Below are 70,609 nucleotides of genomic sequence, written 5' to 3'. Positions count from 1 at the left end.
AGCTTTTCCAAACAAAGAAATTTCAGCATTTTTAGCAAACAAAAAAATTAATCCTCATTGGTTCTAAATTACATAATTTCTTCAACTAAGTAATATTCTATCTTCTCTTTGGTATTGATGTCTCCCTTCTGGTGGTAATTCATTCACATCTTTCAGTCCATTCATCATAGCTTTTTAGATTTTATCTCAGACAATTTTGCCTACAGAATGAAGCAGTTGGATGGCAGTAGTTGTTTTCATTAAAAAATGTACTTAGGCCGATGAACATTTTAGTGATTTTTAACCTCCTGCAGAATGTGATACATTCTGTATTAAATTATGAGATCAGCCAAGCAACACAAATTTTGTTATATCTGATTAACCTAGGATAAATTGCTTCCATTTCACAGCTGCAAAGAATTGCATCTAGAGCTGAGGACAAGAGCAAGAGTTTTCATGCCTATTGAGAGTCAAAATTCACCTTATGCAGATGAAATTCTTCTTGGAGCTGACTCCAAGATGTGGTTGCTTAGTACCAAATAAGTCCCGGCATCAGGCCGTGTCCAAAATTCTTATCTTTTTGTGAACCACTCTCACCTGGATTGTTAGCTGAACACTGGCCAGTTCAGTTCTACTCAGGTGCTTGATTTCAAGGGAAGCCTGTGCCTATAAATTCCAGCAACTGGGAAAGGGTGACTTGCTACTTGAACGCTTGGCTGCATTAGAGGCCAGGTGAGGGTTGCTCTCTCAGGGCAGTTCTGTAGCCGGCTGCTTGCAGAGGGAGAACTGTGTCAAAGCAGCCCTTTCTAGTGATGTGACAGCAAACCTTTGCAAATACAGCTCTTGTTTAAAACAAAGGGCCTAGTTAATCAGCAGTAATGGAGAGAAGGCTGAAGTTTTTAAAGAAAATATCTTTTTCCTTTTAGCCAAATGCCAGGGAGGCATCGCACAATGGAAGTGCGCAGAATGTCAACTTGTATAACCCAGCTGGAGGTATGATTGCCTTTCACATTTTGCTCAATGTCTGTAAGATTTTCAACTTGGTAATTCATTTTTGCAGCATATTCTTGGGACAGGGGATCTCTTGTGTTCAGAGATCTCAACTGGAGGTGGGATGCCCTCAGGTCAACCTTGCAGTCTCTTGTCACTGCACTTAGCCACTGGTTTGTTTTTGCCCTGTGAAAACCTGCTAGTCCTTCCTTGTTGGCCTATTGGTTGATGGGATGCAACGTGGAGCATTGAGGTCAAGGTTTGGACTACTCCTAAATTCACAGCCTTGGTAGCTAAGGTTTTGCTTTTGGAGTATCTAGGCACTGTCATTATCCTTTAAATTTAAATGGGTAAACCTATGCAACCTTGAGAATGTTGCATAGAGAATTTCATAAACTTTGCTTGATTTAATTTTTTCTCTCAGTCATTAAGAAGTGAGTGTTGCCACAACACTGTGTTGGGTTCTTTTCAAAGAAATTGAAAGGAAGATATTGATGTCATCTTCCCCACGGATTCCATCATTTCCCCTAAAGCACAATGCACTTAGGTGATGTCATTTGTTATTAATCTCTTCTCCATGCTGTTTCCCCAAAGAGCCTGGCTCCAGGCAGACTCGAGGCACACATTCGCCTTACAGGCACTCAGTGGTGCTGCCTGCAGCAGTGAGCTGAGCCAGGTACAGCCAGCTGCCCTGAGAAAAGCAGGCTCTCACATGGCTGTGGCTGCAGTCACCTGCCTGCAGGGACTTCCCTGCCACTGCAAGTGCAGCTCTTGCTCTGCCTTAGCCTACTGCAGAGCATTTTAAACTAGTGCCATGGTGGCTTTTTGCAGAGACAAAACTAAACTTCACATTTCTCATTGGGGACATTCTGTTTCGCATGTGAATGCTGATTTGTGTGATTCTTGGTGGTGCTCTGCACAGATCCTAAGGGAATATTTAGCATTCGGTAACTGGGGGACTGGCAGTAGTGAGACAATTGTGGAACTTGGCGCCGCTTTGGCTTTAGGCTGGCACAGAGAAACTCAGGTGAGACAGGTCTGGTTGCTGCTAGAGTACAGGGTGCCTTTGCAACATGCTCCATGCTGTACCAGTTAGGGACTGGGCTTTGTCACAGAATCAGAGAATCAGAATCAGACTTGGAAGGGATCCACAACAATTTGCAAGTGTAGCTCTGTCCCCAAGAATCCCACCAGGTGCCTGTGGAACTTGTCCAAATGTTTTCCGAGCTCTAGTGGACTTGGGACCATGAGCAGTCTTGTGGGGAACCTGTCCCAATGCCTGATCACCCTCTGGGTGAAGAACTCTTACCTAATTTTCATCTTAATGCTTGCTTATGGCTTCAGGTAATTTTCTTTAGAAGTCATTCAGGGATATGGTTTTAGGAGGTTTTTTGCTTAAATGCTGTGGGACGTTTCTCTATCCACATTGGATTGAACTTCTCAGAACATTAGCAGTGTCTACACTCGACAACTGGCATGTTCACCGTGTTCTAAATAATTGAAGCATGTGATGTTTGTGCAATTAGGTTTGCAGACAAATATCAGAGAGGCATGGTCCAAGGAACAGGAAGTGGAGAAAGGCATTAAAAATTTGAGCTACATTGAAAGACTGAAGGAGCGTGTCAAGAAAGGTCAATCTCTGTGTGTGTGACGGAAGAGACAGAGCTCCCGGATTTCTCACCAATATGCATCAAGTCTCCATCAGCCACTAAGCAGGAGTTCCTGGTTTCAAAACAGTGCTTGCTGTGTCATATCCCCTCCCTTGACCTGCTGGCCACGCTTCACCTGATGCAGCCCAGGACACGGTTGCCTTTCTGGGCTGCCAGCACACGTTGCCAGCTCATGCCCAGCCTCTCATCCACCAGCACCCCCAAGTCCTCCCCACCTTCATCCCAGGCTCCTCATCCCATCCCAGCATCCATGCCCAGCTGGGATAGGGCATGTCCCAACCCCAAAGATGCAGCACTTTGCACTTGGCCTTGTTGAATCTGATGAGGTACCCAGGGCCCTACTTGCCAAGGTTCTCCATGTCCCTCTGGATAGCATCCCAGGCCTCTGGTGTTGTCAAACTTGCCAAAGAAGCATTTAATCCCCCTGTCCATATCATTCTTGACATAGCTTAGTGCTTGAGCTTACAAACTGGAGAAATCAAATGAAAACCACCATGCATATAAAGAGTTTTTCATCAATACCTCACCTCCAGTACCACTCCTTCACAAGACATTTTTAATGTCTGTTTCTTCCTAGTGCTTTACTGTCTGGATTCGTAATGATCTATAAATTCTGAACAAATAGAGTTTCAACAGTCTCGGTACATCCTTTTGCATCAACTACCTTGCTTCCTCCTACTCCCCATTTGACAATTTGTTTTCTGTTTTTTTCTTTACTGAAGTGAAAATACCAGAGCTCAGGAGAGCCCCACACAGCTCTCCAGATCTTGTGCCCGAGAGGAAGAGAACGACGCCCATGAACCCTGCAAAATACATCCGGAGACATTTAAGTGCTGTTTCTCAACGACCCATCAGAGACAGGGTGATTCATTTACTGGCTCTGAAAAATTACAAGAAGTCAGAGCTACTTGCCTGCTTAGAGAGAGAGGGAGTTGTGGAAAAGGACAAGGAGTCCCTTGGAAAGATCCTTCAGGAGGTGAGATCCTGGAGCTGCTGCCAGCAATGCTAACTCTTAGCAGTCTTACTTCAGGGTTTCAATTAGAATCTAATAAGAAGCTTAGGAAATGCTCTTTGTTTGCATTTTTCCATCAACTTTACCCAGTTTCCACCCAACTGCAAGTCCATGTGACAAAAAGAAAGAAATCTTCAAAACTTTGGAGGCCTTGTTGCTGTTTTTCTAGAATAGCTTACAATGTAAATTCTTTGTAAATTCGTTGCTTCTCATGCATTATTTTAATCCTCCCTCTTTTCCTTGCACTGGTAAACTGCTTCATGAAGTAACTTCAAAGTGTGAAACCCTCAACTGGGTGAAACACTTCACTGAGGTCCTTAAAATACCCTGGGACAAGTTTCAGAGGAGAGAATTTTGGTGGCTGCACAGGGCAGTATTTCATTTGAAGGGACTTGGTGGCCTCTCAATGGCATTTGCTTCAACTGGGGTCTGTGGGGATTGCCTTCCAGGGAAGGGTGTTCCAGGCAAATCCTACATGATAAAGATGGTGGCCCAACTTTGAACACAGATTTTCATTCCTGTTGTGTGCATTGAGTCTTCAACTTCCTTGGCACCTATTATTTCTCATAATTTTCCAGTTGTCTTTTTAGTGCCACTGGTATTTCTTTATTACAGCTATTCATATGATTCACATGGACTGAAGGATGCAGTGGCTGTTTGCTTCCTTTTTCAATATTCCCCATCAATGTAGGCTGTTGCTGAATTATGCAAGCATTAACATATCAAGTAGCAATATTTCCTTTTGAGCTACGAAAAAGGTGATGATAAGATTTCAAAGCTCAGCTCCTTAGAGGGTAAGAGATGAAAAAAATGTCTCCTTTCTTTTTATTCTTGTTGATGTTTAAGGAGATTTTGAAGGAGTATTTTCTTGTTTGCAGTGTGAACTGCCTGGTGATACTGGTTTGCATTCTGAAAGGGCTGTGTGAACAGCACTACATCCTGAAAACTGTTACTCACATTTCTCTTAACTTCATAGGGAGGTGTTGTTTTTTGCTATACATAAAACCAGTAGGGAGAACTTGCTGAGATCTTCTATTCACAACCTTCCTTCTCTTCCAACACAGCCTTAGTTCTGCTTTTAAAAAGTGAATTCCTGATTCTGGGTAGCTTTGCTACATTTAAGCTGTTGAAGTGTAGCTCTAGGTAGGTTATCTCGTGTAAGTGTTCCATAGGAAGCTGTAGTTTCCTCTGAGCAGACACCTGAGAAAGAAAAGCAGTTCTGTTTGCAGAGACAAATGCCAACATCCTGTGGTGCTTCATGGGATGATGAAAACATGCCATGTTACAGGTCCAGGCTGTGTTCTGCCATGGCAATGTAGCTGGGTGAAAGAAGAGGGCAGCAGGTGTCCTCTGGAGAGTGGAAAAATATGGACTTGGTCATGGAGATGATGTTGTTCAGGTCCTCCTCAAAAGAAAAGGAAAACAGAAAGGAAAAACCTGGTCTCTCCATGTATTTCAAATGGTGAAGACTGAGAGTTCTGGCATAGTGTACCTTGATTCTCAAAGCTGCGTTAAAGGTGAAAAAACCTGGATCCCTGGTGCAGGGAGAGGTTTTCATAGTGTCCATTTCCTCCATGCTTGCAGCAGTTTGGCATTTACTTACATCCAAATTTCTACAGCCCAAATGGACCACACCTCTTTAATATTGCTGCGTCTAACATGACAGCTGCTTTGTTCTTCACATCAAACAAAAGGCCTGGAAAAACGGTGCATGATTTTCTTTTCAGCTTTGCTTTAGCTTTGTACTACCAGTTTTACATCTGTAGTCTGCCTTTAAGTGTAATGAATATTGATGTTTTAAATGTCTGCCCGTAGGTAGCCAACCTGGATGCAAATGACAATTCTTTCAGTCTGAAGGAACATTTCTTCAAAGACATTCAGGTTGATTGGCCTGGCTTCAGTGAAAGAGATAGAAAGACATTGGAGGTGACCCTTTTTCAGTAAGTTCAGCCAGGACAACAACCATTTCAAAAAACCTTCTGGGAAATGAAGGTCTGTTTTTGCACTGAGGAAAGAACAATTACTGTTGATATTTTTGCCTTGTAACCTGAAATGCTGGACTATCCTTACAGAAAAACAGCCTCATCTCCACATGCCACCAGCAGCAGCCAGTCACTGTCTCTGGGACCTTCTGAAAGAAATACTCCACTGAGAACTGCTCAGGTATTTTGTGAATTTTTAAACATTCTCTACCATATATGATGTTTTATCCCACTTGCTCGTGGTGTCCAAGCTGTGATATGAAGCAGTAGTGTTGTCTGTACATCATATAAACCTGAAGTGTGTAACTTCTAACGGGATTCCTGTATGGTTTTCAAGATGGTTACAATGTCAAAGCCTGCAACAAGCTTGCACCCATGATTTGTTTGTCATGGTGCATAGGAAACTCTGCTAAGGACAAGATGTGGACATGGTTTTGGTACCTAGCTGTGTCTGTGCAGGGTTCTTGATCATATGGCAGCTCTAGTACCTAAATCATGCATGGTAATGCCAGTGCTACTGTTTGAAGAGAAATCTTAGGGAAGTCTAGCATAAGGACAAATTCCAGTACTGAGGCATTTGTAGGAAACTTTTTTTTTCTGTCCTAAGCAGCATTTAGGCTCCCATTTTGATTCAGGCTATCCCATGTGTGAGGAGGGGACTCGGAATCATTAGGGAATACCTTGGACTTGTCAGGCTAAACACCAAGAGATGGCCAATACAAGAGGGCAAGGAAAATGTTTTGAAAGAATCTTGGAAAACACTGCATGCAAGGTATATTTTCTATATCTTAAAGAATTCTCTTTAAACAGCCCTGGTTTTCCCTAGCTCTTTTCCCAGCCAGAGCAGGAAGTGCTGCAGGGCCCAGCATCCTCTTATGTCCTACCTCCATGCCTACAGAACTTGTGTCAGCAGGCTGGCACAGAGCTGTGTCTGGCAGTCCTGCTCTGAGCTGCTGATGGTGGGAGCAGTGTGTGCTTGGTAGGGAAGAGGCTGTGATCCAGGCTTTCCTCTGGAGAACAGCAGGAATGAGACCTGCAGCCAGGCTGGGGTTTCTCTCTGTTGTTATCATCTCTGCACTGGACACGCTGCGATCAGCACCGCACCGGCGGCTTCTTGGGGCCGCTTTAGTGAATCGTGTGGCTGTGTGACAGCAAGAGTTGAGTGTGTTCCTGGTGTGTCTAAGCAGAAATAGGGAGCAAGATAAAACCAGCCTGAGCTCCTCATTTTGGGGAAGCCTTTGATAGAGGTGCTGAAGGGAATGTCTTTCTCCCAAAGCCATTTAGCTACAGAGTTGGAGGAGAACTTGCTGAATACTCAGGTGAGAAAGTAGGAATGAAATAGAGAACATATTGAGTTGCAGCACCTTCTTGTATGACAGGCTGTTTTAGGTAAGAAAGGTGTGTGTTCAGCCATTGCCAAGTCAGAAATGCTTCTTTTTCAGTGCAAAACTAATTGGCATCATCTTTGCAGAAACGGCCTCTGGCTTCTGCCTTTATCAATCCTGTGATGACCAAGAAGCAGAGGACTGACCAAGAGCCCAGTGGTATCCAGCCAGCAACTGATGGCCGCTCTCCTTCTTCCTTGGACCTGCCTTCCACATCCTGTTCAACTCTGAACCTGTCTCCAAGTGTCAGCTCCATTTCCACATCCACCCGTCAGCTACAAGAGAAAGATAAAATTCGGATTCCATCTGGAATCCCTGCGTCTGTCAGGGTGCAGGGGAAGATTCCCTATTCCAAAGGTGAGAAAACAGAGTTAGACAGGGGGAAAAAATCCCATCCTTTGGATTTCGATAAAATGCTTGCCATGAGCAAAGCCAAAGAGATGAGCAGAGAGTGCAGGACACAAGCAGAAAAGGAGTCACGCAGTCCAAGTGCAAAGGGTATTAAACTGATGGACCACTTTTAGATATGCTTCCATTTCCTTTTTTACTGGATATCTGTATGGTTTTTTTAGTCATATCGAGCCTCCCATCCATCGGCACCTCCAAGTCCTCCCCACCTTCATCTCCAAGCCTGTCTTGGTGTCAGGGAATGTCCCAAACCCAAAGATGCAGCCCTTTGCACTTGGCCTTGTTGAATCTGATGAGGTTCCAAAGACCCCACTTCTTGGTCCTTCCAGGCGGCATCCCATGCCTCTGGTTTGGGCAAACTTGCTGAGGGTGCACCGAATCCATTCTAAAGGATGCACTTGCTGAGGGTGCACTTAATGTCATTCTAGACATAGCTGAATGCTTGAGCTTACCAACTGGGGAAATCATATAAAAGCAAAATGCATAAACATAGTTTTCCATAAAAACTTCCCATCCAGTATCACTCCTTTACCAGCTTTTAATGACTGTTTCTTTATGATGCTTTACTGTTTGGATTCTTGGAGATCTGTAAATGATGGGCAAATAGAGGCTCAAAAGTCTTGGTACATCCTTTTGAATCAACTCCCTTGCCTTCTCCAAACCTCCAGTATGAACTATTTCTGGTTTTCCCTCTCTTTAGGTGAAAAAGCAGATGTCAGAGGAGCCCAACAAAGCCGTTCAGGTTCCTGTGCCTGAGAAGAAGAGGATGATGTCTGTGAGACTTGCAGACATTGACTGGAGCGGTTGCGCTGCTGTTTACGGCCGACCCTACAGGGACAGGGTGATTCATTTACTTGCTCTGAGGGATTACAAGGAGCAAGAGTTACTTGCTCGGCTGCAGAGAGATGGAGTCAGGCAAAAGGACAAGGATTCCCTTGGAAAAATCCTTCAGGAGGTGAGATCGTGGAGCTTGTGCCAGCACTTCTTCCACCATGCTATTCTGCTGCTCATAATTTTACTAATTCCTCACCTGTTTAAATTAGAGACTTTTCCAATACTCCTTCGAGTTAAGTTCTACTGGGATGTCTTTCTCATAGGCTTTCTTAAAATACACACCCATTGAAAGATGCAGTAGATCCTTCCTTCCTTTTTAAATATTCCCCATCCACATAGGCTTTTGCTGAATAATGCAAGCATTAATAGATCAAATAGGAACATTTCCTCTTTAGCTAGGAAAAAGCATTTTGGAACCTAGTCAAAGGACTCAAATTTAACATGGATACACTTTCAATTGATCCTACGGTGACTTTAGGGAACTGATTCCCTGAACCTGTGAGGTCTGTGGCTGTGTTTGCGAAGGGCAGTGGCAGGGATTTTTCACCCTGAAGACATTCACAATATAATGAGAGCCACGTTTTGCCATCCCAACTGAAGTAGCCCATTTAGGTTTCTGTAGTTTGCATATACAGGTGTAATGAACATTTGTTTTCCAAAATGTCTGCCTGTAGGTTGCAGACCTGAATGCAGAGGATAATTCCTTCAGTCTGAAGGAACATCTGTTTCAAACCCTTCAGACTGATTGGCCTGGCTACAGCAAAACCGAGAGAGCAAAATTGAAGTTAATACTTTCTAGGTAAGTTCAGTCTTTTAGGAATGAAAAGAGCCTTTTCAGAAGAAAGCCCTGAGAAATGAAGCCTAGGTTCTTAGAATATGCTGAGGCAGCAGGGACCTGCCAGGATCCTGGCCCTGCACAGGACACCACAAGAATCACACCAGGTGCTCAAGAGTGCTGTCCAAACACTTCCTGAAGCCTTGCTGCAGGGACCACTGGCCTGGGGAGCCTGTTGCAGTGCTCAAGCACCCTCTGGGGCATGAATGTTTTCCTGATATCCTGCCTAAAGCTCCCTCAACCAGCTTCATGCTGTTTCCTTGAGTCCTGGCACTGAAGGTCTGCAAGCAAAGGACTATGACAGTTGATATTTAGGCCTTGTAACTTCAAAATTGGACCATCCTTACAGAAAAACAGCTCCATCTCAGGACCCCACCAGCAGCAGCCAAGCAACATCTCCAGGGCCTTCTGAGAGAGATGCTCCAGGAAGACCTGCTCAGGTATTTTGTGCATTTTAAACATTCTGTACTCTGTATTAAGTTCCAGCAGACTTGCTGGTGGTATAAAATGCTGGTGATGTGAATGTGCAGGACCAGGCCTAAGCATGTTTTGCCTCAGACATTCCAAGTGCTGTGACAGGAAGGCTGTGATGAGAAGAGAGGATCCTGCAGGGCTGGAGCAGCACTGTCCTGAGCCAAAGTTCTGCTCTGCCTGAAGACTTGAGCTCAGTCCCCACCCTCAACTCATTCCCTGGAGGAGGCCTCAAAGGGCAGGCTCTGCAGGAAAAATCTCCTGTACATAAGAGGCCTCACCAGGGTGGGGCAGATGGAGCCCTCTTGCTCTCTTGTCCCTCTGTCTGTCTGTCACTCTCATTGCTGACTCCAGCTCTGCACTATCCACGTGGCTGCACCAACACAGGAGCTACAGAATGGTGATATTTCCTCAGTCCCTCCTCTGCCTCTATTTCTCTTCTCCCTCACTCTGCCTGGGCACACACGGCTGTCCTGTTCTGCTCCATCCTCAGTTTGGAATTTTGCTGTGGGTGTGGGGAGCTTGTGGCTCTGTGTTGTGGCTTGTGAGTCAGCAGCTGTGAGAAGGTCCTTGGGAGGAGCTGAGAGATGATTGAAGGGCACTGAGCAACAGTGAGGGCTTGCTAGTAACCACTTGTGACACTCTTGTACGAATTCAAGGGCTTGTTAGCCAAGAGCTTTTGAGTCTGCACAGCAGGTAGCCTGCTGGATTTAAGACAGCTGCTCCTAAAAGCACAAGAGTTCCTTGACATGTGGCTGCTGTCTTTGTTCATCCTGATGAGAATTCACAACCAAGCATTGCACCCTGTACTCCTGGATTCTAAGAGTGAAGCACTAATCTCATTTTTAACACATAAAACTCTAGCCAGGTGCCTCTTCAGTAAATCATGTGGATGTTTGACAGCAAAAGCTGAGTCTTTTCCTGGTGTGTGCAAGCAGAAATTGGGACCTAGATAAAACTTACTGGACCTCCCCTTTGGGGAGGCTTTGCTGGAGCTGCTGAAGGGAGTGTCTACTTCCCAAAGCCTTTTAGGAGTAGACTTGGAGAAGGACTTGCTAAGTCCTAAGTTGAGAAGCCCGAAATGCAATAGAGCAGATATTTACCTGGAGGTCCTCCATGTTTGACAGGTCTTTTTATTTAAAAAACATGTGTTTTCAACCTTTGCCAGTTCACAAATCCTGCTTTTGTAGAATGGGAGCAAAACCTGATCCGGGTCAGAGATTAATGAACTGTTTTGTTATTGTTGTAGAGACGGCCTTGGGCTCCTGGCTTGACCAGTCCTGCAATGAGCAAGAAGCGGAGGATTGAGCAGTAGCTCAGTTACCTCCAGCCAGCACCTGGTGGCCACTCTTCTTCTTGGGTGCTGGCTGTGACATCCCATTCTACTTCCTACCTGTCTCCAAATGTCGGCTTCATTTCCCCCGCAACCTTTAGGCTCAAGAAAGACACAAATTTCTGAGTTCTGCAATGACAGCACTCGTGTGTTGAAGACTACCATGTCAAAAAGGATGTGAAGAGAATTCAGGAGGCTGAAGCAGTAGTGTCCCTTGGATCTCAATGAAGGTACCAATGTGCAGCTTTTCCTAACTCCAGTGCGGATAATAATGGAGTAAAGATTTGATGATAAAGAGAAGCCTCTGCATGAATTAAGGTGCAAGAAAGACCATAATCCAGAGTCAATAGTACAGAGATTATTAATAGTAAATGTCAGCTAAGGAGGTAGAAAGCTAAAGGAGGAGATGGGCCAGGTGGGGAGAAGTGCTGAGATGAACACCGAGGTGGGTTAGGCCCGGATGGGCCCTCCCTTCCTGCAGTGCAGCTGCACAGGCTCAGCTGCAGCAGTGCTGCTGCATCCCCTCATTGTATTTGCAGTGCAGGAGGGGAGGGAGAAATGTGTGTGGGTGTGTGTGGTATAAAACACTGGAAATTGCTCCCAGCTTGTCTCAGAGCAGTGATGTTGGCAAGGGCAGGCAGGCTCCTGCAGCTCTGGGGCTCTGGGGCAGCTGTGGCCTTTGGAGCAGGCAGAGGGCCCTGGGCCCCGCTGGGTACAGCCAGGGATGCTCTGGGGAAGGCTGAGGGCAAGCCTGGCCCTGCAGGGCAGCAGTGCAGTGAGGCCTGTGCTTGGGCTCTTGCTAGCAAATGTCACTGGGCAGAGGCCAGTGGACGAAGCTACTGCTTCTTGGGAACCTCTCAAATTGTTGAAAGGCATCTGGAGTTTTATTTTCAAACTTATCCTGCACACCAGTCAGCTGCATCTGGCCTGGGATGCATCCCTGGCATATGTTGTTGTCTGTCCTTGTACTGAATTTTAACTTGTTAAAGATTTATTCCCTGTAAATATTTACCTCAGGATGGCTTGAAGTGTTTATTCCCATGTGGAATGAGTTTTTGTCATTGCAAAGAGAACCAGATCTTCAGGCCCAGAGGAGCAGAAGCTTTGGTGTGACAGTGTTGGGATGTGGCATCTATTATTCTCATTGCCACCTCATCTTGGGTTTGTATCATGAGCTTGATAAACCTCATACCTGTTGATTTGAGGGAGAGGGATTGAAGAAGGTTTGACTCCCTTCAGTGGCTTTAAGCATTAATGAGTTTTGCCCTCTTTAGGAGCTGCTGTGCTTTGGGTGGTTGTTGTTGTTGTTGTGGTTTCAGACTTGTCTGGAGTTTGTTTTTAGGTCTGTAATACAACAGCCTCAGTTTGCAAATTTACCAGAAGGATGGTGGCTCACAAAGCAAAATACGTCCAAAGTCAAACTGAGAGTAATTTTATTTTTTTACATTAATAAAACCAGACTGGCCTGACTTTGTAGCCTCTGAGCCTGCCTCAAGCCTATTTTAATGAAAAGGTCATGAAATTCTAAACTCTGCAGAAATGTTGACATGCCCTAATTTTCTTTTGATTTCTCCTTCCTAGGGTAGCCCCAGCTACTCTGAGATGAACAGCAGATGCCAGTACCTCCACAAAAAGCTGTTCCACATTCAGCAATGAGTATCTGAATTTGGCAAGCAGCAAGTGGAGTCCTGGCACCAGTTGTCTGCTTCAGCAAGGAAACATCTATGAATCTGGGCTGTTTTATTTTAAAAGAAGGTTAAGGTTTTAGGATTCTTCAAGTTAGGATTGAGTAGATGATTATTTGTTAAAAACAGGATTAGTTAGTCTAAGATTACAGAATTTAGTATTGAACTTCAGCAATAAAGAAGTTGCATTCTTGTTAGCTCCTTCTCTTATTGCCACTTCTCTCCAAAGAATTTTTTTTTCCCATACCAGTTGGGGGATGGGCCAATTAAATCTGCTTTCTAAAAAAACCACTGCAAAAGTTGTCTCCCACATTTACCCTAAACCAGACATTTTTGGCACCCCATGTGAGGCCCAAGAAAGAAGAAAAGCCTGTAATGATTGCATTTTGGTTGTGCTTTCTCTGTAGTGGTGCAAAGCTGTCAGTAACCATGTTACTTGAAGTGGTAATGTCTCTCGGGGTGGGGGCCTTCATGTGTTTCTAGTCCAAAGGCTGTTTGAAGTTGTAATAGCTTTCTAGTCACTAGGATTATTTTCTTATCTAAAAACAGCTCCACTATTGTTCTAATACATAGCTTTTACAGTAGAGGGGCATGGGTTTGAATAGCTATTGTGCTAGGCACAGTAATAATAATTTATAGGGATTTTACAAAAGTACTGAAGTCTGTTCAAGATATATTTGTTTTATAGTTTCTCCATCCTACCCTATGTCCCAGTTCCAGTAGTATGTTTTGGGGGTTTATTAGAAATTACACCCAGTTTAATTGAGGAAAAACAAGGGATGAACTTTTCCTTTTCCTTTTCCTTTTCCTTTTCCTTTTCCTTTTCCTTTTCCTTTCCCTTTTCCTTTTCCTTTTCCTTTTCCTTTCCCTTTCCCTTTCCCTTTCCCTTTCCCTTTCCCTTTCCCATTCCCTTCCCCTTTCCTTCTCCTTAGGATCTGTTACGTCCCTTTTTGAAAATGTTTGGTTTCCCTTGAATGTTAAAGAGACCACTTTCCTCATATTCAATCTAGTAAACTTCCTCTATATAGTCTACAGCTTCTCAAGACTGAGGGCTAAGATGTCCAGAGAAGCTGATGAGTCCCCTAACCCAGAAGCAGACCCAAGTGGGGAGAATTCTGAGTAGTGTAGAAAATAAGAGAGAATGAGTCAAACCCTGAAAGAATTTTCTGATCCCCCAGCCTAGGAATTTTCATATGAACAAATTCAGAACCCAGATAAGGTGGGGAAATATCTAGAAAGAGCTACCATGATGACTTTAAGGAGAAAAAGCTCATTGCAATAAGCTAGGCCCTAGCCTTTGCTTATCGCAGACTGCTAAATACTGTAGAACAGCAGACAGAAGCAGGGGGCAAGGAGATAAATCAGCAGCTACCCCAGTAACTCAAGCTGCAGTCAACAGCCCAGCTACTCAGGTTATAGCTAAACCAAACTGTGAACCTAAGTCTGCAGCTAAACAGACAATAACCCTTAACCCAATCAATACAAGACCAAATGTGAAAAATGTACTCTACAGCTGGGAGCCAAAATCTGGCCTAAAACCTTTAACAAAAACTACCACTAATTGAATCTGCTTTCTACAAAAACCCTTTAAAAGTTCTCTTCCAAATTTACCCTAAATCAAGACAACTTGTCTTGATCTACTGTTTTCTGCCTGTTTTCCCCTGACATTTCTTCACCCATTGGTTCCTCTCAGTGGCTGTTTCTCTTCAGTAGTTGATGGGCTTCTCTTCTTTTTTCCTGCAATCCCCTACTCAAAATCATGGGTGCCAATGCAGTGGCCCAAGAAGCCCCTGCCTGTGCATCTGCTGAACAGAAAGTCTGTGCTCAACTTGAATATTCTCATTAAACCCCTTACAGACTTCCTGCTGCAGTTTGTGGGTTTTTTTCCCTTCCTATGTAGTCTTCATAGTGCTCTAAATAAATAGGTACCCTGAGGGGAGTGCACATTGCAGGTGAGCACCCACTCCACAGCCTGTTTCAAGTAGAACTCATGGATCTCGTCTCCATCTTCATCACCTCACAGTCACTATGACTCCTGCATGGAAGAGACAGGCTGCCATGCTGCTTTCTGCTTTTGGTACTTTTTTTGGCAAATAAAATATATTATTTTAGAGCATTCAAACCCTGGAGTTTCTTCCTGCTTTCACCTATTTGAATTGCCTTGACATCAAAGCACTGCCCCCGGACATGACAGCCTGGCTGGTGCATGTTTGTGCTCACAGCCCAAAGGTGCCACGTTGTGTCCGTGCCCCGGCTGTCTGTCCATGTCCATTGAGGCAGACGGTGGAACGGGGGGACTCTGCCAGCTCTGTGCTGCTCGGGGGCCGGAGCAGCACAATGTTCTGTGTTGGAAGGCCTCCACCGAGCCCAGAGGCTGCCTCAGCCCCAGCCGCCATCCTGTGCATGGTGGCAGCGCTGAGGGCTGTGGCAGGGACACTCTTCCCCAGAACTGTTTCCCAACTTTTCCTTTCCCAGCAGGGGACTTGGAAATGTTTCTTCTGTCCTGACTTACCCTGTTTCCACCTTGTCAATACACAACTTGCTGTCTTACTCACTTTATGCTTAGAAGGTTCTAAGAAGAAAATGAGAAACATACTGTGATTATGACACCCAAAAAGAAGGCCAGAAAACAGCACTCCATAGTGTAGGGCCTATAGAGCGGCTATTTGGTTTATTTGACAGCAGAATGAGGGCAATAGCTTCCCCACAAACTCACTTGTCCATTCATTGCACAGTACAGGCTTTTAAACTTTTTAACTTAATGTACACATTATATTTTCCTAACCTTCATATTGCAACATATATTCTAATTACATCCTTATATAAACCCTTGTAGCACACGTGCAGTTTCAGCACGAGGTGGTCATCTGTGGATGACAGCCTGGCTAGAGAGGGAGAAATGACATTCGTTTTTCACAGCGGCTTGTGAGACCTTTTAGGGAGTTGCAGAAATGATGATAACTTGTTAGTATAAACAACCAGCAGGTGGTGTTTTTCTATTCTGATTTTCTGTTCTTCTTAAGCACTGTTTGTGAGAAAGATGTTTTTGTTAATTAGCCAATCAAGTAGAATGTGTCAAACCTGTCTATAAAAGAGAAAGCTTCTGCATTAAACTTTCTGCAATTCAGTCTCCTGGTGAGCTTGTGTCACTCTGGGCTTAATGATGGCAGTTGTCAGCCTCCTGCTGGTCATTTTGGATGAAGGCTCAGAAGGCTTCCTCAGGCTTCAACTTTTTTACCTCTGCTTCTGCACATGTTCTACAAGACTGTCTGCTCAAATAGCCAGTGGTTAAACAGCCTTTTGCAGTTAGCTTGTTCTGCTAAATTTGCTGATTTCTAGAAAGTGCTTCATTCCCATCCCTGGGTACAAAGTAACTACTTCATTCTGCACAACTTTTAGCATAGCTCAAGTATTACTCGTTTCCTCAGCACCTAAAAGAAGGAAGGGAGGAGGGGGCAAAGCAATGAGAGTGATGGGTCATTATCTTGTTAGCCAGGTATCAATTATTAGATTAAGTAAGGGGTATTCTTGTCCATAAAGTACGTGTGGGGATACCATAGGGACAGAGCCAACGTGTGGATTTGGAGCATTGGGGCTGGTGCCAAAGTCCTGCTCTTGAGAGGGGTGCAGGGACGTAGGCATTGTCAGAGGACAATGACACACAGGGGACATGAGGCCATAATGGGCCAAGCATGATCCTGCACAGGATGGCAGCAAAGACACTTCCTCAGCGTGACCTTGGCAATCCAGGGCACCCCAGAAAGGGCCGAGGAGTCCTGTGTGTAACCAGGAGGGATGACTGCCATCACTGTGGGTCCCAGCATTCCCCAGTCCCTTGCTGGCCATTCAGTTCACACTGGGGACCAATTGTGCAGGGACCTCCTTTGAGTTTAGAAGGGATACCAGACCAGGCATGATCTGCACAGATGAGAAAGTACCCATTCGGTAGCTGCAGTGGAGAATTGGAAGAAACTGAAACATGTGCTGAAGTGTAATTACACCAATAGGAAGAATTTCTCTATATTGGGAGACTGGAATTTACTGATACCAGATACTCGTTAGGATTTTGTTGCTGCATACTAGTCCAATTAAAAACAATGCATGCATCAGCTTGAATTGATCCCAAAAGTTCTAACTCTTGTGGTTCAAGAGGAGCAGGGGGAAGGTGAGGAACCCAAGAATCCCAATTATCCACATTATTTTGGGGATTTGTCACCTTACAAGATGGTATGTTCTGAGGGCAAGGCCAATTGTCAACAGGTATCCCTACCAGACAGGTAGAGAATGGATTTCCAGGGGAGGCTAGAGACAGACAAAAGCACTCTGATTTGTCAGCTTAGCTAAAGTAACCCATATGTTTGTTCTTGGTTGTGCAGGAGCCCAAGCATTAACTTGCAACAAGATTGACAGTATCAAAATCAAAAGTATCATTTTGTTCCCTAGAACATTATTTATTTCCTGTAGAATAGGCTCAAGCCGAAGTCGTCCTCTGTGGAGTCTTTGGTCTTCGGCAGAGGTGTCGGCAGCCGTGTTGAAACAGGGCGTGTCCACTTACTGGGAACCCACAAGGGACCTGTAGGTGTAGACACACACATATGACCTCTACCCATATAATTTACAGGTGCTGGTCCTGACCATATCCCTGTAGCAGGATGCCTATACATTGCGGTCATTGGCTTATCAACATCTTTCTGTTTTGCAAGTATCCCATGTATATAGGCAGGTGACATATCGTGAACACCAAATATACAAAGATGATTTAAAGTAAACAATGCTTTTCCCAATCTTTCCTGAGGATCAGTAATTATCTTAAATTTTGCAAGATATTGGTTTAGAGTTTGGTTTGCCCTTTCTACTATAGCTTGTCCTGTGGGAGAGTGTGGTATTCCTGTAATATGCTTAACACCCCACAGCTGCATAAAGCGATTAACTTTCTTCCCTACATATGCAGGACCATTATCTGTTTTAATAACTCTAGGTACCCCTAAGATAGCAAAGCACAGTGTTAAATGTCAAATAACATGAACTGCTTTCTCTCCAGCTTATGGGGAGGCCCAAATGAAGTGACTGTAGGTGTCAAGACCACATGGACATTATGTAAATGCCCAAATTCATTCACATTAGTCACGTCCATTTGCAACAATTAATTGGGGCTAGACCTTGGGGATTTACCCCCAGGCTAAGACCTGGTCCATTGTGATGACTGCAGTCTGGACATGCTCTGATAATTCCTCGGGCTTCCTCCATGGTAATATCAAAGCAACATCGTAGCCCTTCTGTATTCTGATGAAATGAGGCATGGACATTGCATGCTTTTGTAAAATTGTCCATGGGTACAGTCACTGATACCAGCTGATCAGCACGAGCATTGCCCTCCCCTAATCCTTCCATCCACTTATGACTCCTGATGTGAAAAATAGCATAGGGAGCAGATCTCTGTCTAATAGCTGATTGCAATTGTGCAAAAAGTGTATTCAGGCGTTGATTCTGTACTTCTCGCAGCAATGCAACTTCAATACACTCTGCTACTCCAACTGCATACAAGGAATCAGACACAACATTTATAGGGTCATGCATCCATCAATAAAATGCACAAAAAAAAGATAAAAGTTCTAAAGTCTGCAAAGTGCCTGATTTCTGTCCCTCTAAAATGATATGATTCCATTGTCCTTGCTCATTCCAGGTGAGAGCAGCTTTTCATGACTTGGGGCCTGCATCTGTGTATACAGTGATAGCATCCATCAGTGGTGTTTCACTATATTTTGGTTGTGACAGCCAAGTCTGTGATGACATCCAGCGTAAAATAAATGAAGATAGTGGAGACAATTGCATTTCTGCACCAGATTCTAAAATGGTAGCTTGTAACTCAGGAGAGTGTTGCAAAAACCAATACAGATCATTCTGTTTTATTGGAAAAAATATTCTTTGTGGCTCTTCTCCAGTGACCTGTAACACATGCTTCTGACTTTTTCGAATTAACAGTGCAAGTGCATCTCTACGTGGCTGAATGGAATTACAAGGTTGTATAGGTCCAAACACCCATTCTAATACCTTTATATCCTCCTTCTTTCCCCCTCTGTCTTTTAACTACTGAATGAGAGCACCTAACAGGTGTTTTGGCTGAGACAGAATAGTAATGTCTATGGATAAGTCAGGATCTCTGTGATCCACAGCTCTCTGTGCAACAGCAGTAGCAATATCCAGTACAATTGTGCATTGTTTGTCAGTTAAGTGAATTGGTGTAGCAGGATTTGTGCCTTTCAGCAGTGGTCGCAGTTCATCAAGTTCAGCATTAGAAATACCAACAACAGGACAAAGCCGTTCTATATCTCCCATAAATCATTGCATGTCATGTAAGGTTTTTAACTCCAGCTGCAAATCAACTTTCTGTGGCCAAATATGCATGTCAGAAATCACCCAGCATAAATATTTCCAGGGAGCAGAACCCTGTACTTTCTCCGGAGCAACACACAAGTTGTCACTCAGGGACTGCGCAAGAATGAAAGCCTCCTGCTGAGCAGTGAATGAGCTTTCTTGTGCCAACAGAATATCATCCATGTAGTGATATATCACCATGTCAGGAAAAGCAGCTCGAACAGGTAACAGAGCAGCATCCACAAAATGTTGACACAGCACAGGACTGTTGTGCATTCCCTGGGGAAGGGTCGTCCACTCATATCTGCTTGCTGGTGCCTCACGATTTAAAGAGGGTAAGGTAAATGCAAATCTTTTGGTATCCTTTGGATGAATGCCAATTGGAAAGAAACAGTCTTTTAAATCAATTATAAGGAGATTCCAATCCTCAGGCAGCATAGCTGGATTTGGGAGACCTGGCTGTAAGGCCCCCATTGCTTCCATCTGGGCATTTACTGCACGTAAATCATGCAGCAGACAAAATTTTCCTGATTTTTTCTTAATAACAAATATTGGAGTATTCCAGAGACTAGTAGAAGGTTTAAGTGACCTTGCTGGAACTGTTCAGTAACAAGGCAATGAGCTTGTTGTAGGCTTTCCCTCTTTAATGGCCACTGCTTGATCCACACTGGATCATCAGATTTCCAGGTTAGGGGGATCGGGAAAGCCCAAGTAGTGACTGCTACTAAAAACGATCTTTTGTCACAAGGAGAGCACCTAATTGCATGAGAATGTCATGGCCAATTAATGCTTGAACATTGTGTGGTAATGACATAACAGTAACAAATTGTACACAAGTGGGACCATCCAGTGATAAACAAATTTTGTCTTGCTCTTACAAACTGGAGCTGAACCTTCTACTCCCTCTACACCAGAGAGCATTGGGAGCAGAGGCCAGCTGGCAGGCCAACAGTCCTTGCTGGCAATGGTGATGTTAGCTCCAGTATCCAGGAGTGCAGATAGCTGCAGTCTCTGTTGGCCATTTTCCAAAAGAACAGGAGCTTTTGGCTGTTCCTCCATCAGCAAACATAGTCAAGCAATACCTCCTGTAGATCCAAATCCCTCTGGTCCCCTCTGCTGTTGCATAACGGAAGAGGCAGCTTCTGTCAGCTGCAGAGTAGGTACAAGCTGAGCAATTTTGCTGCCATCAGGAATAATCAGAGGTAGATAAAATGTCACAGCAACAATAAGGATTTCAGCTGTAAAATCAGCATCAATTATTCCAGGTAATACAAAAAGTCCTTTTAAGCCTGATGAAGAATGACCCAAAAAAAGTGCACCACAAGAGTTTTCTTTATGCATCACTGGTCCTTGGATCCCAGTAGGGATCTTTACAGGCTTTCTATCAATTAACGTAATGTCTATTGTGGTTGCCAGGTCCAGGCCGAGGCTTCCACTTGTGGCTGGCCGGAGGCAGCTGGCTGGCTGTAGCTGTTTGGGGCCTGCCACACAGGAGCCACTGCTGGGCTCTTCACGCTCCTCACCGTGTTTCCCGATTCTCTGCAGGCTTCAGTGGAGTGGGAGTTCATGGAACATTTGTTACACCACACTGTCCCTTCTCTGCAGTTACGACGAAAATGTCCTATTTTCCCACACCTGAAGCACTTTGGACAAGGTTGTTGTTGCTTAGAATTATTTATAGGTTGCAATGGAGTTAGAGCAGCAAAGGCTTGCGTTTGGCCTTGCACCAAATCTTTCCCTACATCCCTGAGTGCCTCAACTAACATTGCCTGTCGACCTGCAGGAACTCTCAACATTCTCTCTAGCATTTCCTCTACTGATGCATCAATGCTCATTGTATTAAGAACACTTCTGGTAGAAGCATTACAATTTTCTAAAATACACTGTCGTAATAGACTTCCTTTCATAAAGTCTTGTACACAGGCTTGGTTAATAGCTTCAGTTACCCTATCAACAAAGGGGGCAAAAGATTCCTCTCTGCCTTTCTTTATGGACATATAGGATGGAGACACTGGTGTTGTTCTAACCTTGGAAATTGCTTCTTTAGCTAATTGCATAGCAGCTTTTAATTTCTCAGCCCCTACTTGTGCCTGCATCTCAATCATGGAAAACTGTCGTGTACCAATCAACTGTTCAACTGTCACCCCTTTTAAAGGATCATTTGGCTGTCGTAGAATTCCAGCAAAACGATCACTCAATTGAAGCTAGTGAGCTTGCCACAGCATCAGCTGAGACTGTGTCATAATCATTCTCATGATACCCTTAATGTCTTCTGGAAGAAACAAACCTGAGCCCCATATGTAACCAAGCATTTGCTTTGCAGGCTCCCCGTGTAACCCACATTCATTAACTGTTGCTCTTAATTATGAAAGCAATTTCCAATCTACAGGATGATAATTAGTTGTCATCCCTCCTGCTGGATTTGGTGTACAGACAACAGGGAAAGCCTGAAAATCTGTGTCAGTAATAGCAGAATACATGTCATTATCCTTATTACTTATTGCTTCTTTTTGGATACTTAACCAATCTATTCCGTGTATTATTGGTAATTCTTTAGAAGTTTCTTGTTTAGAAAGAGCACCAGTAGGTATCATTAGTGTGGGAACTCAAAATGTCTCTCAGACATTTTTAGAGGTTCCAGGCCTTGGTCAGAGGCATTCTAGACCCTGGCAGGCAGCTGAAAAACAGCTGTGATTTTGAGTTTGAGCCATGGAATGAATTGCCAACTTTGGAGGTGGAACAAGCAGTCACAAAAGGTTAGATAGTATAGTAAAAGTAGTTACAAAGTAGAGGGGAAATTTTTTTAGTATTGTACAGGGGGGTTTTAGCACATGTACAGGGGGGTTCTCACTTTTTACATGGGGGTCAAAAGTTCTAAGATGGAGGAAAGTGGGCTGATCCTGTTCTTCCTCCTCCTTTTTCCTTACCTCCATGTTCTTGGTGATGTTGGCACTCACAGATTGGTTTAGAGTAGAAAAACACTTGGCAACGTAGGTAGTAGGTATTGGGGAATAATTGTAAACATGTTATACGTAATATATCATATAAAAGATAGCAGCAGTCCTGGGCGCGGGGAGAGACGAAGAAGACAGCAGATAGGATGTCAGTGTGTGAGTGTGCCTCTACCCAGGACTCTGATCAAATAGCCGTAGTCCAAGAACATAATCTGATAGATAGCTAGCAATAAACTGCCTTGAGACCAAACAGCTAAAGCCTGCGGAGTTTTTCTATGGAAGCATGGGTTGGAGGAGGAATTTCACCACCATATGAGACCCCAGAGCAAGGCCGGGGTTCTCACACATTAGAGCTCCTTTATGGTGGTTCTGAGCAATTTCATCCTGCAGCTGCTCTGCCTTGCTGTCTGGAAGTCTCTCATTCCCTGTTGCAAATTGTTCACTCCCGGGGAGGGGATCTGTGGTCAATTGAGCAGAACTAGAGGCAGGATTAATAGCAGGAAGACCAGTAGGTTGTTTCTCATTTGGTCTGCTCCTTATCTCAATAATATTCCCTACTGGAGGAGTGGGATTGTAGTCTACCCCTAAGGAATGCATTCCTGGTTTATTAACTCCTTCCAAGGTTGCAGTAGCGACAGCAGCAACTTTCTTTTCTGCCTGATACCTCTGCAAACAATTTATGACTGAACACCAAGACTTCATTAGCTTTAGGGCAGCCTTATCATCATCAATCACCTTAAACCAAAGAAAGTTCCCTAATTCACTCCATTCTTTCTCATCAAAGAGATCCCCTGAGGCTTTAAACAAGCCTTGAGCTTGGCCATATTATGCCAGTGGATCTTTATCAAGATCTATATCAGCTAATTCACATTTCTTTAAGAAACTAGCTAACAACTGAAGAGTTACCTTGCTTTCCATTATAATCTATCCCTTTTTAGTGCAGCCTTTTGCACCTTGTAAGCAGGGTAGCTCCTCCCAGATAGCGAGTTTTGAGTTTTGCAGACTCAGGCACCAGAGTGACTCCTTATGACAGCATCTGTCTCCTTTTAGCCTGCTGAACGCTGCTTTTTGGTGCTGTACTGGTCTCACCGTCCTGGTCACAGAGTGACTGGGCAGAGACCAAGTCCCTGGGGCAGAGACCAAGTCCCTGAGTTTGGGCACCAATATGATGCTGGTGGTGGGAAAACAAGCACGCAATCAATATGATTGATACCAAACTCCCCTTTAATCAAAAAGCCACTTAAATTATAAAGGTATTTTACAAGCATAATCAGCAGTAAGCTCTCATTGGTTAATTTACAAAGGTCTTTGTTTTATTTGTCCTACTTGCGGTTACAGCTGTAGCTAAGTTTTCAAGCCAAGTTCTCATCTCTAAGTCATGTCTTCCAAGGACATTTCATCTTTGTTGAGCATATCTTCAAGGCTATGCCTGTCCTTATGATCTCATTCCCAGACCTTGTACAACTATGCAGCTTCCCAGGCCTAGACACAGAGCTGGGTTTCCAAGCTCTGTTCCCAGGCCAGACATAGCGTGATTCTGGAGTCTTCAACAGAGGTTTTTAGGAACAGGTATTCCATAGAGTCATGGCCTTGTTCCAACAACCGTTCTCCAACAATCCAGCTGCAACCACACTTGATTTCCAGGTCAAAACACTTGGCATTGCTGCCCCGGGCTTCCCCATAAGACACGTGGGGGCTTTGGAGACCCCATAAGGTGCACAAGGGGCTTGGGTCCTTTTGAGACACACGGGGATATTTTAGGTTCCCTATGAGACATGGAGGACACTGGGGTCCATGGAAAGTCATGCATGAGATTTGGAATCCTATGTGGGCATGCAGGGGGTTTGGGATCTCTCCCAAGGTGTGCAGGGTGCTGGGGGTCTCTGCTGAGCACAGGACGGGGTTTGGGGTCTCCTTTCAGGTGTGGAGAGGGCTGTGGGCTCTCCTAAGCGTGCCGGTGCTTTGCGTCCCTCCTGCTGCAGGCAGTCGGGCTGGAGTCTCTTGTGAGGCTCGCAGGGGACGGAGCCCTCCCGGGTTCCTGCCGGGCCCGTCCGGCTCGGGGCTGCCGCGGCCCAGGGGCAGCCGCCGTGCCGGGACGGCTGTGGCGAGGGGCCGAGGCGGAGCTGCCCCGCCGGGTCGCGCTGCACGGGCACGGCACGGGCGGTGCTGAGCGCCGGGCAGGCGGCACCCCGAGCCCAGGGGCCACAGCCGCGGCCCTGCCTCCATCGGGGCCGGGCACAGACAGCCCCGCAGGCAGAGCGGCGGCACCGGCACCGCTCAGCGCCCGAGGGGACGGAACCGATGCCAGAGGAGCCCGGGGGGCCCTGAGCGGGGCCCTGGCGCTGCCCGCCCGGCTCTCCCGGGCCTGTGGCCATCCCGGGCGCCAAGGGCTCACTCTGTGCCGCGCTCTCCCTGCCCAACGCGGCTCCGGGTCAGCACCCGGCTCCTGCCACTGCCTTGAGAACGCTGAGGGGCATTCGGGGGCGGAACTGAACTTGCCAGGGAGAGAATTCATAGGACACTTGTTTAGCCCTTTTACAGACTTGTTAAGGCTGTCTTCAAGTTGAGAAACAACTTAAAATCCCAGGCTAAATCCTGTGGTTTAACCTGTGGGGATTCCTTGAAGATGCTTTGTAACTCCCAGGGGTGCCAGGCCAAATCCCAGCGAGCACCAACACCCAGGAGCTCTGATGCATGCAGCAGGGCTGGCACCAGGGAAACGAGTCAACATCCCTACAGCTGCCCGCTCTGCCTGCAGGGTGTCACGCAACAGCAATGTTCCAGCAAGAACAGGCATTTGTACATCCTCAGGACGATGTGCTCTTGTGGTCCTGGTGGTGGATCAGAGACAAAAGCCAAATGTGACAGACTAAACTTGACTGCAGGAGAGGGATGGCTCAGCAGAGGACCTGGGGACCTGTGGTGCCAGCCAGTGACCGGCCACTCGGACACAGCAGGAAGGCCCCAGACTATCACACTTCAGCTGGCAGGGTATAAAAGCCCAGAGGTTCTTTGTTCAGGGTCCCCCAGAGGCACCAGCTCAAACTGCCACTGTTCCAGCACAATAAAATTGTTTTAAGGATCCAGAGGTCTAACATTCTGCTATGGAGGACATTCCACATTTCCAATCTTTTGGGCACTTAGGACCTTCTGATTTTGCTTTGCACCCAAAAAAAATAAACCCCCAAATGTGCACTCCTGTAGCCTTCCCTCCTGTTATTTTCATCTGATTTTTACATTGTTGTCTGCTACGTTGTCTTCATCTTTCCAAAATACCTGTGCTTATTTAAGTCCAGCCTGGGATGGTGCACACATTTTGTTTAGCTCTGCAGAGATAGATCCCCAGCAATCCTGCTGACCACACCCATTTCAGTGTTGCAAAAACCTAACTCTGGGCTGCAGTATGTGAATCACACTCTGGTGTGTGAGATGGCAGAGCACCAGAGCAGGCACTGAAGAAGGGGCATTCCGTAGATTGGTGGAGTCACTACCAGAACTCAGTCTAGCTCTTAAAACTCCGACACCACACCAGGAGTGGGGAACTCCCTCGCTATGGGCATTTACCAAAGCAGAACCTTTAGAGCCAATTGCTCTAAGGTGCCAGACATAAGCCACAACAGGGACCGGGCAGAGGAGAGAGGAGGCAGCTCTCCGTCTTGAGGCTCCACAAGAAAGAGTTTATTTCAGGTGAAGAGAGGAGAAACAAAGAGCCCCTGGCACTCCTGTGCAAGATCCAAGTCAGGGGGTGGATACAAACAGCTCACCAAGAGGGAATCCGCAGGAGAGGAGTGAGGGGATCACATCCAGTGTTTGGAGCCCATTGGGGTAGGAGGGTGGAGAGGATGGGTCACAGGGGCCAGTGGAGCCTTGAGGAATTGGGGCATCCCAAAGGGGTCTTGCAATCAGGGATTGGCCCGATGTGACAGTGACAGGGAAGGTTCGCGGACAAAGGGGCTGGGTTGCTGTGACAGGCAGGGAAAGAGCTGGAACAAGGGGCGGGGAATGGCATGAGGGTCAGCTTTGAGGGAGGGTAAAACCCAGGGGTCAACAAACTCGGGGAGAACATGGGGGTACAACAGAACAAACCACCTAACAAGGAAACAATAAAATAAATTTGTACGTCTACAATCAAGAGCATCAGCAGGGACACAGTCTGACCAGCAATGTCAGCAGGCAAAGAAAGGTTTTGCTGAGCAATGGCCCTTGGATGAAGCAAAACATTACAGACAGGGCAGTCCATTTGTACAGAAGGGGGTGCACTCTGGGGGTACAGCTAAGGCCATGAGGTCACAGCAGGCTCTGGGGTCACAGCAGGCTGAGCTCACAGCAGGCTCTGAGGTCACAGAGGTCCCAGAGCCCCGTGGTTGCAGAGCACCACAAGGCCCCAGCAGGCAGTCCTTGAGCACAACTGCTGCGGCAGCAGCGGCGGTGGCAGCAGTGGTGCTGACATTGGGACAGCGGCCTCAGGACAGTGGTGGCAGCGAGAGCGGCGGGACTGGCACAGGGCAAGGCACCATGGCCCTTGCTCTGCGCCTCCTCCTCCTGCTCCTCCTGGCCGTGGCCCTGCCTGCCAGGGCTGCCCAGGCTGCTCCGCTGCAAGCACAGGGAGCAGGTGAGCCGGCAGCCTGGCTGCCCTTTCCCAGGACAGCGCTCCCTGCTCCCCGGGAAGCGCTGGGGATGGTTTTCCCCTGAGCTTTAGGGAGGGTTTCCTCTGATGGAGGGAGAGAGCCCCCCTGGGCCCTGGGCTGTGCCAGCCACCCCTCCAGGGATGTTGCACAGCGTCTGCAAAGAGGGTGGGCAGTGATCAGGTGCCAGCCCAGAGTTCCCAAGTCTCTTTCCAGCTTTGGCTGTGTCCATTGCCACCTGGCTCCCACAGCCTTACTGATCCCCTGTCAGTTCCCAGTTCCCTGAGGCAGAAGGGGATCCCAGCACACCATGGAAATGGGGCTGATCTGTGCTCCCTTCCAGATTGGGATCATGACTTGGGTGATTTGGAAATGCTGGTAAATGACAACTTCAAGACCTTTCCAGATGCTGAAGGCAAGTTCTCAATGTACCTTTCCTGACAGAATAATCAGTGTCAATCTGGCAAGAGCTCCCTTCTGTCCTAAGTTCCTCTGAAGGTTGATGGATTCAGGAAAATTTGCCCTGCTCCTTTCTCAAGCCCCGAGTTATCCCACAGGATCACTGTCAGTAGGAGGAAGGAGCATTTAGCTGTCCATCTTCCTCCTGTGTGCAATGCCAGAGTGTCCTTCTGTGTGCTCTGTGCAGCCCCAGAGAAGAGCAGAGAGGGAAGGGGCCAGGCCCAGGGCTGTGCCCCGGAGCTGAGCCTTGGGTGCAGCCTGAGGATCTCCTGCAGCACCACGGGAGCTGTTCTGTCCTGCCTTTCTTACAGCTGAACCTGTTGGTGAAGGTGGTGCAGCTTCCCAACCCATCCCCATCACTGAGCCTCTGGGAGATGGTGAGGGTAGGTCAAGGCCTTTCCCCCTGGGAGAGCTGCCAGATCAGAGCCCAAAGCTCGGCCAGGGGGGCATTGCTGCAGGTGCCAGGACAGAACCATGCACGTGTGTGCCCTGGCCCTGGGCCATCCCCTCACCACTCCTGGGGCTCAGTGCTGCCCGTGCAGATCTGCAGCGATGACAGAAGCTCCTGTGGCTGTTGAGTTACAGGTGTGGCTGCAGGGAGGACTTCTCCAGCTCCTTTTATGGCTACTGCCCGCAACCCCAGCTCCCATCGCAGGGGTGAGTAGTGTGTCCCTGATGACTCCACAGGCTGAGCACTGGTTTTGTGGGATCCACTGAGAAATGGAAATGTTTTGCACTAAGGTCCTCCAACAGGGAACAGAAAAGCTCCAGGATACAAGAAGCACCATGAGCCATCTGAAAACATGAGGCAAATGCTGAAGGAAATGGAACAGGCAGTACAAGGTGGGTGATTTCTCTCAAACTTCCCCTGGGACTCAGCAGCCAGGGGCGTTCCCTGCACATCTGGACAGGCTGTGCCCGACACAGCTGGAAAAGATTCATGGCAGACTCGCTGCCCTGCTGCTGCTCTCATGGCCTGCAGGACTGTTTCCCAGCCTGGGCTGGCTGCAGCTTCTCCCCAGCCTCTGCAGGAAGGCATTTGGCACCAGCTGACAGGGACCCCAAACTGCAGCACGGGCCTGACATGCCCTGCAATTTCCCATTCTCTGGGTTGATCAGAAAGGGCACCTGTTTGGAGAGCAGAGAGCTGTGGCCACCCAAATAGTTTTTAGAGATTTCCTAATTCTTAACCATTACTTTGACATGCTTTGCCTCCTGAAGATGCCACCTTCCTGCTGGTGAACAGCCCCACCTGATCCAGCTGTCCCTTTTCCTTCCTCTAGAAATGGAAGGAGAGGCTGTGCTGAAGGCTGAGTTTCCCAGAGGAAGCAGTGGTTCATTGGCAGCCTCTGCTGCAGGAAGGGAGGTGCTGCCAGGCACAGTCACAGGAGGTAATTGCTGTGCCTCTGGGCCTGAGCCCTGCTGAGCCTTGAGCTGCCCTCTCTGCGGCTTGGCAGAGCCGGCACAACCTGGACAAGGCTGTCACAGCCCAGAGGAATTGTTATGCTCAGGGCACTCAGGGTACTGAGCAGTCCTGCTGGGGTCGCCCCATGGGAGACACATCCCAAAACCTGGGAGTGACTGCACGGGGTGCCCATGGTGGGGAAAGGGCAGAGGGGGAGAGGAAGGCCTGGGTATGAGCCCTTGGGCTGGGGGAGCAGTTGCAACAGAGGGAGGGAGAGAGGGAGTGCAGGAGGGAAGGAATGGTTCTGGCACTACATGCTGCACTTATCCCCAGGATTTTAGGGATGTTTCCCTCTGTGGGAGGGAGAGGGCCCCATGGCCCTTGGGGTACTCAAGCCACCCCTCCCAGGGATGTTGCACAGGGCCTGAAAAGAGAATGGAGAGTGGCCAGGAGCCAGCCCTGAGTTCCCCAGACCCCTGTGCAGCTTTGGCTGTGTCTTTTCACATCTGGATCCAATGGCCTTACCTGAACCCCTTGCAGTGCCCAGTTCCCACAGGCAGAGAGGGATCCCAGCACATCAGGAACTGGTTCTGGTCTTTGCTCCCTTCTAGATTGGTATCATAAGATGGCTTATATGGAAAATCTGGTGAATGATGGTTTGGAGAATCTAGATCATGGTGGAGGCAAGTACTCCGTGTGTCTTTCCTAAAAGAATAATCAATGTCATTCTGAGAAGAGCTCACTCATGATCCATTTACCTTAACATTATCTCAGGGCTGAAAGATTCTGGAAAACTTGCCCTGCTCCCTTCTAGAGCCCAACAGTGATTCCACAGGATCACTGTCAGTAGGAGGAAGGAGCATTTAGCTGCCCATCTTCCATCCATGTGCAATGCCAGAGTGTCCTTCTGTGTGCTCTGTGCAGCCCCAGAGAAGAGCAGAGAGGGAAGGGGCCAGGCCCAGGGCTGTGCCCCGGGGCTGAGCCTTTCACAGCTCCTTTGCTGGCCCCAGGGAGCCTGAGCTGCTCCTGCTGCTGCTGCCAAGCCCTGGCCTCCACTGGGGCTGGGTTTAGAGCTGCTGGCAGCTCCAGGGAGTCCTTTCTCCCCTGACTGCCCCGCAAGGAGCTCCTTCCTTCCCAGTGCAGGCCCACCGCAGGCTCGTGGTCCCCCTGCCCCTGCTCCTGAGTGGAAGGCAGAGCTGAGGGAATGACTTGGAGGGCACCAATCACCCAGGGCCACTCACTGTCACTCCAACCTGAGGGAGACGTGCCACACCTTTCTGTTAAGGTTCTCCTAGAGAGAAGAACCAAGGCAGAGGAGACAGGAAATCCCTGGAGGGTGCCAAACATCTGGACCAAATGCTGAGTGATCTGGAGAGACAGCGTGGTGGGTGCATTTCCCTCCCCCTTCCCCTGGGACTCAGCAGCCAGGGGCATTCCCTGCACATCTGGACAGGCTGTGCCTGGCACAGTGGGAAGGGATCCATGTCAGCCTCGCTGCCCTGCTGCTGCTCTCATGGCCTGCAGGGCTGTTTCCCAGCCTGGGCTTGCTGCAGCTTCTCCCCAGCCTCTGCAGGAAGGCATTTGGCACCAGCTGACAGGGAGCCCATACTGCACCATGGCCCATGCACACCCTGACATCCCCTGCAATTTCCCGGTCTCCAGGCAGATCAGGAGGGGTGGTGTTTTGGAGAAGGGAAGGTTCTTTCTAATCCCAAAAGTTCATCTGATTTCCTGATCATTCTCCATGACTTTGACCAGTATTGGGTCATGAAGATGGAACCTCCCCGATGGGGAAGAGTCCCATCTCATCCAGCTGTGCCTTTTCTTTCTCAAGCGATGAACCAAAAGTCTGTACAGAAGGTGGCTGTTCCAGAAAGAAGCAGTGGCCTAATGCCAGCCTTTACTGCAGGAGGGCAGGCAGTTCCAGGCACTGGCACAGGAGGTAATTGCTCCAGTATGTCCTGACAGGGCCTGACTCTGTCCCCTGGGGCTGGGGAAGCTGTCACAGGGCAGGGAGGGCCAGGGCTGGCAGGGGCTGCTCAGGGATGGGTTTGGCCCCTGTCCCTCAAAGCAGCGACGGCCCAAGCAGCTGCGCTGGCCCTGGGCTCTCCTGCCAGCCTGCTGGGCTTTGTTGGGTGGCACAGCCTGTGCCAAGGGGCGGCAAGGTGCCTGCAGGCCCCAGCTCTGGGCAAACAGAGAACGTCCTGGCCGTATCCACCGTGCTGCCAGCTCAGCAGTGCAGCACAGCGCGGGCTCACGCTCCCCATTGCTCCCACAGAAATGCTTGGCAAGTCCAGTACAGATGCTCTGAATCCACCGAGCACGCCAAGAGTTTTCTGCCCCCCGGATGTGCGCAGGTCCTGCATGATAGGCACGGTCGTGACACTGTTCACTGTGCCACTTTCTGTGGTCCTGTGCTATGTCGGGTTCCGCTGGTGGAAGGAACAGAAACCGTAAGTTGTTGCGGATTTCTACCCTCCAGCATCTTCAAAGGCTGCTGATAGGGAAGATTCCCGGTCATGCTGCAGTGGAGTTGTGGCCAGTCCATGGCTGTGCAAAGAACTCTGCTGAGGGTTCTGCTGCTGCCCAGTGCTTTCCTTGGCCTCTTCATTGCTGGGCCTTGTCCTGGGGGGCCGCTGGGGCTGCAGCCAGTGCTGGCTCCCCCTGAGGCTGCCTGGCCAAGAGCAGCCCCAGGGGCACAGGGCAGAGGCACAGCAACGTGGGGAGGAGAAAGAGCGGGGACGAGATGGCCCCTGAAAGGCAGAGGCGCTCTGGGGCCCGCTCCTGGCCAGGGAGCCTGCCCAGAGCCGTCCCCTGCTCGCCGGGGCCTCGAGGGGCAGCTGTCCAGCTGGGCCAAGGTGTGCCAGCCGCTCCAGCCGTGCTGGGGAGCCTTGCCAGCTCTGGGCCCTGCTGTGCAGGAGGGTCCCTGTGTGCCACTGGCAGCTGGGGCCTCAGCCACTGCTCTCTCCACAGCAGCGCTGCCGCAGCTCCAGCATCCCGGCCGAGAAGGCGTGACTCCCCCTCGCCCCCAGGGAGCCCAGAGAGTGACGGGTCTGGCAGCTCTCAGACATCGCCTCAGCAGCAGCAGCTGCCCAAGAAAGCAGAGCCCCAGCGCTCCGTGCCTCCCCCACGGCCCCCCAGACCGGCCGTGATGCGGAAGCTTCCCGAGATCCCCCCACCTCCTCCCCTCCCGAGCCCCCCGCCCTGGTCCATCTAGGACTGGATGTGGGCCAGCCACGGCAGGGCACGGGCCACCAACAGCTTGGGGCACCTGCTCTCCTTTACAAATAACACCCTTACCTATGCACAACAGCCAGAGTCTCTTTTCATACTGTTCTACCTTCAACAGGAAGGGCTGAAGATTCTTCCCTGTTCTGTTTCATCCTTTACCACTTAGATTTTCATACAGTTGGCTGCTGGCTGCATCTCTTAAAGGCTTTATTAGCACTGCACGTTTTACCCCACCTATCAGGGGAAAAAAAATAAAAAAAATTATTCAGTTTAGACTTTGTTTTTAGTGTGGTTGGGCCACTCACATTTTGAGCAATTAATTTTCCATAGTACTTGTTCCCTTTTCCTTACTATTCATAAAAAGTTCATCTGGACTTAAAAAGCACCAGAATTACTGAGATTTCCCTCAATGCCCAGAAGGGAATCTAGCATAAAATATTCTCCCTGTGCACTGCACAACAAGAAATATTCAGAGGAAACTAGAGTGGCAGCTGAGGCTTGTGGAACTCCCAGAATAATGAGCCTGCAGAGGAGGCAAACAGCTTTGGCCTTGGTTGAGGGAACTTCTCCTCACAGATTCCTCTGAGAATGTGGCACTCCAGGAGGGGAAAGCTTTTAAACCTTTGCCTTACCTTTCTCCTGTGCTAAAATGTAAGGCTCTTTCTGAGAAAAAACTGAGCTACAAACAATTCTTCATTCTTCAACAAAGCTACTCAGGTTCTGGATTTATCTTAAAAGAGCAAAACCAAATGGGGTCAGAAATTTCTCATCAAAGCCTGTTTGAAGAGAAAACCCACCATATGAAAGAAAATATTTATTAGCATCAGTTCATTCAAAAGAAACCCAGCCCTGGATTGGGCAGCACTTTAAATGAACTTGAATTCACTTTCCTCACATATCAGCTGGTTTGGTTTGCTTTTTTTTGTTCTAGAGAGAATATTCAAACTATTTGCTCTTGACAGGACTCCTTGGCTGGTCCCCAGACCCGGCTCCTCATGATGCCTTTCCTGGGCTGTTAATGCAGCCTGTTAGCAGCACCTGGCTTTGCCACCCTGCTCATGGTAGTGGGGCACAGCTGGTGCCACGGTCCCCTCTGGTGCCCCGGTCCCCTCTGGTGCCACAGTCCCTCTGGTGCCCGTCCTGGCTTGTGGCATGTCTTTGCTGGTGGAGGATCCCTGCTTGTGCTGCTGCCTGTATTCAACAAGGCCGGTCCTACTTGCCAGCCAAAGAGAGAGCAAAGTCACTGCTTTGGGCAGCTCCTTTGAGCGAGTTTAACGCTCACTCATCTCTATGCCAGACCCCTGAAAAGACACACAGCAACACATAAAGTCAGCTCATCGACAGAGGTGAGCAGGTCTGAGTGAACAGAAGGTTGGCTTTCAAGCACATTGGGTTTTTAATTTAGTGGAAGCACTCACTCGTTCACGAGCCTTACTTGCCCAAGTGGATTGTGCGATGCTGCTGTCTTGCTTGCGTTCAAGAGAAAGCAGAGGGGAGAAAGGAGTTAAGAAATGAGAGACGCACCTGGGGCGCAGGCTCGGCAGCCAGACGGAGCAGGGCGGCACCGGGCCGCTTTGCAGGAATCCCTTTTGGTGCCGGACAAAGGCGGATGCTGCTCGGCGAGCGGCGCTGGAGCGGCGGCGGCCCCGCCCCGCCCGTCCCGCCCCGCCGCGGGCCGGGGCCAAGCGCTCGGCCGGGCGGGCGCTCGGGATGCTCGGGCAGCGCCGCGGGCCGGGCGGGCGCGATGGAGCCGCCGGAGGGCTGGGACCCCTACGGGCGGCCGGCCCGGCGCAGTGGCTGGTCAGCGCCCTCGCCTCCCACTACGGGCTGGAGCGCGGCGTGGAGAACGAGATCGCCGTGCTGGCCACCGGCGATAACAATAACAATCATATCTATCTATCCTCTGCAACAATTTCCCTTTTCGTTAAACTTTTTAAAAGGTAAATATTGACTTAATTACTATTTTTGCACAACTTGGGGTATATAATGTTGCAGAGGATAGATATGATTGTTATCTTAGCTAGCCGAATGTCACTTCTGCCCTTGGATGAATCCTGGAGTGAAATGGACTGTTCCATCCTACCCCCCAAAAGATTGTGGCTCATCCCGCACCCCTGTACCTGCCCCTGAAGCATCGGAGTCTGTAACCCCATTGGCCCATGCCTTGTCCCAGCCCACCTGGGAGCCCCTGATAAGGGGGCTCCGAGGGGCCATGCGGTCTCTTGGAATTTCTCCCCCGCTCTTGGTCTTCCTTCCCTCCTGGGGCTTCCCCTCTCCTAAACCCTCCGTTTCTCTCTCCCCTCCCCCGTCCTCCTAAGCCCGGCCACGTGCTACGCCTGAGAGCACGAGGCTCGGGCATTCCTGAATCCTCCAATAAACCTCTCCCCGCAAGAGCAAGCTTCAGAGATCTCTGCCTCCCTACACCCCCACCGTGCAGGAGAATAATCATCCCACAATATAACATATTGGTACTGAAACTACACTTACTACTCTAAAAACAATCAGGCTTATTTTACAGAGTTCCTTTAGCCAAGATGCAGAGCTCAAACCTTCAGATAAACTGTTTAGCTAGATTATTAATTGTAATCGAGGTGGCGTTTATTTCTTTACTGATTGAGCATTTTAACCTGTTGACTGCTTTAGTCTAATGGAAGAATTTAACTGAGGTATCTTTATCGGAACCTTCTGGGGAAGGTTCTATAATTGACTAGGTTGAAAAGGTCTATTAGGGCTTTGTATCAGCTAGAGATATGGTACCAGAGCTTGCAGTCTTGGCTAGAGCAACCCAGGCATTTGTCTTTGCTTAACCTATAGGTGAAAATTCAATACAAAATTTGAAACAAGAGAACACTGTAACAACAAGGGTACAAAAGTAACATGCATGTGAAAAAAAAAAAATGTCCATAATCTGGGGTTGTTTCTGGTGGGTAGTTTTCTTCTTGGCTTTGCAGTTTAGGTCTGAGCAACTGCCTCCTGGTTTGCACCTGCAAAGTCACTGCCATTTGTGAGGGTACTGCCAGATTCTGGTGCGTGGTAGGACTTTACATTCTTTGCTGGGACCCATCTGAGTCCTTCGCCTGTAGAGACACAAGCAAACCCTCTCTCCCATGTTACAAGGTTGCATGGGCTTTCTATTTGTCCTGTGACTGAGGTTTTGATTAAGACTTTTATTTTTGGTTTTTTGTTGTTCAGAAAGTGTCTGTAAATGGGGATATCAAGCTGTCCTATACAGCAATTTGAAAAACTGTATGCGTATGGGGCTTTGCTGAACCTGTTTTGGGGTGTGGCCTGATACATTCCCCTCTTCTGTTTTAATAAGCTGCATTCTAGGGCCTCAGACGTCTTTTCTATGGTACTTCCCAACAGCTGGTAACCATAGGAAAAAGGGAAACTACTATCTTTTGCTGCTTTTAGGAATTTTCTCTCGTCCAGAGATGGGACAGCTGTCCATTCTCTGGGACTATGAGGTTTGGATATATGCCTGTCTATCAGTTGGAGGTTATCAGTGCTTTTCTGGGCATTTTAGGAAACTGGGGTAGTAGGGGTGGTATTGGTAGGGGTAGTATAGTTCTTTGTGGATCCTGTATTTGTCAAAGCAACTGCCAGGTGCTGTTCCTCTTTCCCTGGCTGCATGCTAAGCTGTAAGTCAGATGCAGCAGCTGCTGATAGCTGGGGTAGAGGGGCAGGAGGAGAGGTGTCTGTAAGCGAAGCCATCAGAGAGGAACCAGCGCGTGTGGAAGGACGTATCGAGGATGAGGCTGCAGCTGTGGAATGTGGATAAAGCATAGGAGAGGAAGCGGAGGCGTCCAGGGGCGGCGGGGGCGGCGGTGTGAGGGGAACTATTTGTTGCGCGGCTGGAAGGAGTTCCGGGCAGGTATCCGGCGAGGAGGGCTTTAGCGGCTAACCCGGAAGTGACTCGGAATTCCCCAGCCGCGGCAGCGGGGGTGGAACTCCTTCTGGCGGCTCTGGGGGTCCCGCTGTTGCCGCCTCTGAGCTCGGGGGTTCTGGTTGATCACAGACCGTGGCACGGGGCGCGGGGGGAGTGGCAGGCTCCATCAGCGGCGCGGCAGAGGCGGCAGGAACTGGCCAGACCGGGGGCACCGCGAACCGCGCATGCGTGGGGCGCACCACGTGTTCCGCCGGCCGAGCCAAGATGGCGGCCACGTCTGCCGCGCGGCCAGACCCCTCTGATGTCGGGCCCGCGCCGCGGGGAGGTTGCCAGGGGGCGGGGGGTTGCAGGGTCGCGGCGCGGGGCCCCAGGTGTCCCCTCGCGGCCGCGGCTCAGGCTGAGGTGGGGGCACCGGGATTTCCAGTGGGTTTTGCCGCGTGGCCAGGATTGAGGGCGTGGCCACGCGCTTTTCCGGCGTGGGCAGTGGCGGCAAGGCGGCCGCGGCAAGTGCCAGTTCGAGTGTTTGTAGAAACGCGGCGAAGCCTCTTTGTAACAGATCAGCAAAAGTAGCAACCGCCGCTACTAGAGGGGTTTCGAGGGGAGCCGGGGCGGGCAGGAGCCCCGTGGGGTGCAGTGGGATCAGGGCAGCCCCGGCCGCCGGGCCCGCAGCCACCGAGCCAACGCGGGCCGGCACAGAACGGCGCGGGGTGGGGATTGGGGGGGTGCAGGGGGGGGTCGCGGGGGCGGGGGCGGGTGATGGGGGCGTGCGGCACGGGGATGGAACGGGGCCGGGGCCGGCCGCAGCGGTTGGGGGAGGGTCGCGTCGGAAGCGGCAGGGGTGGGGGCGGCCGCAGGGGCCGGCACCCAGCAGCGTGGGGCGAGGGTTGGGCGGGTTGCGGGGGGGTCGCAGGGGCCGGGGTGGGGGCGGCCGCGGCGGTTTGGGATGGGGTCACGGCAGGTGGGGGAGGGACGGGGTGGAAGGGGATCACGGTGGGTCATCAGCAGCCGCGCGGGCCGGCCACATGGCTGGGACTGGCTTTCACGGAACGAACAATTCGGCCACCGCTCTAAAAGCTGGGAGCAAATCACAAGCATTGGGGTCTCTTCTGTAAATGTCAATAAAAACCTTATCACCTACTGAGTCCCAGAATTCTTTGGTAATAGCGGCTGACCGTTCAGCATGAGGGAAGTGGGGCAGGACCCATTCCAGGAGATTTTTTAACTCTTTCTTAGGCAAAGTACTGTCATCACTACGTAAAAGATGGTTAAATTGCTTATAGAGATCTCTATCTGGAGCAGAGTGGGATTGTCCCATATTTTAGACCTGTGTAGCTCACCTCGAGTTCGCAAAAGAGAGACCCTCTCCTCAGGGGTCTGCACAGGTCCCCTCTGAGCTCCGGACATCTCTCCGGATGGCTTTTCCATGCTCGGGACCTTCAGACCTCTGCCCTCGGGGCTTCCAGCGCAGGCAGTGCTAGGCAGTGCTCTGTGCGCTCTCTTAACGTGGCCACGTGCCACCAGCTCACAGCTCGGGTTTGCTGCAGCTCCGCAGCAGTTCCTTGCTCGGGCAGTTCCAAGAGCTCCAAAAGCTCGCTACTCATGGGCTATGGTGCTCAAGGGTAAATTGCCTCAGCAAATCTTTAAAGAGATAAGGCTTCTACGTTGCTTAGCAACGACAGCCTGTGCTCAGAGCGAAGAGGAGGCTATCACAGGTAATTACCATGCATGGAGGTGTCGAGATGCGTGGATTCCTTTTCCTTCCAGGTTGGACGCCAGTTGTGAGAAGAGTAATCTCCTGCACAGTGGGGGTGTAGGGAGGCAGAGATCTCTGATGCTTGCTCTTGGGAAGAGAGTTTTTTTGGGGATCCAGGAATGCCCGAGCCTCGTGCTCTATGGCGTAGCACGTGGCCGGGCTTAGGAGGATGGGGGGAGGGGAGAGACAAAAGGAGAAGGGTTCAGGAAAGGGGAAGCCCCAGGAGGGGAAGAGGGGAGGAAGTCCAAGAGAGGGAGGAAGTCCAAGAGCGGGGGAGAAAGTCCAAAAGACCGCATGGCCCCTCGGAGCCTCCTTATCAGGGGCTCCTAGGTGGGCTGGGACAAGGCATAGGCCAATGGGGTTACAGACTCTGATGTTTTAGGGGCAGGTACAGAGGTGCAGGATGAGCCACAATCTTTTGGGGGGTGGGATGGAACAGTCCATTTCACTCCAGGATGACAAGGACAGAAGTGACATTCGGCTAGCTAAGAAAACAATCATATCTATCTATCCTCTGCAACAATGTAGGAAAGAAATTAGGGAAGCTGAAGCTCAGTTTGAACTTAAAATGGCAACTTCAGTAAAGGCTAATAAAAATTGTTTTTATTAATATATTAATGATAAAAGGAAGGGTAAGGTCAACCTTTGTTCTTTATTAGATGTGGAAGGGAATTTAATAACTGCAGATGGAGAGAAGGAAGAGGTGCTTAATGCCATCTTTGCCTCAGTCTTTAGTGAGAAGACAATTTGCCTTCAGGACAATTGTCCTCCTGGGCTGGTAGATGGTGTCAGGGAGCAGAGTGGGCCACTGTTATCCAGAGGGAGGCAATCAGAGAACTGCTGACCTGCTTGGATGTTCATAAATCCATGGGACCAGATGGGATCCACCCCAGGGCGATGAGGGAGCTGGCAGATGAGCTTGCCAAGCTGCTCTCCATCATTTTCCAGCAGTTCTGGCTCACTGGGGAGGTTCCAGATGACTGGAAGCTGCCCAATGTGATGCCCATTCACAGCAAGGGTGGGAAGGAGGATCCTGGTAATTACAGGCCAGACAGCCTGACCTCAGTATCCAGTAAGGTCATGGAGCAGTTAACACTGAGTGTCACCACACAGCACTTACAGGATGGCCAGGGTGTCAGACCCAGCCAGCAGGGGTTTAGGAGGGGTAGGTCGTGTTTGACCAACCTGGTCTCCTTTCATGACCAGGTGACCCTCCTGGTGGATGCAGGACAGGCTGTGGATGTGTCTATTTGGACTCCAGCAAGGCCTTTGGCACTGCCTCCCACAGCACACTCCTGGGAAAGCTGCAGCCCACGGCTGGGACAGGAGCACTCTGTGCTGGGCTCAGAACTGGCTGCATGGCCGGCCCAGAGAGTGGTGGTGAGCGGTGCTGCATCCAGCTGGGGACAGTCACCAGTGGTGTCCCTCAGGGCTCTGTGCTGGGCCAGCTCTGTTCAATGTTTTTATTGACCACATGGATGTGGGGATTGAGCCTTTCATTAGTAAATCTGCAGATGACACTAAGCTGGGAGCGTGTGTCCATCTGTTGGAAGGTGGGAGGGATCTGCAGGGAGGCCTGGAAGGGTTGGAGGGATGGGCAGAGTCCAATAAGATGAAGCTTAGTAAATCCAAGTGCCCATCCCTGCATTTTGACCACAAACACCCCCTGCAACATTACAGGCTGGGGATGGTGTGGCTGGTCAGTGCCCAGGCAGAAAGGGACCTGGGGGCACTGGTCTAAAGCCCGGTTGAACATGAGCCAGCAGTGTGCCCTGGTGGCCCAGAAGGCCAATGGCTCCTGGCCTGGATCAGGAATGGTTTGGCCAGCAGGAGCAGGGCAGTGATTCTTCCCCTGTACTTGCCCTGGTTGGGCAGCACCTCAAGTGCTGTGTCCAGTTCTGGGCCACCCAGTTTGGGAAGGTCATGGAGGACCTGGAGCATGTCCAGAGAAGGGCAGCAAGGCTGGTGAGGTGCTTGGAACACAAGTCCTGTGAGGAACAAGTGAGGGAGCTGGGGTTGTTTAGCCCAGAGAAGAGGAGGCTCAGAGGTGACCTTACCACTCTCTACACTCCCTGAAAGGTGGTTGCAGTCAAGTGGGGGTTGGTCTCTTTCTCCTCACAGCAGCTGACAGAACCAGAGGACACAGTCTTATGCTGCACCAAGGGAAATTTAGATTGGATATTAGGAAAAATGTTTTTTATGGAAAGGGTGATAAAGTACTGGAATTGTCTGTCCAGGGAGGTGATGGAGTCAGCATCCTTGGATATGTTTAAAAAAAGAATGGATGTGGCACTCAGTGCCATGGTTCAGCTGAAGTGGTGTTACGGCATGGGTTGGATTTGATGACCTTAAAGGTCTCTTCCAACCCAGTAATTCTGGTTTCTGTGACTATGTGACATCACAGACCAGGCTGTGACATCACAGGATGTCTGTATGACATCACAGAGCAAGCTGTGAGGTCATAGAGTGTGCTGTGACATTATAGGGTGGCTGTGTTACATCACTGAAGGTGTTGTGACATGACAGGATGGGTCTGTGAGGCCACAGAGGTGCTGTGTGACATGATAAGTGGGTTTTGCCATCACAGAGCAGGCTGTGACATCATAGAGAAGGCTGTGACATCACAGAGGAGGTTTGACATCACAGAAGAGGTTGTGATGTCACAAAGCTGTCTATGACATTTCAGGCTGGCTGTGTGTCATCACAGAATGGGCTGTGAGGCTACATAGAAGACTCTGCCATCATAGATAAGGGCTCTGTGACATCACAGAGCAGCTGTGTGATGTCACAGAGAAGGCTGAGACAATAGAGAGTGGGTTGTGCCATCACAGAGCTGACTGTGAAATCACAGAGCAGGCTGTGACATTAAAGGGTGACTGTGACTTCACAGGCTGGGCTGTGACGCCACAGGGCAGATTTTGTGACATCACAGAGCAGATTGGGACCTCAAAGAGTAGGCTGTGACATCACAGAGCAGCTGTATGAAATCCCAGCTGACCTCTTACATCTCAGAGTGGGCTGTGTGACATCGCAGGGGCTGTGTGACATCCCTGGGGTAGTGTGACATCGCAAGGGCTGTGTGACTTCACAGTTGGCTGTGTGACATCACTGGGGCTGTGTGACATCACAGGGCCTGTGTGACATCCCAGGGGTCCTGTGACATTACGGGGGCTGTGTGACATCACAGGGGCTTTGTGACATCCCAGGGGCTGTGTGACATCACAGGGGCTGTGTGATTTCACTGAGGAGGTCACTCTGCCCCAGTTTCCCCCAGAGAAGTCCAACACTGCTCATGCACAGGGGGGTCCCCTGTCCCCTCGGGTCCCCCCGCCCCCATCGCCGCAGCCTCCCCCAGAGGATGTTCCATGAGATCGACCCCAGAGCCCAACACAGGGACGGGGGCTGGGGCTGTGGGGGGTGGGACGGGGGGACAGGGCCCCCCTGGCAGTGTCCCTTTGTCCCCCAGGGCCAGAGCCTTGGCCAGGGCTCCTTCACCCTGTTACCAACGAGGGCTTGAGAGTGCTGAAAAGTCCCCGGCAAGGGAGCAGCAAAAACCAGATTTAATATTAAGCGACAGCACCACAAAGTTCCTTGGCAAGAGTCACTCTGCTCCTGACTGAACACTTCAGGCACCCCTAGGAAACAAATCAACCACAAATCCAAACAAAATCCAGGTAATCAAACCAGAAATGATCAGACAACTGTCCCTATGTGTGGCATAGGGACACATAGGACAGTGAGGGCAAGGATAAAGGGAATACAGCCCAAAAGCTGAACAGAGCTCAAATTTAACAGTACTTAATTTATACCTTAACCTTAACTTCTACCTTCAACTTCAAAATTTAGCAAAAGAACAGAGATTAACAGTATTCAACCTAACTTAAAACCTATGACTTTTCAATTTAACAGAGGAATATCATTTAACACTATTTAGCTCAGCTTATAACTTATAGCAAAAGAACAACTCTTAGCAGCATTTAACTTAGCTTAGGCTGCATCACTTGACATCACTTACAGGCCTGACTGGCTCAGCTATCCAGGGCACTCAGAGCCCTCAGGGAGCAGCATTTCTGCCACATTCCCCAGCACAGGCACTCCTGTGTGCACACAGACACAGAGAGTCAGTGCAAGGCACCTGTGAGAAATTCCCCTGAGGGCGGGGAAATGCTCCTTGAGGATGCTTTGGCATCTCCCCAGCAGGGAAGGGTTGAGCCTGGAGGAGTGGGGGGATCGGCCCAGGCTCCCTCGTTGTTTCGGGATCCCCGAATTCAGCAAACGGGAGAGTTTCCGGCTCGGAGAGGCCCCACTCAGAGGGAGTCGCTGGCCCAGGAGAGCTCCAAGGGCTCCTTTTGGAGCGCTGTTTGTAGGGCCCCAAGAGAGGGGCTGCAGTCCCAGCCATGTTTCATCCTGGCCGCACTTGGCATCAGCAGCTTTCTTTGGCAGGGTGAGAACAGGGATGTTGTGCCACTGAGGGGACACAAACAGTTCCCAGGGCTGCTCCTAAAGTAACCAGGAGCTGGCTGGGCAGCAGCAGTGCCTGGAGCAGACAGTGTTTGTGATGAGCTCCAGAGGAGCTGAGCCCAGGGGCTGTTGGCCAAGGCCGAGGCCCAGTGAGGATTTCTCAGCTGGCAGGGCAGCCTGAGAAGGGGAGGAGGGAATGCACCAGCACAGGAACCATGGAAACAAGGGAGCATTGTGACACTGTGGGGCCTGTGAGACCAACGGGACTATTGTGACACTGTGGGGCCTGTGAGACCAAGGGGCCATTGTGGCACTGTGGGGCACTATGGAACCACGGACACCATTGTGACACTTGGGGGACACATTGGATCATGGAGACCATTGGGATACTATAATGCCCAATGGAATCAGGAAAGCATTGTGGCACTGTGAGGCCTCATGGAACCAGTGAGACCATTGTGACCCTGGGGTCCCCACAGAACCAAGAGGACCATTGTGACACTGTGGGGGCCTTGTGTCATCAGTGGTCCATTGTGACACTGTGGAGCCAAAGGAGACTATTGTGACACTGCAAACCCCCATGGTCCAAAGGTCCATTGTGACATTGTGGGTTTCATGGAACAGAGGACTCATGTGTCATTGTGGGGCCTGGGGAACCATGGAGACCATTGGGACACTCCATGGCCTCATGGAATCGTTGGAACCATTGTGAAACTAGGAGGTCTCATGGAACCCAGGGGCTATTGTGACACTGTGGGACCCCATTGAACCAAGGGTCCATTGTGATACTGTAGGTCTTCTTGCAATCAAGGAGCAATTCTGACACTGTGGGGCCCCATGCAACCAAAGGAACACAGAACAGGTCTGGATGGTTTGGCCTCCCGTGGACTGCCTGACTGGTCCAGCTGACCTTGGCATGTTAAAGGTCTCTTCTCCTCTGCTACTGGGGCTCACTGGGACAGGAAATACTGGGGCTCCCTGCTTTCCTTCCAATGGAAAAGAACTGTCCTTCTCCTCCAAGTGCCCATGGGCAGAATTGGGATTTTACGTCCAAATGTCCTTTTATCCAGGGATTGTTCCCATAGGAATATTACCAGGATAAGTCTGTTTGGCAGTGGTTTCATGAGGGTCACCTCTCATCTGTCCTCAAAACAGTGGGGAAGGCTCCATGCTTTCCTTCCTATGGGAAAGAACTGTCCTGCTTCTCCAGGTGCCCATGACCAAAATTGGGATTCTGTCTCCAAAATTCCCTGTATCCAGAAGCTTCCTGCAGACAAAACCTACCATTCCTGACAAGTCTGGCTGACCTTGACTTTGTGAGGCTCTCATCTGCCTTCCAAACACTGGGGCTCTGTGCTTTCCTTCCTATGGAACAGAACTCTCCTTCTCATCCAGGTGCCTATGTCCAGAATTGGGATTTCACCTCCAACATTGCCTGGTGTGACAGACTGGAGGAGATTGTTTGCTGGGAACATTTTGTGTATGGGGGAGGAAGGGGCAGGTCCAGCCTTGCCCGGCCCTGGAACCCCAGCACTGCCCTGCCCTGGAACCCCAATCCCCCCAGAGCCTCTATCACAGCCCAGCAGTGTCTGCCAGTCCCTGGCACAGCACAGGCAATGCTCCACAGCCACCTCTGGAGCTCCCAGCCCAGCTCCTGAGTGACCAAATGACCCCAAGTCCTCCCTGGGGCTGGGGCAGCAGAACTCAGAGGCACCAGCGGCTCCAGCTGGGAAATGGAGTGTGGGATGGGGCTGTGAAAGCCCTGCCTGGGCTGTGCCAAGCAGGACACACAAGCCCTGACCCTCATCCCCCAAGCAACTCTCTCAAGATGACATTTAAAAGGAATTACAATAATTTGTGTACTCTGAGTTAGATTCACTGGAGAAATAGTGCCCCACAGCTCATTAACATTCAGAATACTTGAACAAGCCAAGCCTCTGGGAATAATTTGATTTAAGTTTTCAAATATTTTGTGATTAATTAGGCAGGCTTTAGTAGTGTATTCAAAGTGAATGCTTTATTTTTACAAAGACACAGAAAAGATTTGTTAGGTCCTGTTTCATTTTTTTACTCCACATAAATGAATATGTGCAATCTCCACTTGACACTGAATCCAAGTACCTCCTCATGCAGTTGGAATAGATATGAAAATCAAGACACTTGATGGCTGACAATCCATCAGACTCTGTCCCTACCCCCACCCCACCATTTCCACCATCCAAGCCCTGGCCCTCAGAGCAGCCTTGTGCAAATCTGAGCTCCCTCCAGCCCAGGCTGCACCTGCAGGTTTCAGCTCCTTGGCTCCAACCCCCACCTGCTTTCCTTGGAGTAAGAGCTGCCTGAGACACAGAGGGATGTTCATTTCTAGTCAGCCAACAAAGCCAAGGGAAGACACAGCTCCATCAAATACAGAAGTCATTCCTCTGCTGGCTATTAAATCCACTTTGCACAGTAGCCAGTCTCAGAGCAATGGAAAACACTTTCTATGCCCAGCACAGATCCCAAGGTCCCCCCAAACCCTCCGTGCCCCGATTCTGCCCAAATTTGCTCTTTCCACACACAAGTCACGTGCTGAAGTCAGGAGCTTCCTCCATGCCCAAAGGGAGGAAAAGAGAGAAAGTGGATGAAGAGCTCTCCTGTGCAGAGCCAAGGTCCAAGTGGCCCTGCAGTGGGAGCCACAACTCATCACGTTTGTGTCCTTTGGGCTCAGGGATGGTGACATTCAGAGGCACAGAAAGGTTTCTTGCCAACAAACAGGAGTTGAACATTTGAACAATTTAATAACCATCACAGACTTTCCTTTTTCTTGGAACTGTTTAAACCTGCTCTGGACTGAAAACCCAGAAAAACACCAGCAGCTCACACCTGTGGCCCACCGAGGTCTGGGACCCTGCATTCCAGTGCCAGAGGGACTGAGAAGAGACCGAGTGAGCCAACTACAACCCACAAAAAGAACTTTCTGAATTGCCATCTCTTCAGAACTCTGAGGGGGTTTATTTCATATTATTCATGCTTGTGAACACTTTACTTGTTAAATAAACTGATTTTTTCCACTTTTCTCCAGGGAAGTCTTCTCCTGAAATAGTAGGGAGAGGAGCCGCTTGAACTTGATTTGTAGACGGACTCCTTTTGGAGGTTTCGTCACAAAATTTGTCCTAAACCAGGACGAACAGTCACAATTGTACCACTTCACCAGTGGCACAACTCCCCAGCTCCCAGGAAAAGAAAGGACATGTAAAGTTATCCAAACATTTGGCCTGCTTTGCTGCAAAAGTTGTGCTGCATAGACAGTGCAGTGTGGAAAGCCAAGAGAAGCTGCAGCAGGTGGCAAATCTTGGGACAGAAGCTCGACCTTGTTCTCCATGAGAGGTTCTTGTCAAGAGCAGACAGGAGAAGATTCCTGGAGAAGTGGAACAGCTTTGCAGAAGTGCAATGAAAATGAAAGAAAATATTTAAGATGTTTTCCTCTTTATTTCTATGCTCCCCTTTTCCATGTTGCACGACTTCTCCATGGCATGAATTCCAAATGGATCTCACCTCTAAGATGGGTCACTTAGCAAATTCCAAACAGTCTAAAATACCATGAGCTATACGCAGTTTTCCTTCCCCTGTTTTTACTGGAAAGCAACGCTGGAGACATCAGTGCAGTGCTTGGGTCAGGTAGGAATCCTACAGCAAGGGAATGTGCCCCAAGGGTGTTTGAGCCTCAGCAAGGACAATGCACAGCAGCGACACAGCAGAGGGGATTCCTCTGCCAGTGTGCAGGAGTCAGGACTCTGGATCTGGGCTCCACACTGCAAAGTTCCCGTGTCTGGACAGACGAAGGGGCTGTCCCCGGGGCGCGCGGGGCTCGGCCGTGGGGCTCGTGGGGAGAGCGGGGAACGGACACGCGGACAAACGGCCTCGGTGCTTCAGTTGCAGAGGCAGCAGAGGCGGCGGCGGCAGCAGCGGCGGCAGCAGCGGCAGCAAAAGCAGTTTTTCTCTTCTTTCTCTTTCTCTTCTCCCTCTCCCGCTGTCGGACACCTTCCCCTCGGTGTCCTTCCCCGGTGTCCCTCTCCTCTCCCCGCTTCCTTCTCCCCATGCCGGGCCGGGCCATGCCCCCGGCCCGCCCCCGGCCCCGGGCGGGGCTGCCTCGTCCCCGGCCCCGCCCGCCCCGCCGCGGTCTCGCCTCCGCCCGGCTCTGGCCGTGCTGGCGGTGGCGCTGCTGGGCGGGCATCAGTGCCTGGGGCTGGGCCGGCATCGCCGCCCTTTGGCTCCGCCTGGCCCGAGCCCGGCCCCGGCCCCGCCGCAGGGTCCGGCGCCGGCGCCGGCGCCTCCCGGGCCCCGCGGAGGACACACGCGGCACGGCCGCTCCCGCCGCCCCCGCTGCGGCTTCCCCGGCCCGAGCTCCGCCGCTCGGCAGCGCGGCCGCCGGCCCCGAGCCTCCCGTGTCCCGCTGCCGAGAACGAAGGCCTGGGGATGGCCGGCCCGAGGCGCTCGGGGGGCGCTCGGGGGCCGCTGCTGGCCCCGGGCCGAGCGCTGACAGCCGCGTCCCGCCCGCAGGGAAGGCGCAGGAGGCCCTGCAGGAGCGGTACCGAGTGGGTTCGCTGCTGGGGCGCGGCGGCTTCGGCAGAGTGTTCGCAGCCACGCGGCTCTCGGACGGCGCCCCGGTGAGCGGCGGGGCCGGCGGCGGGCATGGAGGAGGAGGAGGAGGAGGAGGAGGAGGAAGAGAAGGAGGAGGAGGAAGGAGGGAGAGGAGGAGGAGGATGGAGAAGGAAGAGAAGGAGGAGAAGGAAGGAGGAGGAAGAGAAGGAGGAGGAGGCAGAGGAGAAGGAAGCAGGAGGATGGGGCTCGGCAGGGCGGGCGGCGAGCTCAGCCCGCTGCTGCCTTTGGCTTGCAGGTGGCCATCAAAAGGGTGCCACGGAACCGCGTCCGGCGCTGGGGCGAGCTGGTGAGTGAGCGGGGCCAGCGGGAACAGCCGGGCCGTGCCGGGCGGGGATGAGGCGAGGCCCGGCATGGGGGAAGCCACCAGGACGCCTCGATGGGGAGCGGGCGTGGGGCCAGCGCAGGGCGCAGAGCATCCCGGGCTGGCTGAGGGGTTCCCCTGCCCTGGCACGACATCAGTCCCACTGGTGGCACCGTGGTCCTCCCGCAGCCCGACGGCACCAGCGCACCCCTGGAGATCGTCCTGCTGGACAAGGTGTCCACCGGCTTCCCTGGTGTGGTCCAGCTGCTGGAGTGGTTTGAGCTCCCCAACAGCATCGTGATGGTGCTGGAGCGGCCGGAGCGGTCTCAGGACCTCCTGCATTTCATTCGGGCACGGAGGTTCCTGTGTGAAGAGGTGGCACGGGAGCTGTTCCGCCAGGTGCTGGAGGCCGTGCGGCACTGCACCAGCCGCGGGGTCCTGCACCGTGACATCAAACCAGAGAACATCCTGGTTGACCTGGCCACTGGCCAGGCAAAATTGATCGACTTTGGCTGTGGCACCTACCTGCAGGACACAGCCTACACTGACTTTGCAGGTGAGCCCGGGCAGGGGTGTGCTCCTAGTCCCACCATCTCATGGCCCAACATCTCACAGGCCAAGCTGGGTGTGGCAACGAGGATTCTCCCTTTTGCTGCCAGTCAGGGTTCTGAGTCTTTACCTGAGCTGCTTTTGAGCGGGGCTGGGTGGGGAGGCATCTTCCAGCCCTGCTGGCAGTTTTTGCCCACCACTCTGCCTGGGGCTGGGGTTGGAGCAGCAGCAGCCAGCCTGACAAAAGCACCCATGGGTGGGGGTAGCAGAGGAGGGGGCCAGGACCAGTGCACCAGCCAGTTTGGTGTGCAGGCGAGAGGAAGGGCTTGGACTGCTCCACTCACTTTGTTTTCATAATATTTTATGAAAACATAAAATATTGGCTTCATAATATTTTTGGGGCACTGCAGGCAGGGAGGATAAGGACCTGTTTATTCCCCCAGCCCTGAGTGGGTTTTTGCTTTACATGTCATGGTCAGGCCTTGCTGGGGCTTCTGCTGCCCTCTTCCAACACCAGTGGCTTCTTGTCCAGCCCTGAGTTTGTACACAATCCCAGGTGCTGGCGAGAGTGCAGTAGTCATCCCGTGTGCCACTGGGGCAGCCCCTGCATGCCCAGGGATGCTGGGGCCAGGCTCTGGAAGCAGCAGCATCCCCCTGATGAACTCCATCTGTATTCCACAGGAACACTGTCATACAGCCCCCCGGAATGGACCCACTTGGGCTGGTACCATGGCGAGGCAGCAACGATCTGGTCCCTGGGCATCCTGCTGCACCAGATGGTCTGTGGGCAGCACCCTTTCAGGAGGGGCCGGAAGATCAGCTGGGACCATCAGCTCTCGCTGCCACAGCGGCTCTCTCCAGGTGGATCCTCATCTCTGGCCACGGGGGAATACCAGTGCTGGGAGACAGCAGCGGGCTCGTGAGCATCTCGCTCTGGCAGCCGCTGAGGAGGTGGCACATGTCCTGCTCTCCTGCTCTCCTCCATAACAGGGAATTGATAGGAAAGTTTAGGCCCAGCTGGGAGCACAGAAGCAGCATGGCCTGGGCATGGGAAGAGTGGGGCAAAGCAGACAGGAGCCTTCTATAGCTGACCGGTGGTTTTTGGTTTCTCTGCCCAGAGTGCCAAGAACTTATCAGGTGGTGCTTATCCATGCACTTCTTGGACAGACCTTCCTTAGAAGACCTGTTCTGTGAACCATGGATACAGGATATTCACCTGTCATAGATGAAGGGAGAGAGCCTCATGCACACTTTGCTGCAGGGCCCTGGTAAGTTACAGCTCCACACATGCTCTGGCAATCAGAAGCAAGGAAACCCAGACTTTTTTCCTTGCCTATATCAATGCACTGGGGTTGCTGGTGGGAACACGCAGCCCTTGTGCTGGAGCTGAGCTGCTCTGCCCAGCACTGGTGGCTGCCATCCAAGGTGGTTTAGCTTGTCCCAGTTGCCTGGCAGCTGGGGCCCTGGGCAGAGCCCTGACAGCCTGGTCTGACCCCCAGGGAAGGATAAGGAGCCCCTGGAGAAGCTGTACTAGGTGGGGCTGCTGGAGACAGCGAGGACAACATCAAGGATGATAACCTCTTCCTCAACTTGGACACTGGCAGCTGAAGATGATGAACTTTTGGCACCTTCTCCAAAGCCAGGCTCCACAGTGAATTTGCAGATGAGTCCACAGCCGGGGAAATGCTCCCAGATTTGGGCATTGCTCAGACTGGCTGGGAACAAAAGGTTCTCCTTGTTCTGGGGCAGATGCAAGTTCAGTTGGCTGCCCAGCTGTTTTTTGGCAGGGCTGGGGGCATGGGTTGGGGTGGATACAAAATGGGAGTTGGCTCCTGGCCCTGCTAACAGCCCCCACCACCCAGCATGGCCTGGGCTGAGGCTGGGGCTGGGGCAGCCAGCCCAACACAAACAAACCCCCATGGTGGGAGCAGAGGTGGGACTCTAGAACCTGTGCAGAGGCTGCTTTGCTTTGCAGGCGAGGAATGGCTTGGGCTGCTCCACATCCCTTGTTTGCTTTGGGATCATTGTTATTTTGGGAGGCAGTGCAGGAGGGAAGAAAGAAAGTGTGGGCTTCTCTCCCCCATGGGTGGGATCTTCCCTAGCATGTGGGGGTTGGGCCTTCCTCAGACCCCTGACAGAGATAAGAGTTTTTTTATTGTTTCCCCTTGTCTCTAATCACTTTTCAACAGTTTGTTGTTTGTTTTTCTCGAGGAAGCGTTCATTGTAAGGTCCAGTCGGGATTGGGAAGTGCTTGGGAGCAGCTGCAGCGTGGATGGGCCGTGCCCTTGGAGAAGGCTGAGGACATCGTTTGGGACCAGCTTTTCTTCCAGCGGAGGATGGCATGAGGTGAGTCCCCGTCTGCTTGGCATGGTGGGATCAGAGCTTTTGGGAGATGGCAACAAGCACAAGGAGTCTCCTGCTCTGGGCAGCTGCTGAGGGCTGGATGTGCTGTGGCTGGCTGCAGGCTGGGAATGTCCTGCCCTCCTGCTCTGCTCCCAAAGGCAGCAGTGATGGTCAGCTCTGGGCACGGCTCTGGGCACAGCCAGCATGGCCTGGGCTCTGTGGGCAGCTGGGACAAGGGGACAGGAGCCTTCAGCTGACGGGTGGTTTCTGGTTTCTCTCCTTGCAGCCAGGCTCTGCGGGTGCTGAGGCTGCTCTGGGCTCTGCCAGGGCTCTGCTGGGCTCTGCCCTGGGCACAGCTGGGCTGGCTCTGCCCTCCCATTGCTCTGACAGCTTTGCATCAGACGAGCCCATTTGAGCACAGTGCCTGAGCTTTCTGCTTTGGCAGGTGAGTGAGACTCTCCTGCAGGCCAGGAGATTACAGCTGGGGACACACATCCAGTTGGCAAGGACCCAGACTCTCCACAGTCCCAGCTGACCCCCTGAATCTCCGCAGGAATGCCTGGATCTCCACTATTCATTCTTCATTTCTTTTTGGCTGGAATTGTGCAGTTGCACTTTCTTCCTCCTCTAGAAGTGCCATGAGTGGCCAAAGCTGGCAAGTGAGCCGTGTTCCTGAGGCAGTGCAGTCTGGAGCTGATGGATGGAGAGTTGCCCTTCCCACTTCCAAACCAGAGCAAAAGGCCGTAAGTGGGATTTTTCATCCGTAAGAAACCCCTGACAATTTCAGAGGGAATGTGCAGCTCATTCACAGAGTGAGAAGGAAGGTCATCTTCTAAAGGATTTGAGGTTTGACAGAGTTTAGATTCCCAGTCGTGTCTGGTGTTGGGAGGGCCCCAATCAATTTCCTATTGCTTTGACCACAATTTAAAATAACAATGTTGGAAACAACCCCCAAAAACTTTAAAAAAGTCTGCTGAGGTCAGTAAGATGGATCCATGCCATCACACATTTACAATGTAAATAACTGAGTTCTCTTTTTAAAAAGATCATTTACCTCTTAATGCAAAGTTACAGAAGTTGTTTCACTAACACTTGGATTTTATTTGTATCTTTTACAATTCATCTAATTGTTTTTTTTTTCTTTTTCCTTTTTTTTTCCCTAAATAGAGGTCCTGGCCCTCTTCCAGCCAAAGGGGAAAGGGCCCCACCAAGCCTTGTTACCCACAGATAACATGGTAAAGCTGAACACTAAAGGACCTTGTGGGCATTATTCTGGAATTAAAAAGGTGCCAGCTCCATGGACAACAGAATTATTGTTCCTAACTTGAATGAGATTGAGCAAAAAGAATGAAGAATTGTGTCACTAAAGTACTACAGATGTCTGTAATTTGTAAAACTTTGATAGTCAGCCAGAACCTTTGTTTGCCAAAACACTACAGAGTTTCACCAAGGGATCAGTCATCAAAAATGTTTTGAAAATGTAAAGACCAAGGTAGCCAAAGCACTCAGTGTCACTAATTGCTGGGCACGTTCTCAGCTGAAGCTGGGAGGAATGGGGTTCCCTTGGAGGGCTCACCCTGTGTGGTGGCCAGAACTCTGTCAATGGGCTCTGCCTCGTAACGGAGTCAGTGAAGGGACAGTTACAGAAAACTCTGCTGTGAGACACAGGAATACAATGATCAGTGAGACAGGATGCACTCAGATTTCCCGTCAGGAGAAACCAAACCCTGTTATAGTTCTAGAGGCTACAGTGTCAGAAGATTTCTGTGCTTTACCATCACTGCCAATGTCAGTAGAACTTGGGGTGCTGCAGCTGGTCAGTGTCAGTGTCACACCACTCCCAGCTGCAGGGCCACCATTTAGGCTCCTTCAGCAACAAGCACACAGAAGACTTAGGGCCCAGAGAACATTTTCCACCCAAAGAGTGCCTTGGGTTTCAGAAACCAAAAGCTTCTGGTTCACCCTGCGCCCCATGTGCGCTGCCCTGTCCTGTGGAGTTGACATGAATGAGCTGAATGGATTATTAGAATAGGTAGCAAATGATGCTGTTAAACTGTCCAATAGCACATCCTATGAGCTCCAACAAACAAATGGGGACTCCAGGGAACCGCATGGCCTCGGATTATCTGCTTGCTGGCCAAGGAGGAACCTGGGCTATCAGGGGATGGGGATGTTGCACTGCTAGCAGTGATGGGTTTGAAGGCCAACAGTGAGGAATCACCTTGACAGAAAGAGCAGTAGAAGAGTGGCAGAAAGAAGAAAATTCTTCTTGGTGGGATTGGCTTCATGGCTGCCAAATTAGAGGCTGCTGTGAAATGCATTCGTGGCAGGGCCTGTCATCATTGCAGTGTGTGCACTTGGTGAGTTGCTGGGACACTGTGCTGGGAAGTGGAGTATTGAGACCTTCCTTAAAAGATAGAGTATCAAGAAAAGAGAGTCATTTGGTAAATAAAAGAGAATAGCAACAATTTAAGCATGTTTTAAAAGGAACATGAATAGTTCTGAGTAATGAACTTAAACTGCACTTAATTGTAGAACAAGAGGAGTTGCCTTTATGCCTAATACCTAAATCTGAGCTGTGTTACTGAAAGAATTGTTACGAAGGTTGTAGTTGATTGTAGGTCTCAGGACCGATCAAAGTACCAAGGCCTGAACAGGTTGTGATCAAAGCCTGAACAGGTCCTGAGGCAAAGGTCACCTCTAGATGAACCTTCCAAGCAAATGTATTTGTATCCACTCATTTAAGAAGCATGATTAACAACATGATCAATGTATATGTTCCTTGATAAAACATGGATTTATCTTTCTGTATTTAGAAACAGACAAGGCCCCATGTGGTCTTGTTTGGGGGTGAAGGATCAGAGTCAACTCCCTTGGTTCCTCCTTCAGCCCTGGCCAGGCTTTGGGAGAAAGCAGTCAGGAGAATGAAAGCAGATGTTCTCACACTAGCAGTGATGCCAGCTTGTTTGTTTAACAGTGTAAAAGCTGGGTCCTCTCACAGCTTTGGGGTTGGAGCTTCATTGGCTGCAGAGGTGGAGGCACCTGCAGGAATTCCCAGTGTCTGGGAGTGGCTCTCCAGTCCTTGGCTTCCCCCAGCTGATGTGTGGCTGTGGATGATGGTAAAGCCTGAGGCTAACTGGTGATGGATCTTTCCTTAATAACTCCAGGCAATCTCTGGTAACAATGACTGGATGCATTGCTGAGCTTTTTTGTAATGCTTTGCTAATGATGATGTGCTTTGCTGAGCTTATCCTTTTGTAATTCTTTGCAGCTGTGCATGATATAAATGACACAATTCCTTCACTTGGTGTCTGTGTCTTTGGTGCTGACCCTGCCCACTGGTGAAACAGGGCCCCCTCCAGCCTAAGTGTTACCTGGGAAGAGAAAAGCCATCACTCCAAATGTCCCCCCTTCCTCCTTGTTCCCCCCACTTTATACCCTGAGCGTGATGCCCTATGGTCTGGGGTATCCCCGGGGTCAGTGGGGGCCACCTGTCCTGGCTGTGTCCCCTCCCAAGCTCTCCCGCAGCCCCAGCCCCTCTCCAGCGTGGCCAGAGGAGGGGCAGGCCAGGCTTTGGCTCAGTGGGAGCTGAGCAAGAGCAAAAGCATCTCTGTGTGCCCAGCCCTGTGCTCAGCACCCGGCCCAGCAGCGTCTCAGTGCCAGGGTCTGTGCCATCAGTCCCTGCCAGGGGTTTCCATGGCACCTGCCAGGCCAGGTGACCCAGGTGTGGTGTCCCAGTGAGGGCTGCCATGCAAACAGTGCCCAGCACTGCCCCTTTCTGTCTGCCTGACCCGGCCTTGGCCCTGGCCCTGGTGTTTGCTGCTGGTTCCGCGGCGCCTGACCGGCCCGCGCGGCACAGGGCAGGCGTCCACGGCACAAACCCATAGCAAGGGCTCCCCTCTGGCTCTGGGCAGTGACAGCAGCCCTGAGCAATGGGCTGGCGCAGTGGGCTCGGTGCAGTGTCCATGGCAGCAGTCCCTTGCAATGGCCAGTGCAGGTTGGGATGATGATCCACCCTCACAGCCGGCCCAGGGCAGGTGTGCGGTGCCCTTCCCCACAGCCTGTCTGCACAGAAGCACTTCCAGGGCTCTCTGCATTTCCCTTCCCTCACTCCTGAGTCACTCACACACCTCCCAAGGACCCACTGGGAGCTTTGAGCTGCAAGGAGTGCAAAGCTGGTCTGTCCTTCAGGAGTTGCTCTCATTCTGCCCTGAGCCAACTCTGGATTTGTGGTCATTGCAGAACTTCCTGTGTGTCTACAGCATTCCTTGCAGGGCTCTGCCTTGCGGAGGGGGAACCTCCTTGAGGTGCCTAGGACTTGGCACACACTTGAGGAGTGTGTCTGTTTTAAATAGGGAAGCTTAGGAGTTTTAGATTGCTTCAAAAAATAAAATAAGAAAACCCCTCTTTGCCTGAGCGCAGCCATTTCTTCAAGCACAGCAGGTCCCAGGTGACTGAGCAGAGACAGGACGGGCTTGGGCTATGTGGAGCAAGGTTGTCCACACTGCCTCAGACCTCAAGGCACAGCTTCTCTGACTAGGCCAGACATCCTCAGGAGAGTCCCTGGGCCAATATCAGTCGCTGAATGCTGCAGCCACCTCTGCTCTAAATTGAACAATCATAAAATATACTCTTCAAAGAGGAATGTGGATTTATTGGAAGCTCTTGCAAATAGTTTTCCATCAGTATTGTAGGAAAACTTCCTAATGGACTGTACTAGAGCAGAGGGAGATCTGGGCATAGCCATGGTTTGTCAGGACGTGCTTGATCCCAGTGAGCCCCGTGGTGCATTTAGAGCTGAGCCCTGGAAGCTCAGGGCCTGAGAGGAGATTGCGCCAACCTAACCAGGAGTCAAAGTCCGAGGGAAAACCCAAAGTGTCTCAAAGCATGAATGGGTCCCCTGAGGTCCATCCACAACACAGACCCCTCATGGACTCGTTGGAGGAGAGAATTGGAGGCCAGGATGGCACAAACCTCTCAGAGACTCAGTGTGGGAAGGAAAAAGGGAAGTACCTTAAAAGAACTGCACTACCTTGAAGCATTAATGATCCCCATTGAGTGTTGTTACTGACAAAGAATCTCCAGGGACTAATTCCAGCAGATAATTGGAGGCCATGGTTGCACAAAGCTCTCAGGACTCCAAGGCAAAGCCCAAGTGCTTGGAAGAAGCTGCAGTCCCTGGGAGCATGAAGGAGGGCCCAGGGCCATTGCTGCCCAAGGCTGCCCAGGCCAGGAGTGCAGGGAGGCAAAGGCTCTGTGTGGGCAGCTCAGCTGCTGAGCAGAGCCTGGGCTGGCTGGAGGCAGCAGAAAGGCCAAGGCCTGAGCCCCAGCCCAGGGAAGGCAGATCCTGTCCCTGCCCGCTTGCTCAGGGCTCTGCCGGGAGCACTGGCACATGGAGGGGTGCTGAGGGCAGGACAAGGGATGGCAGTGCCCAGCCTGGCTGGGGCTGTGCCAGGAGGCCCCAGTGCCTCAGGACAAGGTGTCTCCTCCTCACAGCCCTTGGTGGCAAGACGCTGCTGGGCCCCAGGGCACCAAGGCTTGGCTTCTCCTGGGCACTGCCGGCCTTGCCAGGGCCCTTGGCCATGTCCAGCACAGCTTGTCCTGCGCTGTCCCACAGCTCTGCTGTGTCCCTGAAGGCTGCACACTCCCATCTCGCTGCCCCCAGGCCCTGCCCTGCCATATCCAGCCCTGCCCTGCCCCTGCCATGCCCAGGCCATGTCTGCAGTCCCCCCAGACCATGGGTGGGGGTGGGCAAGTGTTCCTGAGGACACAGGGAGGGGACAGCTGGGCTGGACTGACCCAAGGGATCTCCCATTCCGTGCAATGTCACGGTCAGCAATAAACTGAGGGAATGGAAGGGGATAGGGCTGGCAGGGAGGGCTGTGGATGTTTTCTACCAAGACATTTCTCACACAAAACACAAAGTACACGTTCTTGATCCTGTCCTGCCAGGAGGTGGCTGGACATTGTCTGCTGATGGGAATCAGCAATAGGGGATTGATTTCATTTGTTGTTTCTTTGCTTCCACCTGTGGCCTTTGCCTTTTGAAGGCCTTGCTGAGGAGGGTGTAGAAGCCCATAAGATCAGGACCTGGTTTGCGTATCCCAAACATCAAAAACTGGATGTCTGTGGGACCAACCAAGGATTGGTAAGGACAGCCAAGACTTCTTGGCAATAACACACTGTGAGGAAGAACAGGCTGTGGCTGCAGAAGGGGCCATGCAGATAAAGGCAGAACTTTTCCAGGACAAACATCCTTGCTCTGGCTCCTGGGCATATGCAGGACATGGCCCAAGTGCAGGAATGAGAAGTGGGCATGGACTGTGGGGGGATCAACACCACCAAAGACCCCCAAAGCCTCTGAGCCATTTCCAGAAAGGTTTAGCAGAACAAACTGCACGTGATAAATCATTTGCACAGAAAGTGAGACACTTATTGCCAGGGCAGGGAAAAGTGATCAGTGAAGAGGTCCTCCCACCAAGCCCAGGCACATTTGTGCCCCAGCACCCAGGACATCCCATTGGCTGGATCAATGCTGGAACCAGGACTGGGGATCTCCTCTCTCTCTAATTTCCTTTCTCTCTGCCCCTCTGATTCACATCTCTGTGTCTCTCCTGTCTGTGTCTCTCTTCCCTTTCACCTTTCCTCTTGTGCCTTTATACAAAACATACTGACATGCCCTTTTATAGCTCAGGGACTGACATCCCAGTTTCTATGCCAAATGCATAATGAATTAATAAAACTTTATAGGCCTTTGTGGACTCTCTGAGCTTTTTAATTTCTTTCAGCCACGAGCATCTACAAAACATGGGTGTCTCCTTTGCCTTAAGTTTGGGAGATCACAGAGAGAGAGGGAGAAAGAGGCTCGCTGGGCCCCTGATGGCCGTACACATTTAACCCACCAGTGTTGTTCTGCTCAGCTTTTCTCTAGCAGGCAGCATTAACCAGATGCAGCTGCGCAAGGGTTTCCAGCAATTTGGCATCATCCACAAAGGACTTGGAAGTGCATTTTGTCCCATGGCACAGGGAATATATGAATATTCCATTGTAGTCAAGGGCTGGTCACTGCGGGATGTCACCAGGGTGTGGCTGCCAGGAGGACTCTGTTCCATGGACAACATTTGACCCTCATTGCTCAGCCAAATTCCCACTCACCCCACGTTCCATTCCTTCAGCCCATCTCTCTCCAATCTGGCTTTGAGGAGACCCAGCAGACCATGTCACAGACCCTGCTAAGGTCTGGGCAAACAACATCCCCTTCTTTTCCTTCCCACGTGGGTTCTGCAGTCCCTGCCTTGTGCTGCCAGTGCGTGGAATGGCTGCAGGAGGATTTGCCACATCCCCTTCCCTGCTGAGCCTGACCAGTCTGTGACTGTACCCATCCCCTCCCTGCCCTGTTTGCAGACTGGTTCTATGTCTGCCCTTCCCAAGTGCCCAGGACCCTCTGAGATGGCTCTGGCCTTTCCAGGGGCTTTGAGAGAGGTCTCACCGTGACACTGCCCAGCCTTCTCAACATCCCTGACACCAAAGGCCTCTGCCACATCCCTCAGTTCCAGGTCAGTGCCCAGGGCATGGCACAGCCCTGTCCAGGTCCTCAGGGTGGTTCAGAAGGGAGGCAGCTGTGACTTCTCCCTGCAGACCCACCACTCTAATGTCCCTCTGTGCAGTCCATGGCTGTCCTGAGCATTTCCCCTGGAGCCTCCCTGCCCTGGATATTTCTCTCCATGCAGCCCTCAGCACATTGCAGGAAAGAATTTAGGTGGTTTCCCAGAGGATGATACTCTCTGAGTTGTGAGAAGCGACGTTCACTTTTAAGGATTTTAAAGGTTTACTAAAAACTTTAACAAAATACAACAAAGGTTTGAATAAGGAAAAAGGACGGTGCAATGCTGGGAGTTGGCAACCCCGGCAGCCATGAGCTCATCTATAAATTGGCTGCTCCGATTTTTGTACCCCTGGGGGTTTCCTCAGGCAACCCTGGCCCCTGCCAAGGTCTGTCAGTCGACTCTTCTTTGCCGTTCATCCGTGGAGGTTTCTTTCTTGCCACTTGATTGGAGGTGAGGTGTTGTCATGCTGCACTTCCTAGTAACAAGCTCGCCCTTTTCTCAAATGTTTTATGCACAGGCACAGGTACGCACCCTCCTTCCTCATGCCTGGACTACTGAGGCCCTCTCTTGGCAACTGTACGGGCTGGGGAAGATGGACTATGGGGAGAACAGAGGACATCTAAACAACAGATTATAATAATGCAACTATAAGTCAATAAACTTTCCTTAACAAACATATAATATTAATCTCTGAATTGCGAGAGCCAACCATTGCATTAGGCATTTATAACAGAGTGAAGTGGCCTCAAGGCACTGTTTGTGCTACTGGAATTGTGCCACCCCCAAGTGCTGATGATGGTTTTCATAGTAAAAGGATTTAAAATCATGGGGATTTAGGGTTAAAAGGAAAATTAAGTTTAGTAAGCCCTGCAAAAAAAAAAAACAACCTAGGTACATGTAGGCCTTGTACCTTGTGTAGTAGATAGGGACAGGCGAACGGAAGATTTCGGGATGTGACGGAAAGAAAGACCCCTTCCCCCTCTCACCCTGCAACATGTTATCCATTACCCCAAAGAATGTAACCACACCTAACCCAGTAGTTTTCCACTCCTGACTAACCCTAGAGACCCTACCAACCCCCCCTGACGTAGCAGAGTCCCCCAAGACTATTTAAACCCATGAGATAAGATAATAAACGCTTTCGACCGTCCACCACATTGGTGTCCAGCGCGTGTTGTTAGCCCGAGTGGCCCAGGGGAGACTGGGCTGCCGTGCTGTTCCTTGAAACCAGGTCGCCTTGCCTTCCCCTGAAGGCAACAACCTTGCTAGAACTGCACCTGTGTTGCTAGTACATGATAAATGATATACTTGTTAGATGTGACAATTGTTTAGTAACTAAATATAATTACTGTTTAATCATAAGAATAATCATGAGAAACTGTGGTCAGGGGCCTCAGAAAGATCATGAGAAACTCATGCTTGAATAAATCAACGTATACAATAGAACAATATAATTTTAATAATTAATATGTGAATTATATAATAATTGAATATAAAATACGTTCAGCTCAAAAGCCATGTAGAGTCAGATTTGGGTCTGTATCCCTGATTCCCAGAGCTCTCAATAAAAGCACCTGCATATAATCATATCCCATGATTATGTGTGTTCCTGAACGCTGACAATCTGTTCTATGGTCCTTATCAAGTCCCCCCTTTTCCTGAGACACACTTCCGTATGGGAAATAGTTTCTTAATACCTATATTTCATTTTGCAGCAGAGGAAAACTTTGTTTTCTAACATGTTTTCTAACATGTCTTCTTCTGCACTCTCATTGGCTAAATGTTTCCCCAATACCAGTTTGGTCTTATCCACTTGTTGTGCTCTGCAATGCCTGATGGCAACTTCCTCTTGTTTCTGGATACTTTCAAGTGAACCGAATATTTGTTCTCTGTTTTTGATCAGAGCTTTGATATGTCAAAAGGTCTTTTTCTTTCCAGAAGTCCCATGTTCATGTACCACTCCAAAGGCATATTCTGAAGAAGTTTAAATGTAAACTAATTTTCCTCTACTCTATTCCAAAGCTCAAGTGACTGAAATTAGTTCTACTTTCTGGGCTGAAACATCAGAGGAGAGTGCCCCCAAGTCGATTACATCGGGTTGTGGAGTCACTGCGTATCCAGATATTTGGATAGGAAGTTTAGGGGCCTGGTGCTCTGACAGACCAGCTGCTCCTGCTGCCTGCTCTGCCTTTGGCATCTGCTCTACTGAGGGTATGGCAGCTGCAGCAGGATTTCCTGTGGCAAGAGGTACCACTGCTGACATAGCCCTGGGACTCCAGGGGCCCGTGGCTGTGCCCTCCAGCACAGGGGTGTCACCCACAGTGGGGCATGGGGGGAAGGTGAAGGGCATTAGAAGGGAGAGAATCCAGCATCTAGAGACTGTGTGAGGCAAATAACAATTTATTTCCTTTTCCTTGAATAAAGAATTGCCAGAGCCCTGCTAGAGCTGCTGGGGGATTGGCCTCTTGCTGAGGCCCCTCCTCTTTTTGGGACACCATGTCCCCCCGGACAAGGGGCCCCTTGTTCCAGCCAGGAGCAGAGGTGCTGTGCCTTCTGCCCCGGGCAGAGGGACCTGCTGCTGTCACCACCTCTGGCCACAGGTCCTCCTGATACTGGTCCTGCCCTGCAGGGATGGGCACAGGTGGGGAGTGGCAGTGAAACCCAGAGCAGGGGCTTTAACATGGACTGCTCTCAATGAGTTGTTGAGAAATTACAGTTTTCCTTTTTCTGCCAACCAAGGCTGTCAGTGTTTCTGTGTTTGTATTAATGAGAAGGGTTAGGGTTAGGGTAGAGTGTGGGTTTAGGGTTAGGATAGGGTGTGGGTTTGTGGTTTAGGGTTAGGTTAGAGTGTGGGGTTGTGGTTAAATGGAGAGCAAAGTGGTGTCTGCATTCAATTGATTTTAATTTTTTCTTTCATGGTATTTTGCATGTGAAAAGTCTGACAATCAAGGACATCTTTTTGGAATCTGCTATCTTTGCCCTTGATACTAGCTGAGTGACCCTTCAGAACTAAGGGAAAGCATGAACTCTTTTGGCCATTTTTTAGAGGGAGAAAACACCAAACCCAAACCTATTTTCTGAATCCTCTGGAAAATCTGACTTATCCAAGAAAACATGATTAGGAATGTATCAATTTTCTGTTTGTCATTCATTCAGACACCTCTGAAGCCAGATCAGTAATGCTCTCTTTAATGATTTAACACAGCTGATTGCCATTAAATCACTTGAAATTATGGCCTCAACTTTCAATGATATTTTGAATATGAGAATTTCCATTTCAGGGAGAAACAGAATGCATTTGCACAGTTCCTTTATGGGTGGATTTTTTTTCAATACACAGATTCTCTCATTTCCCCTTCTTTAGCCTTAAGCATTAAAGTGAACCATCTGCTTTGGAAATGCAACTCAAATGTAACTCTTTCTATTATTTTGCTTAACTTATTTTTAGAGGCTGAAAACATTCAGTTGTAATTTGCATTATAGAATTCTTTGTCACTGTGGGATTGGTAAAATATCACAGGAATTTTTCCCATCATAGATTTTAAAATATTTTAAAACGCTATTATAAAGACTATTTATCAATATTTAATTTTTGCTTTCTGTGTAACTTTATTAAATCTGTAGTTTAAAACAAGCATTACCTAGCAGGCTTTCAGTTCAATTACAGCAGTTGCTTTTCAGCAGGCTAATTTTCCTATAGGACTAGACAAGGAAAGTAACTTAGGAAATTGATTTTTCCACATTGTTGCAGTGTAGGAATGGTATTCCCCAGTTTTGTGCTCACCCTGATACAGCTCAGACCATGTGTCACTCACTGACTTCCCCACCACTATTCCTGTGGCAGGAGGAGAGAAGAGCACAAGTAGGTAAAGATCAGAGGTTGAGCTAAGAACAATTTACTAGAAACAGCAGAGAAAAAAAACCCACAAATGGTAATAACAACACTAAAAGGAGAGTGTACAAGAGGTGAACGAGTCACACGTGATTGTTCACCATACAGAACTGGGCACACCCCACGATTTACGGCACACCGGCGGAGGAAGAACAAACCCCTTCCATTTCCCCCTGCCACGTGGCAGGTGATATCCAGTTACCCCAAGGTCCTGGCCGTGCTCCTCCTGGCTGCTGCAAAAATTACCCCTGTCCTGGCCGGATCCAGGACACAGGATCTGCCCTGCGGGTCCTGGCTCTTCCTCTGGGTGAGAGCCCCCCCATGGCATCTGCCTGGCAAAAGGGACTTCAGGACAACCTAATACTTATGGACATTCCTCCTTCGGCACTGTCCCTGCTCCCTTTTTGCCTCCAGAAAACTTTGAACAGAAGTAGCACTTAGGTGCAGTTCTGCACATTCTGAACTGGCAGGAATGTGACCCACATGTCATTCTAGGCACACGTGCAGCAAGGACAAAGAAAGCTTTTGAGGGGCCTGGGTCTCAAGGTCTTTTGCTCCAGGAGTACCACCTGTTATTTTCAGATTCTGCTCAGGGATAACCAGTGACATTCTCTTTGTTCTACACGAGACATAATCATGTGTGGCACATCAACTGTCACTTTTTTCCCCATTTATTTTCAAGTATATCCTATCAATCAGGACCATGGTGGCTCCTGCTCTGAGGTGCATTGGCCATTCCTGTAGTACATTGTTTGGTTGTCTTTTGAGAAATGGGCTCAAAATACCACAGGGTTACTTCCTTTACTCCCATTCTTTGAGCTAAAGATGGAGTTATTGTGCAATGCAAAGGCACTCACATATGAACAGTGCAAAGGGGTCAGTCAAACCTGGTTACTCCAGAGCAGGGGTTGTCATCAACAACCTTTAAAATATATAGAAGGGCTGGTGGACATTCCGGAGTCCAGTGTAACACCTCCATGATTCCTTTAATGATTCATACACAGGCTTTTCCAATAGTTCATAACTGGGGATCCATCATCAACACCATCCAGTCACTCCCAAAAAGGGACACAGATGTGGGCTCTGGTGTTTGACAAATTGCTTCCTCCCTTTATTTCCCCAAACGTTCTTTCCCTTGTGAGTGGGGCAGCCAGGAGATAAGACATGGGAAGATATAGACATGGTCTTGAAAACAAACACAAGATGTCATTGAAAATGTGCTTTGGCTGGTAATATTCAACACATTCTCAACTACATGCTCTTCTTCTCTCTCCCTGTAATGACTGGACAACACTTATTTTTGGTGCCAGCTGACTTAAATCAGGAATAATCTTGGGTAGGGGGAGAATGACAATAAAACCATCATAAACTGAGTATAAAATGTTTATCTACATGTGTCTGTAATTTCAATGGACAGCTGCAGTCAGCACAATTATCAGCCTGTAATTGTGCTCAGGGCCAGCGTGGGCCTTTCCATGTCAGCTTCTCCTGCACAGCACATGGGGGCCTGGGCATGCTGCTGGCTTGTTTCCTTTTAGGAGACTGGGATGAGGAAAGGTCGGGGGGTTTTGTCAAAGAGGTGATATTTGAGTGACTGTGCATGTGCTGGAAGCCTCGCAGATTGACTGGCCCATGACAGGATGGCCCAGTGCTGGGGGGGCTGCACCTTGCTGCCCTGGTTAGGGGTGTTAAGCTGCTCCTTTGTCTCAGAGAGAGCCAAGTGCAGCACTTTTGTGCAGAAACACTTCATTAGCCCTGGTTTGCAAAGCTGCTGCAGCAACTGGTGTGGCCAGAGCAGCCCTTTCTGCACTTGGAAATGAGCTGAGTCAGTCATGGGATAAGGCAGGGCATTCCCCACGTGTGCACATTTGAACTCCCTGTGCCCCGACTGTGTCGCGTCCCGCTCCTCAGTGACATCCCGCCCAGCCTGGAACATAGAACTCCCCGTTTCCAAGGACACATGGCCATTGTCACCAGCACACAGCAGGACCGCTCAGACCCTTCGGCAGCTGCGGTGAGAGCGGAGGTGTCAGAGCGACAGCGAGTGTTGGTCCAGCTTAGCTGGTTCTAGCACACGTTGGTCAAGAGGCTGATCCACACACTGAGTGGAGGTAATTATTTACAGTTCTGTGAAGAAATGGGGGGGCTCAGGGACAAATTGACAAAGCCAGCACCACTAGAAGTACAGTGTCTTTAGTATTTCTACATTTTAGCAAAGAAAGGAATTAGTGTTCATTGACTGCAAGTTCCCAAGTTCTCTTCATAATTAGTATTCTGTCTGCTGTTGGGTGATGATCCTCTCACTTCTCATGTTCATTAGTCTGCATGCTCAGTCTCTCTCTTCTTTTATGTCAATGGTTTCTTGAGCGCATGGCCATGGTCTGCCCCTGCTGGAATGGCCTTTTACCTCACAGAAGGTGATTCAGCACAGTTTCCGCATTGGTTTATCAGTTTGTTCCTTTCCTTGGGGGTTCTGCCAAATGTCCTTGTGCCCCTAAATTCTCCATTCTTTGTGCCCACCATCAGTGGTACATCCTTCTTCCCAAGCCTTGCTAACCTCCCCGGTCTCTGAGGCAGCTGAAGCCTGTCAAGCCCTACACCTCAACCAGGCAGTTCAGCCAAGAAGTAACCTGCCTTTCAAAGGCCTGGCCATCACTCCTTGGCTACTTCTTGTTGCATGGGAATAATCTCCCTTCTTGTTGATGAGCCTTGAAAGCCACAAAGGACAAACATCAAAGAGCACATTTTCCTTACAAACATTTTGCATTTTGCAGATTCTCCAGCAGGACCAGTGGCTGTGTGGGAGCCGGAGCAGCCGAGGCAGAGAAGGATGGCGGAGCTGTGGGCCTGGGCACGATCCAGAGCGTTCCCCAGGGCCCCGGTCTGCACTGCGTCCCGCAGGGCCCCCGACAGCACTGCCGTGCCCATCAGGGTGACCCAGAGGTGCCAGGACCAAGAGGTGAGGGGCAGGTGTCGGGCTCTGCGGGCTGCCAGCGGGTGGGGGCTTGGCCATGGTGTTGGTGTCAGTGCTGCCGACCCCACGGGACCTGTTGGGCAGGGGTGGGGCCCCACTGGTGCTCCAAGGGCCCCTTTGAGGCAGCTGCCCGGGGGAAGCCACTCACAGGGATGACACGGAAGAGGTGCCAGCGGAAGGGGGAAGTTCTCTGATGGATGTGTTTCTCAGGGATGACACTGAGGAGGTGCCAGTGAAAGTCAGATGTTCTCAATGCTGGGACACTCAGGAAATTCATGCTCCGGGCGTGGCTCTTGGTCAAAATGCATGGATTTCTCATTGCTCCATGTTTGCACTGCACTCACCGAACATGCCAGGATAAAGGAACCTCTCTAACTGTATTTTTTAGTATTAGAAATAGCCATTTCTTTATTCTCAGCTGTGATGCATAGTGGAGAATTCCAGCCACGTGCACACCATTTACAAAGCTATTCCAAAGAAAGAAATTTCAGCATTTTTAGCAAACAAAAAAAATTAATCTTCATTGGTTGTTAATGACATAATTTCTTCAATTAAGTAATATTCTATCTTCTCTTTGGTATTGATGTCTCCCTTCTCACGGTAATGAATTCACATCTTTCAATCCATTTATCATAGCTTTTTAGATTTTATCTCAGAAAATTTTGCCTACAGAATGAAGCAGTTGGATGGCAGTAGTTGTTTTCGTTAAAAAATGTACTTAGGCTGATGAACATTTTAGTGATTTTTAACCTCACGCAGAATGTGATACATTCTGTATTAAATTATGAGATCAGCCAAGCAACACAAATTTTGTTATATCTGATTAACCTAGGATAAACTGCTTCCATTTCACAGCTGCCAAGAATTGCATCTAGAGCTGAGGACAAGAGCAAGGGTTTTCATGCCTGTTGAGAGTCAAAATTCACCTTATGTAGATGAAATTCTTCTTGTAGCTGACTCCAAGATGGGCTTCCTTAGTACCAAATAAGTCCCATCATCAGGTTGTGTCCAAAATTCTTATCTTTTTGTGAACTACTCTCACCTGTTTTGTTAGCTGAACACTGGCCAGTTCAGTTGTACTCAGGCAGTTGATATTTAGGCCTTGTAACTTCAAATATTGGACCATCCTTACAGAAAAACAGCTCCATCTCAGAACCCCACCAGCAGCAGCCAAGCAACATCTCCAGGGCCTTCTGAGAGAGATGCTCCAGCAAGACCTGCTCAGGTATTTTGTGCATTTTTAACATTCTGTACTCTGTATTAAGTTCCAGCAGACTTGCTGGTGGTATAAAATGCTGGTGATGTGAATGTGCAGGACCAGGCCTAAGCATGTTTTGCCTCAGACATTCCAAGTGCTGTGACAGGAAGGCTGTGATGAGAAGAGAGGATCCTGCAGGGCTGGAGCAGCACTGTCCTGAGCCAAAGTTCTGCTCTGCCTGAAGACTTGAGCTCAGTCCCCACCCTCAACTCATTCCCTGGAGGAGGCCTCAAAGGGCTGGCTCTGCAGGAAAAGTCTCCTGTACATAAGAGGTCGCACCAGGGTGGGGCAGATGGAGCCCTCTTGCTCTCTTGTCCCTCTGTCTGTCTGTCACTCTCATTGCTGACTCCAGCTCTGCACTATCCACGTGGCTGCACCAACACAGGAGCTACAGAATGGTGATATTTCCTCAGTCCCTCCTCTGCCTCTATTTCTCTCCTCCCTCACTCTGCCTGGGCACACACTGCTGACCTGTTCTGCTCCATCCTCAGTTTGGAAGTTTGCTGTGGGTGTGGGGAGCTTGTGGCTCTGTGTTGTGGCTTGTGAGTCAGCAGCTGTGAGAAGGTCCTTGGGAGGAGCTGAGAGATGATTGAAGGGCACTGAGCAACAGTGAGGGCTTGTTGGTAACCACTTGTGACGCTCTTGTACGAATTCAAGGGCTTGTTAGCCAAGAGCTTTTGAGTCTGCGCAGCAGGTAGCCTGCTGGATTGAAGACAGCTCCTCCTAAAAGCACAAGAGTTTCTTGACATGTGGCTGCTGTCTTTGTTCATCCTGATGAGAATTCACAACCAACCATCACCCCCTGTACTCCTGGATTCTAAGAGTGAAGCACTAATCTGGTTTTTAACACATAAAACTCTAAAACAGCCAGGTGCCTCTTCAGTAAATCATGTGGATGTTTGACAGCAAAAGCTGAGTATTTTCCTGGTATGTGCAAGCAGAAATTAGGACCTAGATAAAACTTACTGGACCCCCCCTTTGGGGAGGCTTTGCTCGAGCTGCTGAAGGGAGTGTCTACTTCCCAAAGCCTTTTAGCAGTACACTGAGAGAAGGACTTGCAAAGTCCTAAGATGAGAAGCCCGGAATGCAATAGAGCAGATATTTACCTGCAGGTCCTCCATGTTGACAGGTCTTTTTATTTAAAAAACATGTGTTTTCAACCTTTGCCAGTTCACAAATCCTAATTTTGTAGAATGGGAGCAAAACCTGATCCGGGTCAGAGATGAATGAACTGTTTTGTTATTGTTGTAGAGACGGCCTTGGGCTCCTGGCTTGACCAGTCCTGCAATGAGCAAGAAGCGGAGGATTGAGCAGTAGCTCAGTTACCTCCAGCCAGCACCTGGTGGCCACTCTTCTTCTTGGGTGCTGGCTGTGACATCCCATCCTACTTCTACCTGTCTCCAAATGTCGGCTCCATTTCCCCTGCACCCTTTAAGTTCAAGAAAGACACAAATTTCTGAGTTCTGCAATGACAGCACTTGTGTGTTGAAGATACCATGTCAAAAAGGATATGAAGAGAATTCAGGAGGCTGAAGCAGTAGTGTCCCTTGGATTTCAATGAAGGTACCAATGTGCAGCTTTTCCTAACTCCAGTGTGGATAATGATGGAGTAAAGATTTGATGATTAAGAGAAGCCTCTGCATGAATCAAGGTGCAAGAAAGACCATATTCCATAGTCAATAGTACAGACATTATTAATAGTAAATGTCAGCTAAGGAGGTAGAAAGCTAAAGGAGGAGATGGGCCAGGTGGGGAGAAGTGCTGAGATGAACACCGAGGTGGGTTAGGCCTGGATGGGCCCTCCCTTCCTGCAGTGCAGCTGCACAGGCTCAGCTGCAGCAGTGCTGCTGCATCCCCTCATCGTATTTGCAGTGCAGGAGGGGAGGGAGAAATGTGTGTGGGTGTGTGTGGTATAAAACACTGGGAATTGCTCCCAGCTTGTCTCAGAGCAGTGATGTTGGCAAGGGCAGGCAGGCTCCTGCAGCTCTGGGGCTCTGGGGCAGCTGTGGCCTTTGGAGCAGGCAGGGCCCTGGGCCCCGCTGGGTACAGCCAGGGATGCTCTGGGGAAGGCTGAGGGCAAGCCTGGCCCTGCAGGGCAGCAGTGCAGTGAGGCCTGTGCTCGGGCTCTTGCTAGCAAATGTCACTGGGCAGAGGCCAGTGGACGAAGCTACTGGTTCTTGGGAACCTCTCAAAATGCTGAAAGGCATCTGTAGTTTTATTTTCAAACTTATCCTGCACACCAGTCAGCTGCATCTGGCCTGGGATGCATCCCTGGCATATGTTGTTGTCTGTCCTTGTACTGAATTTTAACTTGTTAAAGATTTATTCCTTGTAAATATTTACCTCAGGATGGTTTGAAGTGTTTATTCCCATGTGGAATGAGTTTTTGTCATTGCAAAGAGAACCAGATCTTCAGGCCCAGAGGAGCAGAAGCTTTGGTGTGACAGTGTTGGGATGTGGCATCTATTATTCTCATTGCCACCTCATCTTGGGTTTGTATCATGAGCTTGATAAACCTCACACATGTTGATTTGAGGGAGAGGGATTGAAGAAGGTTTGACTCCCTTCAGTGGCTTTAAGCATTAATGAGTTTTGCCCTCTTTAGGAGCTGCTGTGCTTTTAGATATTGTTTTTGTTGTTGTTGTGGTTTCAGACTTTTCTAGAGTTTGTTTTTAGGTCTGTAATACACAACAGCCTCAGTTTGCAAATTTCCCAGAAGAATGGTGGCTCACAAAGAAAAATACGCCCAAAGTCAAACTGAGAGTAATTTTTTTTTTTTACATTAATAAAACCAGACTGGCCTGGCTTGGTAGCCTCTGAGTCTGCCTCAAGGCAATTGTAAAGAAAAGGTAATGAAATTCTAAACTCTGCAGAAATGTTGACATGCCCTAATTTTCTTTTGATTTCTCCTTCCTAGGGTATCCCCAGCTACTCTGAGATGAAGAGCAGATGCCAATACCTCCACAAAAAGCTGTCCCACATTCAACAATGAGTATCTGAATTTGGCAAGCAGCAAGTGGAGTCCTGGCACCAGTCGTCTGCTTCAGCAAGGAAACATCTATGAACTCGGGCTGTTTTATTTTAAAAGAAGGTTAAGGTTTTAGGATTCTTCAAGTTAGGATTGAGTAGATGATTATTTCTTAAAAGCATAGGATTAGTTAGCCTAAGATTACAGAATTTAGTATTGAACATTAGCAATAAAGAAGTTGCATTCTTGTTAACTCCTTCTCTTATTGCCACTTCTCTCCAAAGAAGTATTTTTTCCCATACCGGTTGGGGGATGGGCCAATTAAATCTGCTTTCTAAAAAAGCCACTGCAAAAGTTGTCTCCCAAGTTTACCCTAAACCAGCCATTTTTGGCACCCCATGTGAGGCCCAAGAAAGAAGAAAACCTGTAATGATTGCATTTTGGTTGTGCTTACTCTGTAGTGGTGCAAAGCTGTCAGTAACCATGTTACTTGAAGTGGTAATGTCTCTCGGGGTGGGGGCCTTCATGTGTTTCTAGTCCAAAGGCTGTTTTGAAGTTGTAATAGCTTTCTAGTCACTAGGATTATTTTCTTATCTAAAAGCAGCTCCACTATTGTTCTAATACATAGCTTTTACAGTAGAGGGGCATGGGTTTGAATAGCTATTGTGCTAGGCACAGTAATAATAATTTATAGGTATTTTACAAAAGTACTGAAGTCTGTTCAAGATACATTTGGTTTATAGTTTCTCCATCCTATCCTATGATCCAGTTCAAGTAGCATGTTTTGGGGGTTTATTAGAAATTACACCAGTTTATTAGAGGAAAAACAAAGGATGACGCTTTCCAGCCTTTCCTTTCCTTCTTCTCCTTAGGATCTGTTACGTCCCTTTTTGAAAATGTTCGGTTTCCCTTGAATGTTAAAGAGACCACTTTCCTCATATTTAATCTAGTAAATTTCCTCTATATAGTCTACAGCTTCTCTAGACTGAGGGCTAAGATGTCCAGAGGAGCTGATGAGTCCTCTAACCCAGAAGCAGACCCAAGTGGGGAGAATTCTGAGTAGTGTAGAAAATAAGAGAGAATGAGTCAAACCCTGAAAGAATTTTCTGATCCCCCAGCCTAGGGATTTTCATATGAACAAATTCAGAACCCAGATGAGGTGGGGAAATATCTAGAAAGAGCTACCATGATGACTTTAAGGAGAAAAAGCTCATTGCAATAAGCTAGGCCCTAGCCTTTGCTTATCACAGACTGCTAAATACTGTAGAACAGCAGACAGAAGCAGGGGGCAGGGAGATAAATCAGCAGCTACCCCAGTAACTCAAGCTGCAGTCAACAGCCCAGCTACTCAGGTTATAGCTAAACCAAACTGTGAACCTAAGTCTGCAGCTAAACAGACAATAACCCTTAACCCAATCAATATGAGACCAAATGTGAAAAACATACTCTACTCAACAGCCAGGAGCCAAAATCTGGCCTGAAACCTTCAACAAAAACTACCACTAATTAACTATGCTTTCTGAAAAAACCCTTTAAAAGTTCTCTTCCAAATTTACCCTAAATCAAGACAACTTGTCTTGATCTACTGTTTTCTGCCTGTTTTCCCCTGACATTTCTTCACCCATTGGTTCCTCTCAGTGGCTGTTTCTCTTCAGTGGTTGATGGGCTTTTCTTTTTTCCTGCAATCCCCTACTCAAAATTATGGGTGCCAAAGCAGTGGCCCAAGAAGCCCCTGCCTGTTCATCTGCTGAACAGAAAGTCTGTGCTCAATTGAATATTCTCATTAAAACCCCAACGGACTTTCTGCTGCAGTTTACATTTTTTTTCCCTTCCTATGTAGTCTTCATAGTGCTCTAAATAAATAGGTACCCTGAGAGGTGCACATTCCAGGTGAGCACCCACTGCACAGCCTGCTTCAAGTAGATCTCATGGATCTCATCTCCATCACCTCACAGTCACTATGACTCCTGCATGGAAGAGACAGGCTGCTATGCTGCTTTCTGCTTTTGGTCCTTTTTTGGCAAATAAAATATTTTATTTTAGAGTATTCAAACCCTGGAGTTTCTTCCTGCTTTCACCTATTTGAATTGCCTTGACATCAAAGCACTGCCCCCGGACATGACAGCCTGGCTGGTGCATGTTTGTGCTCACAGACCAAAGGTGCCACGTTATGTCCATGCCCCGGCTGTCTGTCCATGTCCATTGAGGCAGACGGTGGAACGGGGGGACTCTGCCAGCTCTGTGCTGCTCGGGGGCCGGAGCAGCACAATGTTCTGTGTTGGAAGGCCTCCACCGAGCCCAGAGGCTGCCTCAGCCCCAGCCGCCATCCTGTGCATG

The 70,609-nt window shown here is 49.6% G+C and overlaps 1 protein-coding gene across 1 annotated transcript; it reads left to right on the top strand.

The window, feature by feature from the left end:
• The first annotated feature begins 38,172 nt into the window (after positions 1 to 38,172).
• LOC144247847 (serine/threonine-protein kinase pim-1-like) lies at positions 38,173 to 52,876 on the top strand. The gene is made up of 11 exons (XM_085564039.1): positions 38,173 to 38,347; positions 43,132 to 43,216; positions 45,956 to 46,385; positions 46,616 to 46,666; positions 46,871 to 47,237; positions 47,912 to 48,091; positions 48,349 to 48,498; positions 48,730 to 49,576; positions 49,860 to 50,018; positions 50,183 to 50,316; positions 50,741 to 52,876. Exons 1-7 carry the CDS (start codon positions 38,173 to 38,175, stop codon positions 48,453 to 48,455), a joined length of 1,395 nt encoding a protein of 464 aa, XP_085420165.1. The 3' UTR covers positions 48,456 to 48,498; positions 48,730 to 49,576; positions 49,860 to 50,018; positions 50,183 to 50,316; positions 50,741 to 52,876.
• The last annotated feature ends 17,733 nt before the right edge of the window (positions 52,877 to 70,609 follow it).

The sequence above is a fragment of the Lonchura striata genome, chromosome 32, assembly GCF_050655825.1.
Source record: "Lonchura striata isolate lonStrDom1 chromosome 32, ASM5065582v1, whole genome shotgun sequence".
Lineage (NCBI taxonomy): Eukaryota > Metazoa > Chordata > Aves > Passeriformes > Estrildidae > Lonchura > Lonchura striata.
Note: the sequence above shows the minus strand (reverse complement) of the source record. Positions and strands in the feature narration are given on the sequence as shown.

Bases quoted from the DNA above. Each gene is read 5' to 3' on its own strand.
- LOC144247847 (XM_085564039.1), top strand. From the start codon at position 38,173: ATGAGGGAGCTGGCAGATGAGCTTGCCAAGCTGCTCTCCATCATTTTC. The intron at 43,217-45,955 runs GTATGGGGGAGG...GGCGGGCATCAG, and splicing joins GTTTGCTGGGAACATTTTGT to TGCCTGGGGCTGGGCCGGCA. The intron at 46,667-46,870 runs GTGAGTGAGCGG...GTCCTCCCGCAG, and splicing joins TCCGGCGCTGGGGCGAGCTG to CCCGACGGCACCAGCGCACC.